The sequence below is a fragment of the Manis pentadactyla genome, chromosome 4, assembly GCF_030020395.1.
Source record: "Manis pentadactyla isolate mManPen7 chromosome 4, mManPen7.hap1, whole genome shotgun sequence".
In the NCBI taxonomy this organism is placed as follows: Eukaryota; Metazoa; Chordata; class Mammalia; order Pholidota; family Manidae; genus Manis; species Manis pentadactyla.
Window position 1 is genome coordinate 176,171,782 of NC_080022.1, and position 71,666 is coordinate 176,243,447.

The 71,666-nt window shown below is 46.8% G+C and overlaps 1 protein-coding gene across 3 annotated transcripts; it reads right to left on the reverse strand.

Moving 5' to 3' along the window:
• Positions 1 to 243: 243 nt before the first annotated feature.
• PECAM1 (platelet and endothelial cell adhesion molecule 1) lies at positions 244 to 55,391 on the reverse strand. 3 transcript variants are annotated; one of them, XM_036899937.2, is made up of 16 exons: positions 55,108 to 55,389; positions 54,998 to 55,024; positions 45,193 to 45,486; positions 40,077 to 40,382; positions 37,037 to 37,312; positions 32,572 to 32,820; positions 30,990 to 31,265; positions 27,715 to 28,002; positions 26,988 to 27,095; positions 25,872 to 25,899; positions 25,090 to 25,166; positions 23,686 to 23,739; positions 21,966 to 22,028; positions 16,254 to 16,310; positions 7,709 to 7,731; positions 244 to 2,288 (listed from the first exon to the last, which is right to left on the reverse strand). In XM_036899937.2, the coding sequence occupies exons 1-16, from the start codon at positions 55,169 to 55,171 to the stop codon at positions 2,259 to 2,261; spliced, it is 2,220 nt and encodes a 739-aa protein (XP_036755832.2). In that variant the 5' UTR covers positions 55,172 to 55,389; the 3' UTR covers positions 244 to 2,258. The 3 variants fall into 3 exon arrangements, with proteins under 3 accessions (XP_036755832.2, XP_036755833.2, XP_036755834.2); XM_036899938.2 differs by lacking the exon at positions 16,254 to 16,310 and having other exon boundaries at positions 55,108 to 55,388; XM_036899939.2 differs by lacking the exons at positions 26,988 to 27,095; positions 27,715 to 28,002 and having other exon boundaries at positions 55,108 to 55,391.
• Positions 55,392 to 71,666: the final 16,275 nt, after the last annotated feature.

The window sequence follows — 71,666 nt, forward strand, 5'->3', positions numbered from 1 at the left end:
ACTAAAGATGTCTCTGAACGCTGCCCAGTGACCCTTGGCAGGCACAATCACCCTCGTGGAAAACTACTGCTTTAATGAACGACTGTTCACCTTGGAGTCATGTCACCCATCTTGAGTCTGTGTCAGAGTGTGAGAGCCCATTTATTTATCAAATGCCGATGGAGAACTCGGTATATGCCCATGAAATGGGCGGCTGACCTCTTGTGGCTCCTCAGAAGAGGGAAAAAAATTCCACTATGCATCTGAGGAGCATCTTAAGTCCTTTATTGACCTATTACAACACGGGGACATGAGAGGGGGCTCTAACTAACAAGTTCCACCACGAGAAAACAGCCTCTCTGGGAGCTGGTGACTGGTGCCTTAGTTAAGTGACAGCTCAGGCCTGGATGCTGGCTTACATCATGACATTAGGACGCCATTGGCATGTCAACTATCAGACTTGAAGGTCGTTAGAGATCATCCAGTCCTTTGCACCCAACCTGAGTCCATGGTCCCGAAAACTGGGAAATGGTGTTTTTGTAATATGATGTGTATGTGTGTGTATGGGTGTGTGTGCGTGTGTGTGTGTGTGAGTCCATGGCTTTCATTATATTTTCAAAGGAAGCTAAACCCTCCAGTTGTTAGTCTAATCTCCAGACTTCAGTGATGAAGGATCTGCAGCCCAGAGGCTAAGCGACTCCTTCAGACTCCAGCAGCTGTGATTCGGCAGCGCTAGGACACACACTCGGATCTCCCCCTGCCTTCAGCCCAGTGGGGCGGTGCTCGGACGGGCACCTGGTGTCGGGCAGAGGTCTGATCGGGGGCCACTGGAGAGGCTGAGTCCTGAGGCTCAGAAGGATGGGAGGGTGCTTTGCTGGAAGGTTACCAAGTAAAATATAAGATGCCTAGTTCAATTTGTATTTCAGATAAATGACTACTTTCATAGTATAAGTATATCCCAAATGTTACAAGGGATAGACTTATACTAAAAAAATTATTCATTGTTTATCTGAAGTTCAAATTTACCTGGGTATCCTGGGTGTTTTGGGGTTTTGTTGTTTTTTGCTCAGTGGATAATAATGACTCAGTCTTTGAGACTCAGACCAACTCTGGCCCTGACTTCACTGGAGGCCACAGAGGCCCCTGACCTGGGTGAGACCGGCTGCTGGTAAGACCGGCTTGTTTCTCTGTGACTTCAGAAGGCGTGAGGAGCCCTTGAGCACTACAGATATTCTCTAGGCACGTGGCCTCTCAGAAGATGACATTTCACAGGTCTGTGAAGAGTATAGGTCAAATTTATTTAACACAACACCCTACAGGGTCCCTGCAATTGTGTCATTGAGGCAGGTGGGGGAAGTGGTTTCGGTTAGGTGTGATCACTCGTGAAATTCCACTGCAAAATGGCCACAGCCCCTCATCCACTCACCCACTCAAGACACCATCAGAGACATCTTAAGACCTCAGGAGACCATTTCTTTAGCAAGGAATAAATTAAAAAAATTAGTGAGAAAAATATGCATTTCATTTTTCTATTAAAAATACTATTTGCTGTAGGCAACCATCTTCCTGTCTCTTAGCCTTCAGCACAGTACAGGAAGAGAAAGAAAGGGTATAGGAGAACAGCATAAGAACATCTGTGCTTTGTCCAATTTCATTTTCGAGTTTGTGCGTTGTCCAGAGTGAAGCTTGTCTCCAAGCTGGCATCTCAGAAGGGTCACTCCCAACCAGCGCGGTTTTCTCCTCTGTGGCAGGTGAAGTCATAGAGGGGACAGGGTGCAGCTGCCTGGTCTGTGTCCTTCCAAGGAACAAGAACTCCCCAGAACCACAGGCCTTGGAAGGACCCAAGGCAAAGAGAAAAACTAGCCCCTAAGCCGGGCCCTGCACTAGGAGTGATTGACTGCAAAACAAAGACAGGTTTATGTGCATGAGGGTACTTGGAAGAGTTCTTCATCTCTGTACAAGGCAAAATATTCAAGTTTCAAAATATCCCATGGCCTGTTTACTCGGAACCTACTCCTGCTGCTCCCCCCTCCCACGTGTGCGTCGGCCTGGTGGGAGGTGGGCCGTGTGGGAAAGGAACCAGCGCTGCTGTCTCTCCTTATACCCAACACAAGTGGACTAAGATGGATTTAAGAACTGGGAACTTGGCCTGAGGAAGTCTACGGTCAGCGGGCGCAGGGCAGGTTCATAAATAACGCACAGAGCTCTTGGAACACAGGAATCATCTGCTCCTCTTGGAATGTGGGTGTCCTCCCGGGAGGAGCGTCTCCTCCCAAGTCCTAAGTTCCATCAAGGGAGCCTTCCGTTCTCTGCAGCGACAAGAGACAAGACAAGCTACGGTCACACCCGTTAGGACTGAAGAGTGGTCTGGGGGAAAGACGTGCCAAACTGCAGTCAGCGCTTGGCAAGGGAACTCATAGGGCACTGTCAGCGGCTGGACCCCCGACAAGGGAGGCTCCTGCCCGCGCGCTTTTCTCCCTTCCCTCCGTGCCTGCTCCGCGGACTGTGGCCTCTCCTCCCACAGACCTGCTGCACAGCCAGCTATCAACCAGCTTCATCAAGGACCCACTGTGTGCCCGGCGCTGGCCCATGGGGGTTGCACCTGTGAAGTCAGGAGAGACCCGGCTTCTTGCTCCAGCTCTGCCTCTAACAGGAGATGGACCTTTTCAAGGTCTGTTTTTCAATTTGAAAAATGAAGGACTTAACTCAAATAATCAAACTTAAATGTTTTAAAAATATATGATTCTGCCTTAAAAAGGAGTGAAATTTGGATACATTTCAACATGGATAAACCTTGAAAATGTTACACTAAGTGAAATAAGCCAGACACAAAAGGAGCAAACCCCGTGGGGTCCCACCTACATGAGGTGCCCTGAGTGGCCAAAGCCAGAGACAGAGAGCAGAGAGGTGGCTGCCAGGGCCCGGGGCCAGGGAGTCAGTGTTCAGCGGGGACAGGGTTGGGTTCGGAATGATGGAAAAGTTCTGTGAATAGATGGTGGGGATGGTGCAAACAATGTGAATGTACTTAATGTCACTGAACTATACAGTTAAAAATGCTAAATTTTATGTTGTGTATGTTTCACCACAAAAAAAGTAAAAAAAAGATTCCATGTGCCATCTTGCAGTGTTCTCTACCTGCCTCATGTGGCAGGTGTCACCCGCCCTCCCATCAGTGACTGGGCCCTCCTCTGACCCAGGCACAATTCTCTATGCGGAGGATGCCAGGCCCTGCCCTCAAACACGGTACTCCCTCCCCGTTACAGACAAACACCGCTGCCCTGAAATAGGAGGAAGAGATCCACCCGGAGCGAGTTTGGAGGTGGTGAGGGGACCCTGGCTGAGCAGCGAAGCCGGTCACAGAACGCCTCAGGGAGGTGGCTCTGGCGCTGGCCTCCAAGGTGCGGCAGATTTTGACAAACGGATGGTGCAAGGGGGCAAGAATGGAGCTTGCTGGGAAATATTGGAGCAGAAGGGTCCAAGGCAACAGTGAGCCTCGAAGAGCAGGCAGCATGAGTGCATGACCCTGGACCCTCTGTGAGCACAGGACCCCCTGCTGCAGGCAGAGCTCACGAGGTCTTGGGGACCCCACAGCCAGGCTGGTTGGCTCCCTGAGGGTGAAGCGAAGACAGAGTGCCTGGCATGTTCTGGCCCTCGGAAAAGGAAGCAGGTCTGAGGGGCTCCAGCTGGCAGGCCAGCGCTCTGCCTTCTCCTCTGCCAAGAGAGACCCAGGCAAGTGGGCCAAGAGAGCTGAGCTGGCCTCAGGGGGCTGGAGGCCTGCCAGCCCTGGCCGCTTCCCTCGCCTCATTTCCTCTGGTCTGTCTTGAGAGGTGACCCTGGTGTCCAGCCTTTATGCAGGCCCCAGACCAAGTCCCTCCCTAGACACCTTCCCCGTCCCTCTCCGGGGGAAGCACGTGCTTGGGCAGCTGCTGTAGGACCAGCCCCACGGATGGGAAGGGGTTTTGAAGTAAAGGTTAACAAGTTCACATCCAAGGTCTGCACTTGCTTATGTTTAAATCAAAGGCTGGCCATCAGCCACCCACGTACAGCTAGGAGATGGCCCCCCTTCTGGCTAGAATGTGGTGTGGACGCTCTCAAAGTTCACTTTGTTTCTAACACTACTGGGATCTCTACTTTCTGCTTCTAGAATGTGCCCCTTATGAGCACTTCCTACAAACCAGGTCTGTCCTAGATGCTCATTTAATCTTCGCAACCAGGTGAGGGGATTTTATTACCTCCAATTTATAGATCAGGAAACTGAGGCCCTGAGAGTTTAGGATCTGCCCAGAGTGACACCCTAGTAAATGGCTAATCAGGGGGAAGTCAAGTGTTAAGGCAGTCTTCTGATTAGTAAGCCAAAGCCTGGCTTTCCTTGAATCCTGTGCCTTGGGGAACAACTGCTGGAGTCCCTTGATATGACAGGGGCATTTCAAGACTAAGTGAAGTGAAGTAAATCCCCCATCCATACTCCATACTGCCAGAGTGTTTGATGAAAAGAACTTTAAAATAGATAATCAGTATGGAGGTTCCTCAAAAAACTAAAAATAGAAATACTGTTTGACCCAGGAATTCCACTTCTAGGAATTTACCCTAAGAGTGCAGCAGCCCAGTTTGAAAAAGACAGATGCACCCCTATGTTTATCGCAGCACTATTTACAATAGCCAAGAAATGGAAGCAACCTAAGTCCATCAGTAGATGAATGGATAAAGAAGATGTGGTACATATACACAATGGAATATTATTCAGCCATAAGAAGAAAACAAATCCTACCATTTGCAACAACATGGATGGAGTTAGAGGGTATTATGTTCAGTGAAATAAGGCAGGTGGAGAAAGACAAGTACCAAATGATTTCACTCATCTGTGGAGCATAAGAACAAAGCAAAAGCTGAAGGAACAAAACAGCAGCAGACTCACAGAACCCAAGAATGGACTAACAGTTGCCAAAGGGAAAGGGACTAGGGAGGGTGGGTAGGAAGAGAGGGAGAAGGGGAATAAGGGGCATTACGATTAGCAGACATAATGTAGTGGGGGGGCACGGGGAAGGCAGTATATACAGAGAAGACAAGTAGTGATCCTATAGCATCTTACTATGTTGATGGACAGTGACTGTAATGGGGTATGTGGGGGGGACTTAATAATCAGGGGAAGCTAGTAATCACAATGTTGCTCATGTAACTGTATATTACCGATACCAAAATAAATAAATAAATAAATAAATAAAAAGATAATCAACTAGCTTTTTGTGGTAGTTTAAAAAGCACTTTGGCACGTGTGTTTCTCAATTAACTCTTAGGAAACTCCAAACAGGTAGCCTACTGCTTCTGTCCTCATCATCTCCAATTTTACAGATTGGGAGGCTTTGGGTTGAGGAAGGAAGGACTGATCACCCACAAGGTGGCTGGGGAGCTGGAACTCACTCTAGCCTCTTGATCCCAACCCCTGGGCAGTTCCCGTTGCAGCCCAGCTGCCTGCTGGCTGCCAGGGGGAAGGAGGCGGAAGCAGGAACTTTTTCCAGCAAGACAGCAAGGTTCTCTCCAAGAGCCTAAGACCCACGCAGGCCCAGATTCACCCCTTCCGTTTAAGTACAGGGTGTTCTTGTTCACGTTATCTGTCTGCCTGGGCCACAAACACAATTTATAAACAAGGCAAAAATGGCAGAGGAAAAATAAAGTCAGAATGTGCCATTGAAGCAAGTCAAACAATACTAAATTAGTATTTGGCTAAGTGGCTATCTCATTGTTAAGGTATTTCCTCCAATATGTTTTCAGAAGCAAGGGCCATTAAACAACTGGGAATGATCGCCAGGTTTGATTTCAGGAAGGAAATCCCCTCCCATTTCCCTGCTGGGCAATTCAATCAATTTTCTCCTGACCCTCACCAGCTGATTATTAGGGAAACCATACCTGCTTCTTTTATAAACAAAATGCATTTACTTAAGATTCAAAATCCCTTTCCCAATGGCTGGAAATGCCTGTGCTCCCGCCAAAAGCCTTTACTATTTTGGGGGGCAGGACCAGCCGTGCTAGAGCATCCTAGGAGCTGACTTCTGGGCCCACAGGCCAGCTTCTGGGGAAAGGGAAAGTTCTGTCTGTCGCGGAGCTCACAGCCTTTGTCCAGAAAAACCATTTGGATTAAAGACAAAGTAAATAAGTCAGTCCTGCAGGTCCGGTAGACCCGCCTTGGGCGGGCACAGCCATGCTTTCTGCAGCAGGAGAACACCTCTTTCCCTGGGTCCCACGCTGCCACGGAGCGAGGATCTCACTCCCCACTCTCCCGAGGCTGTGACGGCTGGAACAGTGGCATTGCTTCTCGAAGGGAGCCTCATGTCATGGACTGGCCGGGGAGTCTGGAGGCCCAGATTCCAGTCCTGCCTCTGCTATTAACTAGCTGGGTGACCCTGGGCAAGCTGTTCTGCCGATTCAGGCCTTGGTTTTCTCATCTATAAATTGGGCTCCGTGACTTTCCATTGCAACAGTCTCTGATTTCAGGAGCTTAAGTGGTTTAGACTAGAAAAAAGTCCTCTTTTCCTTAAACTGAAAGCTTTCCTCCATCAGAAGAACGTCAGCAGTTTCCCCGCCCAGCAAAGGCACGATGAGTTCTTTGTTTTTTACACAAATTCAGACGCAGGCCAGACAAAGGAAGCCAGTGGCCCATTGGAAGGCTACCAACAATCTTGCCTCAAGTTCTTCCCAGACCTTAAAGAAGCAGTTTGGGAAGCAAACTCCTCATTTCTTAAGGTAACTAGCTGCCCAGTGAGTTAACTCCTGCACTGCTGGGCAGCTCATAAAAAGGTTGTGTGTAGGAAGATGGGGATGACAGGTCTTTGCCAAATTTGAACTTGGACCTCTGCGTTTCTCTTAAACATTCCCATCTACGAAGTAGCAGCTTCCTAACTCCTCTATTTCCTACAGAATCAAACCCCATAATGAGGCGTTAGGGTCCTTCACCTACCAGCCTCACTTAGCTTTCCTATCTCGTGTCTGGCCACCATCTCCTCCCCCTGTTCTGAGCTGCTTGAAGCTGCTCCGTCCCTCACACTTTGCTCCTGCGGACCCTCCCACCGGGACACCGCTGTAAGCCGACTCACCCCTCAGGGCCTACCCACATGACCCCTTCCTTGGTCAGGAGACCACCACCCAGGTGGAAGGAAGCTCCGCTGGCTGGTGTTCCATGGTCTCTAATGCAGCTGCTAGCTCCTTGCTTTCTCGCCAGAGATAACTAGTCTGTGTCCCCCACTGGGTCAGGACCCTGGGTGTCCCCTGCAGTGGAGAACCTGGTGTGTAGGGTTGACTGACATGGGCTCTCAGAGTTGAAATGAGCTGCTGGATCCTCAACTCCTCCAAGCCTATCCCTGAGCCTGCGTTGCTTCCAAAGCCTGAATCCTGGACCAGGAGGAAATGTGTACTTTGCTCACTTGGAGATAGAGCCCTTCATTCTTGATCCTAGGGGGGCAGTACCAGGGTCACGCTTCATATTTGGGCTGAGATGCAATGATGGAGACAGTGGGAGAGGATATTTGAAATCACAAGTGGCCCAGAACACCTGGCCAGCCTGATGAGCGACTCTCCGCCCGCTCAGGCTAGTCAGACGACCTGTGCTCCTGGTCTAAAACAGACAAGGTCAGTTCTGGGCTGTAATGAATGGGAATGCAGAACCTGGGCAAGTCGAAATATTTCACTGCTCAATGGAGTATTTTTGAAAAAGAATTTTTATGAAATGAGTACTTACAGAATATCGGTTTTCCACGAAACCTGCAAAACAAAGGAAAATGTGGAGATAAGCAATGCAAAGACTGTGTTAGGCTCCTCCCCAGCCCCACCAAACATGGCAGGAACAGAGCAAGTAAAGAGGACGGGGGTGCAGATGCAGATGCCAGGCCTGCAAGCTTCTGGGCACCCTGGTTTATGGCTCCTTTGCCCACAGAGAGCTTCCTCTGGGCCCTGTAGCTCCATGTGACAAGCATATGAAGTTCTGACAGCTCGTTTGACATTTTAAACAGTTTCTAAAAAAATTAACACCACATATTATTATAAGGAAAAAAGCTGAAAGCTATATAACCAAGTGGAAATTAGCAGATAAAAATTATATTTGGTTCTACTCTTCAAACTCTTTCGACACTCTCATCTTCCAGCCCATTTCTACTATGATGAGGCATTTTGGGAGAGTTATAATTGTACACTATATGTCATTTAATATCCTTTTGTACATAACATGATTTATCTGGTATCTTCTTAAACATCATTGTTAGGAACTGCATAATAATCATTAAATTATGTACAGTTGTTTACTTACCCAGCTCCTTACTTTAAAAATTCAGGTTCTTTCCAAGTTTCTGCTATTTTAAAATAACACTGCTAGTATCCTCTTTGGGAATAAAGCTGTTTCATTATTTCATACCAGTTGTACACTCCCAGGAGTGGGATCAATGGACCAGAGGTATAAACCTTGCTGACACTCTTGGCCACTACAGCCCTTCCCCTGGGGAGCCTCGCCTCAGCTGTCCAGCGGGCCCTGCCAGGCCGCAGTTTGAAAGTGGCCCTGGGCTAACGTCAGCACGGGGAATGTGGGGCGGGGAGAAAAGCTCCTGGGAACTGGAGGCCTTGCACTGAGGGGGCGTGGTCCCTGCCTGCACTGTTTAGAGATGGTTTCCACTACAAGAGGCAAGAGGGGATGGTTTTTGGCGCTCTGGACAGGACCAAGCCCCTATTAATAGCGGAGTTCCAGAATGGGCAGTGGTTCACACGCTGGGCCAATGCCCCAAACGGCACGTTACCAACACAGACTTGATGACAGGGAAGCTGTGGGGGCCTCTTACTGCCTGGAGAGGAGGTGTGGGCACTGGGGGTGGTTGCCCTTCTTGAAGGTGATGTGGACGGCCATAGCCTGCCCCAAGTCCTTAGTCTTCCTCCAGGGAGGCACCCCAAGGGGCCTCAGTTTCTGCCCCGCTGCTGGAGCCCAAACCCTGCGCCTTGGGCAGTCTCAGGCCCATCTGTCACAATGGGAGTCACAACCCTTCTGTTTCTTGCTCTAATTTAAAAATATCCTGTTTCCACAAGTGCACTTCCCCCTCCAGCCCTGTCTTATCACAGCTCCATTGTGCGTTCCCTCCAGAGGGAACAAGGCCAGAAGTCCCTAAGGGGCTCCCTTCTGTCCTGGCTGGGCCAGAGGCAGGCGTCAGCGGCCACAGGGATGAATCAGCCCGACCACGGAGTCGAGCCATTGTGTAAACTTCCACATATTGAGCAAGGCATGGGCAGCACCCCCACCCCCAGCCCAAATCTGGCCTGGGAGGACCCAAAGGACCCCATGCTTCCTGTCCCCCCAAAACCCCAAGGGCTCTGAAATCAGACACAAGAGGGAAAGAGCCTCAGGATGCATTTCCTAAAGCAACATGAACACAAAATGCTAAAAATTTGAACATGCCGGTAATACTGGCAGAAGACCAAGTTCATGAACACTTAGAGTTTTTGCTTCGTTTTGGTAGCAGAGCAGCCACTACAAAAACAGAATCTGGTGGATAGTGTCCATTTTCTTTCCTTGCAGTGCTTTTTTACCCTCTCGTATTCTGAAGTAGGAAATGGCTCCCTGGGGCAGGGTTAGCGGTGCCTGCTGGCCCGGCTTGTTCCAGGCCTCACGCGCTGGGTGGGGGGCAGGCCTTCAAGGGCTCTTCTCTCCTCCCAGAGGGCAGGCAGTACACAGGCCCTCTGTTCTTTGGTTCTTTCTCGATGACCACTACCCTGAGCATTTTGGATTTCTGCCCCCTTAGGAAACATCAGGAACTCTACATTCCAGGCAAAGAGAAAGCAGAAGGTAGAGGCTAAGTGAGCTGTGCTCAGATGGGAAGGTGGGCCCTGTGTGACCCAAAACACAGGGGAGTGTGTGGTGTGGGATTCAGCATCTCTTCCCAGGGCCTCAAGCTGTCAGGTGGGATGGGCCCAGGACACTCTCGAGGTGGACACAAAGCTTACAGAGAGGAAAAGCAGGTGTCCCCTTGGGGGACTCACAGGGGATGAATTCCTCTAAGCCAGGGTTTCTTAACATTGGCAGTATTGGCATCATTCTGGGCTAATTCTCTGTCGTGGGGTCTGTCCTGTGGGATGTTTAGCGGTGTCCCTGGCCTCCCCCCTTTAGGTGCAGTAACACCCCACCTCCCCCACAAATCAGGACAACCAAAAATGTCTCTAGACACTGGCGAACATCTCCTGCTTGAGAGCCACCACTCTAAGCGGTGGGAATCTCCTCCTAAGCAAGTGCTCTTTCATAGGGAAGAATCTGACTGCCTTGCTCACTGTAATAAACCACTTTACCCTTCTGTCCTAAAATCCAGCGTAAATGTACGCTAATAGGGTTTGCTTTGGATGACCTGCAAACTATTATATAAATTATTTTCAGAATGAGCTGCAGCACTATAAAATGTCAAGTGCTGAATAAGGATAAACATACAAGCCTTCCTGGCTAGCCAGAAACTGCAACCAGGCTGAGTGAGGTTGCTGAGAAAGCCACGGATAGCCATGCATTTATGGAGAGGACCCACCCACCCAGCTATGATTTCTCTTTTAGGCTTAACACTAGGAGAACAAGGCGGAGCAAAAGAAAACCAAACCTTTCCTGGGATTAGCTGGCACCAGTAGAAGGAAGGAGGTGATGACAGATGAGAGGAGAGTTTTGTGGAGGAAGAGTATAGCTTTTGACACTTTTTTTCCCCTGCAACCCAGAGTACCAAAGCTCTGGACGAGCCTGGGAGACCACCACCTGCTGCATCAGGAGGACTCAGGTGCCTAACACATGGTCCTGCGTGAGTCTGAAGCTCCAGGACACGGGAGCAAATTGGTTCAATTAAGTGTTAAGAGAGAAGGGTCCTAAATTGTAACCTGGACTGCTTCCTTTAAATGCTTACTGCTTAGGACCATCTGCATTACTGCTTACTAAGTGCAACAAAACTAACTCCCCATTTTTGGAAAGCCAAATCATAAGCCATAAGTACACCACTATTGCTGACTGGGGTTTGCAGATCCTAATCTTAGGCCAATAATTGAAAAGGGAATAGGAACTTTAAAAAGCCTCAAGTGCTAAGCTTGCAGACTAAATAATGAGCAAATTATCAGCATTTTCTCCATTCCCCTAAGAAAATAATAGTTATTGAAATGCAAAAGCTCTTTCTTAACCTGTCTGGCTGTGTCCCAGGGCTTGCTTTCCCTTCTCCTCAGGCATCTCTCAGTTTAGTGTCTTACTGATATAATTCTAGTTCTGAGATTCTCCTGTCTTCCCTACATGCAGCAAAAAACCATCTAACAGTTGGAAAGGGAAAAAGCTCAAAGATCAAGAGGTTTCTTTGCCCTAAACTACTGAGTTAATTGCTAGAACAAGATGTTAGCTTAGCTGTATGTCAACAAAATAGTAGGCTCCAAATAGAATAGCAGACATGCCCAGCCATGGCCAATACCCAGCGGGAGATGCTGATGCCCCCCTTCTCTCCACTTCATAGAACCCTCCTGCCCACCACAGTCCTTACCCACCCTGAGGGCCACACACACTCCCAAGGAACACTGAGATGTTCGCTCTGCAGCAGTTCCACACGGGTCAGGAGCATTTTACTGAGATTTAACAAGAAAACTAACACCTAGAGAGAGGTAAGGGGTGGGGACCACATCATATAATGTGATAAGGGCAGAGCTGAGACCAAATCCCAGGCTACATCCCTTACTCAGGATTTTCCATTAGGTTTGCAATACAGAGAACCCTCCAGACTGGGCCCCAGCCAACATGCATGCAGCAGAAACACAGTAAGTTGGCCCCTGAGATCCATGACTTGATTGAATTTGAAGAGAAAACTCAGACTTACAAGCAAATACCTTTGGGGTCTTGGAGTCAAGAGTGGGTAAAGGATTAGGATTGGCTGCAAAGGACCCATGGAGTAACTCGTAGAAGTGACTGACTGTCCCTCCCCACCGTGCTCAGGGGGATGGTCCTGGACTGACCACAGCCTAGAGAAATGACAGTCACTTCCAGATGCCAGGTCACTGAGACTCTATAATTGGGAGGCAACTTAAGTTCATTCTTTCAACCACCTTGTCTAACACACAAAAAAAGCTAAGCTTAGAGACACAAAGTAGAACTGCTCTTGCCAGCGGGTGGGGAAAGTCGGGAGTTAGTGTTAAAAGCGGTGCAGAGTTTCAGTTCAGAAAGATGACAAGGTTCTGGAGAGGAATAGTGCTGATGGTTGTACATTTATTGCCACGGAGTTTACATTTAAAAGTGGTTCAAATGGCAAGCACTATGTATATTTTATCACAGCTTAGAGCCTAAAGGTGAGACTGCAGACCCGGGGCCTCCCACAGCCTAGGAGACCCCCCAACACTCCTCAGCCAGCAGCCCCACGCTGTCTGGGGTCCCGCCCAGAGCCCCATCCTGGGGCTGTGCCTTGCAGGCAGCCCTCTGATGCCCTTTTGCTTATCTAGAAGAGCAGCTTTCCTCTGTATCACTCAGGGGAAAAAGGGGTTTACGAGCCAGAACTACGCCCTGTGAGCCATTTCCCAAAATAGCCAGCCCTGAAGCACCACTGGTGGAGGAGTAGGGGGAACTGAGAAGCTAAGACGGGAAGAACAGAAGACTGAGAAGGAGAAGTCGCAAGACTCAGCTCTGCACTCAGGGGCTCACTCCTGCCAGGGACCTCGTTTTATTGTGGGTCACTTCCTCCCACAACACACACACACACGTTTCTGCATTATCTTTGCCGGCCAACCCTGTGCAATCCTTCTGAGATTGCTGGGAAGTAAGGAAGACTCTATCCCTTCCAACAGGAAGCAGAGCAGCACTTAGAGTGATACAGTCAGCGGGGAACTCAGAGCAGCTGGATTGTGGTTCCCAAAGTGTGGTCCCCAGGCCAACAGCAGCGGTGTGTGGGAAATGCTCGGGCCCCCCGAGACCTACTGAATCAAAACGAGGAGGTAGTGCCATACCATCTGTGTTTTAACAAACGTGGAGAACCCTTGATTAGCTCTGAGCCCAGGCCCCTCATTTCACAAAGAAGGTGACTAAGGTCCCGAGAGGTTCCGTGACTCACCCAGAGTCACCCAGGCCACACCAGGCTGTGATGTCTAACAGAGTTGAATCCTCTAATTAAGCTGATGATAATGTGGAAACCAAAGAAGTCTAGAAAATGTAGAAGCAGGCAGCCAATCGGTTTGGCAGCACAGAGAGGAAAGGTGGCCGGCAAAGGCCTGCCACCAGGCTCCCTGCACAATCCCCGCCCCGCCACTGCCGGCCTGGGGACCGGTTACTTCACCTCTGGGCCCGTTTCCCCATCTGCAGAGTAGGAATGGTAATGAGAGCCTCTGTCAACTCCATGGTGACTTTGAGGATTAAGTGAGCATCTGACAGCAAGAGGAAAAGCAAGAAAGAGGGCAGAGAAATCAGAAAAGGCCTGAGGCCTCCACCCCTGAGGCCTCCACTGAGTAGAAATGCTCAGAAACAAAAAGTCTCCTGGCTTCCAGGGCTGGAGGCTCCCCAGTGAGGCAGGGGCACTGGCTTTCCAAACCATGCTATGGTCTTGGCTGTAAGACCCAGGGCTCGCTCTACGCTCCCCCGGGGCAGGAGCCAGCTGCCAGGTTAGAGGACAGATTACAGAGGGACACAGGTCCACCTGACCTCTGATGGCCCAAATGGCACTGGGGGAGTGCCCTGGCCTGGGGTCGGGAGGTGGCGTTGGTCTCAGCCCAGCATGGTACTGAACTTGAGGGCTCAAGTTCCTCTTGTGTTTTCAGCTAAAAATGGACCGAGTGCTCACCCTGTGGTAGGGATAATACACTGACTGCTGGCTTGGGGGTAATTAGCACCATCTCCCCTGATGCTATCCCATCTCCTTTTCTCGTTTAATACCATCTCCCTTTAACAGTGGAAGAAATTGAGTCTCAGAGGGGTTAGGCACCTGGAGCAAAGTCACACAGCCAGTAAGTGGCAGCCCCAGGACTGGGGCTTGGATGTCTCCCAGAAAAACAGGGCGCTTCACCCCCTTGAATCCCTACAGGGCTGGGTTCTACAGTGCATGTGGTCCAGGCCAGCTGGAGGCCAGAGGGAGCAGTCACCATCCAGTAGCCTGGGACTGAGGACTCAGGCATCTAGAGCCAGCCTGGGGCCCTTGAGAGAACCCGCTTGAACAGCTGCCCTAAAGCAGATGTAAGAAATCAGAATATGCCACCACAAAATTGGCATACGGATTATTTTGAACTGGAGGCAGATGAGAATCAACAGATGCAGAGAGAAGCTTTGCAGGAGCTTCCCTTATCTGACTAAAAGCAGAAACTTCTGGGAAATGAGTGCTCCCATAAATCCCCTCTTCCAGAGAAGTTTTATGGCCATGAAGACAGAAAGTCACTGCCAAGATGGACCTGCACAAACAAACCTGACTCCGTCAGCTTCCCCCTAGCTCGCCACCCTGGGAACCACTTTTCCTTTGTTTTGTTACTTCTCTACAAATTTATCGTTCTTGGTTAACGTGCTAAATAAGCTCCAGGTTCCAACAACTCCACGGGGTCACTCATCGCTGTTTTGCTTTTCTCTCGTCAATCTGTCTCTTGTGAGTCTCATGTGCAGAGCCACTAATGCAGACCCTCTGGAATCCACACTGGGTGTGGCCTTCACCAGCCAAGCACGGGCCTCCAGTGGTAGTCTCAGGTGACTGCAGACCCCAAGGCCACCTGTGGGGTGGGGGAGCCCTGTGGCCTCCATGCTCCACCAGCTTCCCTTCCCTCAAACCAGAGGCGGCAGCTTGGCGGTCAGAGGCGTGGAGTCTGGCTTCAGAGGGGGCAGATTCTGGGGCTTGCTTGCTGTACGACCTTGGGCAAGTGTTTTAACCCCTGTATGCGTCAGTATCCTCAATTGTGAAGTGGACTTATTGTGAGAATTGGAAGAGATAATGTCACATAGACATTTAGCACCCATAGGAAGCCCTCAATAAAGATGAGCTTTTACATAAGCAAAGCAGATCAAGTGGACAATCCCAGGGACGAGGAGCAAAGCACCAGGGGTATTTGTGCACAACTACTGATGGGACCAACTCTGAACCCTGCCTGAGCCTTTGCTTTCTGTTATTCTGGAAGAATAGAGAAAGCCTATTTTATTTCTGAATTTGCATTTGGCTAGCTCTGAGTATATTAAGAATGCAAAATGAGATACGGACACCAAAAATTCCCCAGGAAATGGTTAGAAAGTTATTCCATCAGTGTCAGGTTCCACAGGGGGCTGAGTTTCTGCTCTACCCATGAAAAATACCATTTTAAAAAAAATTGAGGGGTGATTCCTACATCAGAAATATCTGGGAACTTGTTAGAATTCAGATTCTGGAGAGATTCTGGTTCTGTGGGTCTGGGCTGGGCCTGGGACCTCCACTGCTGCCAGTCTGTGGAGCCTGCTTGGAGGAGGCCAGCTCTATCAAAGTTCCCTGGCCTGTGTTAATGACTCCTTTTCAAAGAATCCACTTGCATAGGTCAGTTGTACAAAGGACGATATCCACAGATTTCCCCCAGAATGTTTATGCTGTTTGGGTTTCCATGTATTTTCAGAATTTAAAAAGTCGTCTTTGTGGACTTCATTTCATCAGAATGGAATAGAATTACTGTTGGGAGCTTCCCCAGTTGCATGTCTGCCTGGGCACTGTGCTCAGTTCCACAGGAAGCTCCTCATGAGGACGCAGTGCAGCGGGGAACTGAAGTGGGTCTAGGTGAAAATCAAAGGAGATGGGAGCAGAGCCATACCCCTATGCCAAAATCAGTGTGCTCTCAGAAAGGCCAGAGATGCTGAACGTCCTTAAAGCCAAGCACAGAGTCTATCTAAGGCCTTGGGACCCCCGGAGCACTAGTCCCATGGGAAAAGCAGGGGAGGCTCACTGGCTGGCACCTGAGAACAGGTAGGGTTGCTCTGTTTATCTTGGGTCATGAAAGAGTGTCCGGAACTCTGCTGAGCATCCAGTGAGCACATCGCAGGCCAGGACACACTCCAGTTCAACTGGCCTGTTGGTTGGGTATGAACGTATGAGACTGTCTGCCTCGAATGCAGCAGGCACTAAATAAGTGTCCATTGACTAAATAAATAGTACATGTAACCAAACTCTGGCTACTTTTTCATTGTGGTGGGGAGAGAGCACTCTGGGGTAAGGGGTGGGTGTCTCCTCTATGGGTTTCCTTTGCTCCTCCTTTTCACTGCCCTCTCCCAAGGCCCCATGGATGGTTCTGGGGGAAGTGTCCCCCAGACGTGGGAGTCAGGGGGTCTCACTCACCAGGGTCGGCTTTCCGGATTTCACTATACACCGTCTCCGTGCCCTTTGTTCCCAAACCTGGTAAGGGACCAGCCACAGGTTAATAGCTGCCTCTGGGCACCAGGTCAGCCCACTGCCAAAGCAGGAAAAAGTCTCAGGCTCCCTGGGCAAGGCTGCACCTCCCCCAACCCACGCCACCATGCCCATCCCCAGGGGCACCTGGAGAGCTTGTTGCCACTGAGCCCGGGGCTGAGATCCTGGTCTGCCCAGCGTCACTCTCAGCATGGAGGGACAAGACAACAGGCCTTCATGGGGCGGGTCCACCCTCTTCACGGCAGCCCTGGGCCCAAAGGCTGCAGGGCCCGCATTCCAGGCTTGCAGCCTCCAGCTTGGTGGCTCCATCCCTCTTCCCTTGCCACTGTGTCCTGCATCCAGTTGCTCTGCCAGCCCCTCCCAGGAGCCTGGCTATAGTCTCCCAAGCACCTGAGCTCTGGGTTAGAGCCTGGGCATCATCTGTGACTCTAAGGGTCAGCTGGGACTGAAGGCTGCTGACAACACAGAAGGCTGGTCTGATTCACATGCCAACCCTTGAGCCTCACAGACCATTCTGACTGAATTAGTCCGGGGTGGGCCCTGGCCTTGGTGTCTGTAACGAGCTCCTCAGGACATTCCAATATACAGACTGGGTGGAGAGCTTGTGGTCTGGGACAGCAGACACAATGACCAGGGTGTGGACAACACCCAGAGGAGTCTCAAGGGTTTAGGAGACAAACCCAGCAGTTTAAGTTGATGCATGTGTACAGGTTGTGTATACATACCCACACACAGCATGTGCATACAGGCATACACACTTGTGGGCACACCCCCCACAAACCCTCAGGAAGCAGGATGAACCCCGGCTGCTCCTCCAGTTCCTGTCACCCGCACAAGGGACCAGGAAGCCTCATGGTAGAAAGACACCCAATGCTGCGTGGTCGGCATTCTCCTTCTACAGATGAGGAAATAGAGTCCCAGACAGGGTAAGACCTCCTGTCAGCATGATCACAGCCGTGTGGATGTGACTCCTTGGTGGCGGGATGGCATGGGCATGTCCACGGACTCTAACTGCACTGAGAAACCATGACTCACCATGCTCCAGGGATGCCCCCTTCTCTCAACCCCAAGCCTGAATACATTCCTTCACTGCCCACACAGCCCTTTCTCTTTGCTCCATTGCTCCTCTCCCCCAAGCCCCAGGACAAGCTTTGCTCCTGCCCTGGGATGCACAGACCCTCATGCCTACATACTCCCGCACACTCCCCTCTTGCCTGTGCACAGGGCAGTTACTTGGGCCCCCTGGGCTCCCACAGCACTTTGGGGATGCTTGCCCATGACCACAGTGACATTATTTGTCCCCACAACTGTCTTCCCTAGTGGACCCACAGCTCGTCCAGGCCAGTGCCTGAGATCATGTGCCCCTCCCATCCCAGGCCTTACACAGCTACCTGAGGCACTGCAAAGGTTTGATACGACAGTGAGGGCACCAGTTGAGGTCAAGGTCCCTGTAGGCATTTCTACCTCCTCTGGTCTTCAGGAAGGTCTTGTCATAACCACCCTCATCCCTGAGGTTTGAGGTCTTAGGATTAAAATCACCATCATTCATTGGACACTGAATGGTGGTGGCTCCTGTGTCAGGACCCAAATGCCAGGAGAGCCATGGGATGGTTCAGATCCCACCAGCTGAACTTGGGGCACATGGGGTGACCAGGACCTTGCAGACTCCTCCAGGCACCAAACCAGAGTTGGTGCTCAACGGAGCAGTTCAGGCACCAGCGCCCTCCTGCGAGGACTCCTGTCTTTCTCTAAGAGGCCAGCAGAGACACCCACACTCCATGGCACAGATTTGGGGGTCTAAAGGGAAGCTCCAGGAATCCCCATGTCTGCTGGGGGACCTACCATAGCCTCAAGAGACTCTGTGCTCAACGTCAAGCCTGGCCAAGTCACTCATCCAGTATAATCCTAATGCCACCTGTGTGCTGGGCACCGTGGAAGACAAAAAGGGAAGGGTGACTTGGATCTGGTCCCAATTTTCGGGAGCTCCAGGCTGTGGGGCAGATGGCTGTGCAAACAGGCTGTGATAAACGACACAGGACGCTGCATTCCAGGTATGCTGAGGTCACTGCCAGCTCAGCCTCTGACCAGCCCCACAGTGGGAGCTGAGCTGGGGGAGGCAGGGGAGGAATGGAGCGAGGGGGCTGGGCAAGCCTGGAGGCCTGGACACCCTTGTGAACTCCTCGGCCCCCAGGCACGTGGGGAGGCCAGTAGGCCCCTCGGTCCCTGTGGGGATGACCCTCTCTAACACCCTCTGGACCTGAAGAGCTGCTCTGACTCCCCTTCACCTAATAACTGCGATCAGCTGGGCAGCAGGGTGTCCTCAATTTTTGGGGTGACTGCCAGGCATGCAGATGCCCAGTGGTTTCTCTGCTGCCTCCCAGTTCTGCTGGGCCTCTGAGTGTGTATGAGTGTGTATGTGTGTGTGCGCGTGTTCTACCTCCCGGTTCTGACGGCGGGGGAGCGTGCCACCCTGCGCCTCCTCTCCTCCTCTTGCTGCTCTGCTGCAGCAGCTGCCTACTAATGACTAAACCAGACCCACAGGCTGTTTGTCCCTGCTGTCAGGGATGTTTCCGGATGGAGCTTTATTGTGGCTTCTGTTTTTCTCTGGTAATGGAGAAGGAGCTGGCTTCCACGTCATGGGGTTTTCCCAACAATCAGCCTCAGAGCAAACATGCAGCAGACAGGGTTTAACGAGTTCCTTCCCACCCCTCCTCCACCCCGAGTGACTGCCTGGTCAGCTGCCAGCCAGGGTTAGGGCTGGACTTGGTCCCCATTCCTCCCTCCACCCCAGCCACGGAAGAGAGAGGCCTGAGGACAGGGAACTGGACTGGCCAATACCAGGTCAAGTGTACTTACACTGGCCTTGAACCCCCCGAGCCTTTTCCTCCCCTGGTAATGCCCCCCACTCTCCACCCATGAGAAAGCAAGGGGTCAGCCTGCCCCCAGTCCCTTAACTGCCAAGGAAGCTGGGTCCAGAAAACTCAACTCGAATCCTCCAGAAACTCCAATTTCCCCCCAAGAGACCTTCATTCTAGCCCTCCCCAGGCCCCCGCAGCCCCCACAGCCCCTTTGTGTAAATTGGTTGCAACCCTGCAGCTGCACAACTTGGCACAGCAAGCCCCCCTGCCCCCATCCTGGGGGTCTTCTTCTCGCTACGAGCCACCCCACCCTAACCTTTAAGCAAGAAAAAGAAAACCAGATGCTACTAACAAGGAAACATTCCCAAAGGACTGGAAAATGACCGATTCCAAGGACAAAACCCTGCTTCCTCCTTCCCCCTGCAGGTTCCTTAAATCCAAAGCCTTCCGGGCATCAGGCCACAGCGCTGGGCAATCACACCTGCTTGCACACCTGGGAGTGGAGGGAGTGGGGTTTTTTCTACACACATTCAAAATATTTGGGCAGCCTCTGCCCCCACTTGCTACGGTTCTTTCCTTCCGAGCCTGAAGTCCGAGCCTGTGAGGCACAGTGAAAGCGGCAGGGAGGGGCACCCACCCCAGTCCAGGCTGGCCCAGGGGAGGTGGGCCGGGAGCCACGCAGGGCCGTCAGCCCGCCCACACTCGGTTCTGAGCACTAGACCCCTGTGTGGTCTCCTCTTGGGCCCCTAAACTTTAACCCACCAGAGGCAGAGCTCATCATGAGCCTGGTCCTCCTAATCTCAGACATCATGACCATCCGTGCAGTTGTTCAGTTAAGAAACATGTAGTCATTCTGTCTCCCCATCCTTGCCCTTCATCCAGTGCTACGGGGTCTCAAATCCATTCACTGCCAGCACCCCGGCTCCACCCTCAGCCTCTCCTGCTTGGTGATAACGTACTGACCTCTCTGTCTCCTATCTTATCCCCTTCCGTCTGTTCTCCACACCAGCTGCAGGGACCATTTTTAAAGAACAAAGTTGGAACCTGTCACTTCCCTTCCTAAAGGCTTCCAAAGGCCCCTGAATCCTCTGAGACAAGAATGCAGAGAACCCCAGAGGCCCTGCAGGCCCTGCCCCTGCCCCATCCTCCCCAGCGTCATCTGCCTCCTCTCCCTCTTGCTTTCTCTACAGACACAGGAGTTTCCTTCTGGATCCTTGAATGAGCCAAGTGTTGAGCCAGCTTGCATTGCCCTTCCCGCATCCTGGGTCCTCCTGACCCTCCCTCCTCTTGGTGGGGCCACCTTCTCTGTGCCTAGCTTAAATGTCACCCCTCAAACAGGCCCCCTGGGGCCATCCAAGCAGAAAAGGTGCCCCATTTGATGCCTTCTCAGTGCACCTCATTGTTTTCCTCTGAGCACTTACTCTAACCCGACACTATCTCCTTATTCGTTGGTTCCTTGTTTCCCCAGCCCCCTGGCAGGCTATCCCTCCATGAGGTGGGGGCCACACAGGTACTTCTGCTGCTTGCACGGGAGTTGGTCCATCGTGGGCCCTCAATTTGTTAACTCAACTGGCAACTCACTTTACAATGAAATAGGGAGGACGAGAACTTTGGGCCTGCCGGGCCCCACCCTCCAGGACCAGTGGAGACTTGGAGGTAGGAGGCCCCCCAGTCCTGCGGAGTGGGCAATCCCACCTCTAGGGGCCATTCTGATGGCAGACTGTAGGAATGGTGCCCCTGTTGCGCAGCACTCAGCCTGGGGGTTGAAAAGGACCGCCCTGCCTGCAGGTTCTGTGCACATACCTGCTGACATGATGCCCAGGACCTAAGAAAGGGAGGAAGGGAAGAACCCGAAACTCCTCCCAGATCATGGAGTAACAGGTAATAAGAAGATGCCCTCGCCATGTACTCTGGCTGATGCTTCCTTCGCAGGCTTGGTCTGGAGGCCCCAGGCCCACCCGACTGAGTGCACGAGGTGTAGACTTAGCCGGCAGGCAGGGGGATGCATGACAGTAGCCCTAATGCACTTGCGAGGAGGGCGGGAAGCTCTGGGTGGCTGCTGCTTTGGGAATGAGGTGCTCCCTGAGAGCTAAGGTGGAGGAGGGTTAGGAGGGCACACAGGGCTTTTGGTGGTGCCAAAAGCAACTAAAATTGACATCCTTGCGTTTGCTGTGGACCAGCCCACTCCGAGTCGGTCTTGCAGGCACCAGAGTGAGGGACCTCTAAGCCAGCCTGCCCCTGAGAATCATGCACTCAATGACAAAACTGCAAGTGTACAGCCAATGCCCCTGTTTATACAGCAAGAGATCCTGTGCTTTCAAAGGCCTTTACCCAAGTGTCCCTTGAAAGAGAAAGCCCTTGCAACCTTCAAATATGCATTTCATGTACACACACTCAGTCTGCAAGCAACTTTCTAAGGGAGATGTGGGGTTTGGGCAAGGGGTGTACCTCTGCAAGAAAGCCCAAACACCCAGGAATGAGGCTGCACTCAAAAAGTCTCTCAACAAATGCATTTCTTAGCACTTAATTCATTGCTCAATAAGATTTATCCATTATTAGTAGTATGATGAGTAATAATTCATGAAACTTTACTCCTCAAAGCCTGAGCAGGGGTCACTGCTCCTGCCTTAGGCACATCCAGCAGGTCTGTCTGCTGACTATCCCCCTTCTGAGCAACTGAGGTTGACTAGACCCTTGTCATGGAGTCACAGCACGCCCACCCCAATGTCCACACTCCAGCACCCAGCAAAGAATGGGGACTCACTTGAGTGATGGTATTTACCTTGGTGGGGCTCAGGTGAGGTCACTTCCACTTCCGTGTACTCCACATCCAAGGTCAGAGGCTCTGCTCAAAAGAACCACAGCACCCTGCAGTTAGAGTCTCCTTGGGGGGCCCTCAGACCACATTAGAGATTTCCATTCAAATGATTAAAGCATCCCATATTTTGAGGGGGAAGCCAGACTTAACTCCGTTCTAAGTGGGAGAGAAACCTCAGGCTGGGGAAGGTGGCGCTGAAGCACTGCTGAGGATATGGGACGATCCTCCAGCCCAGATTCCTGCTGTTTCTAAAGTGGGAGGACTTGTGAAGCCTCAGTGGATACAGAAAGCAGCCAGCATCAGCCACAGCAGTTAACCTTAGAAGTCTTCCCCACGGCCACAGGCATGGAAAGCTACCTTCAAGGTGGGAAGGGTCTCGGGAATGTGGAATGGGGTCCCCAGCCTAAAAATGTTCTGACAGCATGAGGCATATGCACAGAGAAACAAATCGCTGAAAGCAGGCTGGGCACCACAGTGAAACCCAGCTTTTGTCTTCAAATCAAAATAACATTGTGATTTTATTTTTGAAGCCTCAAAGAATCAGGGGTTCTCACCAGCAACGAAAACCGTGATTCTGCAGTCAAGGATACTGAGGCTTCTACAGAACCTTCGCTTCAGAGCTTTAGCTCCCCTGATAGCAGCCCCAAGGGTAAGGAATTTTGAAAAAGTGATTTATTGGGGTGGATTAATGATTGTGCATTGAGCATTGACTCCCCTATACAGAATTTTATTGTCGTTAACAACCATTTGATCAATAAATATGAGAGATGCCCTCACAAAAAAAAAAAAAAAAAAAAAAAAAAGGACAGACTTCCAATGGTAAAATAAATAAGTAACCGGGATGTAATGTATAGCATAAGGAATATAGTCAAGATATTGTAACAGCTTGGTAGGGTGATAGCTGGAACCTAGAATTATGTATATAAATGTTCTACCACTGTGTTGTACACTTGAAACTAATGTAATGTAATACTGTGCGTCAACTACCCTTCAATAAAAAATAATTATTAAAAAAAAAAAAAAAGTGATTTAGCCCACTCCTTCTGAGCCTTACAAGCAGGCAATCTATTGTTAATTGTCTTTAAAGATCAGCAGCAAGGCTAAAATTACTTTTATAGTGTATTTTTCACTTTTATTAAATACTTAGTAAATACAAAATAACATTTGTAAGTATGTACAAAGTATAAATAACAATTCAATAAAGAGCAGTGTTCCTATCATCTTTTTAAGGAAAAAAACATTTTCATTACCGTTGAAGTACCCTGTGTGCTTTTCCCCATCCCAGTCCCTTAATACTTTTCCAGTTTTATTGCGAGATAAGTGACATACAACATTGTGTAAGCTTAAGGTGTAAGATGTGGTGATTTGCCACAATGCTATTTAAAGATACCCAGTCTCTACTGTCCAAGGGAAAGGAGGTCTTCCCATCTTATTCAGTAGCCCATTCTGAATCAGCAAGTCCCCTTTCAGATATAATCCACTTCTTTCCCATTGGAATTTAGGTTACTTTTCCATTAAGGACACTGGGATGCATCAGCATTTCTATTTTATGTGGCAATCAGTGACAGGGTTGTTAACAGAGGTGGGAAAGTACCCACAGGTCTGAGCAGTTTTAGTTTTTTTCCTAAGAGACTTTTCAATGTAAAGGTTTTTAATTAAAAAAAAAAAAACCTTAGATAATTACCTTTATTTTCATTTATTGGTTTCATTGCATGGTTTCCAACATCTTCATTGTAACCTAGTTGGAAAATAACAGGATGAGTGGCAATGGCAAATTCCAAAGAAAGTGGCAAAGAAACTGTAGCACCTCAGTGGGCAAAAATTTTTAATCTCTTAACAAGTTGTTCTTTATCAAAAAGAATTCTTACAAATGTTATAAACATGATTTCTGATGAACACATGGTTTTCCCTTATGTAGTTGAACTAATTACTATTGTGATGACTAAAATGTATTTATAAACTAAGTAATCAGTGGAGCAACAACATAAGAATTAGGGCATGACTTACAATTTGGAAATTTGGGGGGAAATCCTATTTTAATATAAATCTACATCAGCATTTAATTTAAAGTATCTCTGTATTTATGTATCAATAATACAAATAACCAACAGAATCCCCCTTATACCACAAAAAGGTATCTTCTCTATGTCTTCTCTTACTGGCTAAATATTCACCACATTTTTCTGAATGTAGTTTCTTAAATAACATATTTGCTCTTTTCTCCTTACTGGCATATTGTTTTTGTTACTACAAATGTTTTGTCTTACGTTTTTAAAAGTTTATGATTCAGCATGTAAGAAATGCTCAGTTCCTAAAACACATTTCTCAAGTAGGTCCTGCAAAAAGCATAACCTAAAATGTTCTTGTTTTGTAGAACACACAAACGAACATTCTGTTCCCAAACCTGCTGATGAAAAGAAAACTGCCCCAAATCTGGTCTGGGACAGAGCTTTTTGTGTGGTGTAACTATAGCCCCTGGTAAGTAACTAGCACCCCTGAGCAATTTTCTCATAGGCCTAATGGGACGAAGAAATCCTGGGATTGAGCTGACTCCCAAGTTTGTGATAAATGTCACAATCAGGTATTCCTTTATCACACTACTTTTTCTTTTAATGCCTCTACTAACAGAAATATTTAAACTGGCTCCCTCCCATGACAAGTTTGAGAGGGAACTGTCTTGGGCTTCTAATAAATGATTCCATCTAAGAAGATGTTTTACTAATGCCTTAATTTGATATCTGGTCTCTCTCTTACAAATGGAGAATCATTAGACTTGGGCAATGTTCAAAGTCTTTGAAGATAACCCAGGATGGGTATCCCCAACATTATCATTATTCTTCACCTTTCATTCCTTGGGATGTTTAGAAAGTGATGAGATTAGAATGTTGTGCCTTCCTTCTTAAGTTTATGTTTTGCTTATCACATGGCCTCCAGTGAGTGATTAGATTAAGTGTCTCTGCATGAAGACAGGCTTTCCCTACCAACTGTAACCCCACCACCTACAGATTCTGCTTCTAAGAGAGGGGGAGAGTGTAGTGAGTTGGGAAAAACTAAAACTCTTAGCAGCTGCAGGAAACCATGACTGTACCATAATGTTGGTTGGCTTCAGCACTGGGATCCGACAGTATCTTCTCGTTGTTGGAGTTCAGAAGTGGTGCTGCTGGCCTTAAAATGAAATTTAAAAGGGAAAAAATGCATAATTTTTTTTGGCTCTAACTCCAAACAAACAAAATAGTCAAGGAAAGATCATGAGAAAACTAGGATGTTTTCCCAAGTTAGGAAAACTTCACTCTCTTGTTTGGAAAACATTTTCTCTTTCAGCTGTTAAGCTTTTTGCAAAAACTCTTTGCTGTTAAAATGGGTGTCAGGGCCGAAGGGCCCCCAGGTACCACAGGGCCTTTGGTGAGTCCCGACCCCCTCAGTTCCTCATCCTATGCTACTGGTTCTTTTGGGAACATAGCTACCATTTCCAGACTTTTGAATTTTTGGATTTCAAGAGCAACAATATAGCAAAACCATTTTTGGGGGCCAATTCTATTTTGCCAAGTGAGTAAATTTTTAGAATTCCATATACTACCATTATAATTTCATAAGGAAAAGGGGATTTCACAAGTAACAGTGTAGGAAGGACATGACCTCAGAATAAAGCCATTCCTTCTCATGAAAGGATAACTGGCAATCTTCCTAAGAGACAAACACCCCCACACACACATACACCCCACAAAACCCTACCTTACTCAGCCCCAAGGCCCTTTTATTTCTGAGTTTTCTAAGAACCACTGAAAACTTCCTAATGACCAGAATCTCCCTACAGACAGGCCTGTCCATGCCCACAGAGCGACCGCCTGTCTTCCAAGTACTCACACTGACCTGGACATCTCCACTGGCATCTGCTTGGCTTTAAAAGAGAAAAAGAAAAATCAAGGTCAGTATAAAGTACCCTCCTTCATACCAGGTAGAAACACTCATTTCCACCACATTTGACTTTCTTGAAGATTGAATACCCATAAAAAGAGAATGTCAAATATATTCCTGCTTTAAAAAAAAATAAAAAAATAAATAACTGAACAAAGTAGGTTTCTCTTGGTCTTATACCAAGAGACTTCACATGATTTCCCCTCATAAATAAATGTGACATTGTCACTGCTTTAGCCAGGAGTGGGTTTCCTTAGTGGAATGTGACAGAGATGAAGACAACCAGATTAGCTAAACAAGCAGCTCTCTCTCTCTGACTCACGACCATTCTGCCAGGGAAGGGCTGACTCAGGCCCTGTGCTCTTGATGCCAAGCCGACCTGACACCCAGGCCCAGGTCAGCCTTAGGAGGGGATTTGTTCTGGAGCCTGGCTTCCCAGTGTGGTTATAGCTCATGTGCTCTAACAAAAGCCGAGGGCCCCTCCTCATCACATCTTCCCCCACCCGTCCCAGAAAGCAGCACCAGGGCCTCTAACAGAACCCACTTTACCTACAACAGTTTTTGCAGAATTTACTGGTATATGCCCTTTTCCTTGAGTCCAGGTAGTCCTGGCTTCCTTTCCATGTGTGTCTAACCTCAAGCACAGGGTAGAAATCACAGCACAACTGGCAGATAATTGAGAGGTATTCAGTGTGTGGAATACACTCCCTAACACCACACCCCACTCTGACAACCACAGGACTGGGTAGAGACAATCACAGGAACAGCTTCTAACTACACGTAGATGCAACTTCCCCCAAAATTCATCTTTTTGGGTTAACCAACTAGGAAAGCAATTGTTTTCATTTTTGCCTGTCTAGACCCAGGTGCAGTAAAAGCTCCATACCCACCAAAGCCAAAATCTTGGTCATCAAGGTGACACCCCAAGGAGAAAACAGTTGTAATCAGTTACATCCCCTTAGCTCCCACTGGGGCAGAGCACACCCCCCGGGAAGCTGGAGCCCCTCACATCCATGGCTGGTTTCTCGGCAAGGGCAACCTGCCGGAATGGAATGAAAGAACTGTGCTCACCCTTGGCTTTCTTCAGAAAATAGCATCTGGCCCCAAGTACCAAGGTGGCGATTATCACTCCAATGACAACCACTGCAATAAGTCCTTTCTTCCACGGGGCAAGAAAGACTGGAAATAAAAAAAATTTAAGTATATAGGTTTTTCCTCCTCCAGTAAGAAACAATTTTAGGCTTAAGCAACAAATAAAGCTGATTTTTTTACAGTCCTTGAAACCAGCATCTAACATGAGCATCTCCCTCTGTGAACTCTGTTCATAGCCAGTATAGAAATTATTGCTTTTGCTACAGAGTCCACGGTGGTCGTAAAGGACCATGGGACTAAAGAAGGCTCCTCTCTGGGGTCTGTCCAGCCCTCCTCCTTCTCTAGGAAACCACCTCTACCAACATAGGTGGGCTCCTCCAACCATGTCCCTTTTGCATGACCCAATCCCCTTGGCCACAGACGGTCCATTGGGGGCATTTGATCCAGGATGGGCCAACTGGTGTCTCTCCACCAAGACTGTAGAAGTATGATTGTGTGAAATACTTCCACTTCCATGTAAAAACCAGTTCTTCTTTTATACTTGAGTGGGTTTCTGTCACTTGTAACCAAAAAGCCTGGAGGATATTGGTCTCTTAACCCTCAGGAAGATGCAGTAAACTTTCACCCACTTCCTCTTACAAGTGGTCAGCTTTCTGGCCACACCCTCGGCGGGCCCAGTCATCTCACTGTTGAGACCTTGACTCACCTCTGACCGTCAGCACGTTGCTTTGGGGGATGTTTTTCGCAGGGTTGGCTCTGTTGGAAGCTGTGCAGTAATACTGTCCCTCCTGCTCCTTGCTAGCATGCTGCTTGTGCCAAATGGCCTGGGTGTCATTCAAGGTGATTTGATAGAAGGGCCTGCCCTCCTTTTCTCTGTAAAACCTGTAGGTGATTGGACCAGACCCTTCGTTCACGGAGCATCGAAGCACAAAGGACTCCCCCGATTCCACCATCTCACTCAAGATGACAGAGATCGTGACCTCATCCACCGGGGCTGAAAAGCAGGAAAAGGATTAGCACTGAGAAAGGAGGAAGAGAGGGAACGCGACAGCCGCTGCTCGCGGCCGGTGTCCTCCCGCGCTGGACTCAGGCTGGCATTGAGCTCCTGCGCCGAGTCACGCCGTCATACACATCCGCACGTCCTCCCCTGATTAGCCCGGGAGGCCAGCCACGGATGCCTCCTGTCCTCACGTGCTGATCAAACACAAGATGCTAAGGACAACGCCCTGCAGGGACCACTCCGCTGTCACTGGCCACCCAGCCCGCCCCTACGATGTATGTTCTGCTGCGGTCTGTTCCGTGTGCATGGGCGGGGGGCGGGGGAGGGGCTGCGCGCACAGGGTTTTCTCGCCCTGTTTACAAAGATGCCCGACGCTTCCAGATCCCAGGAGCAAATGGCCTCGACCACCACCTTCTCTGGCTCCCGTCCTGTTTTATCTCTTTTTTCCTTCAGGAGTGGTCTAAACCATTGCCTTCACATCCTCACTTCCCACCTTCTTGTTATCCCTGAAATCTGACTTCCATCCCTCTGCTTCTGAAACTGCACTCTATTTCTGGTTTTAAAGAGACGCGGAAGGCCACCGGATCCCCCGACGAACTCATCCCCGAGACCCCAGCAGGCGAGACCCACTGCAGATGCCCTTCCAGTCTTCCCTCCCGGGCTTCCCGCAGCTCTCAGCTGTCACCCAGACCTGCCTTTTGAGCACGGCTTCCTCTGGCTTCTGTGGTGGATGCCTCACAACCCAGGTTCTCTCACCACCTCTCCTGTCACTCCCTCTTTATTCATCAGTTTCTCTTCCTTTACCCTTTAAGTATGGACTTTCTGCAAAATTCCATCCTCAGTTTTCCATTGTCTTCTCTGGTGATATCACCTACATCATAGCTTCTATTTGTGCATTTAACACATAAACATATAGCATTTATTGCCTTATTTAGGCATATGTTTATGTAGCTAAACATATTTAATGTATTTATACATATTATACTAAATATAATACAAATAAATACATATTACTCCCCCGAATTCCAAGTCTTTATTTTTACCTGGGCATTTCCACGTGGAAGCCCTGCCAGCCTCTCATTCCCAGCAGTTTCAGGCAGAACTCATTTTTCTCCTATATTTCCTTTCCTGGGCTCCATATTCAACTACCAAATTCTGATCCTAAACTGTCTTCCCAAGTAGACCTTCCTATTAATGTGAGAATGGTCTGGTCAGCAGACGGATAACTGACTTACAAATCTCTCTCTCTTGTGAATGCAGCAGGTGGGCAGACCATGCAGCTGCTCGCCCAACAAAGGAAGCACCAGGCCCAGGATGGGATGGTGGAGGTTGCCCACAAGGGCAGACCCCCAGAGAGTGCCGCCTGACCCGAGGCCCTCTTCCTTGTGAAGCACAAGGAGGTGGTGGCAAGCTGGACTCAGGAGCCAGAGTGCCTGGTCTCCGTCCCCAGCCCCACCAGCTACCAGCTATCTGTTTTAGGCTTTAGTTGCTTTACCATAAAACAAGGATGTTATTATTATGGGTCTTATGTGGCTATTGCAAGTATTAATGGAAATTGCTAAGTTGCTTCACACAGGGGGTGGACACATGGTCAGGGCTCAGTAAACGTTAGCCATTAATACCGACCCAATTTCACATTACCTTGCTCAGGTATTATGAAGTCTGAATTCTCTACTTGTTCTAAGTGATAGAGCCACCAGGTTAATCTTCCCAAGACCCTATTCTTGCCATATCCTTCCCTCTTCTGACTTTTTATTGCACACAGGACAAATCCCCAACTCTTAAGACTGGCATTTGATGCCCTTCACAGTTGGGCTCAGTCACTTTTTCAGTTTATACTGAACGATTCTCCATTCCCAATCACTGTTTCTTTGTTTCCAGCCATCTGATTTGCCCACAGGCTTTTTGCTCATGTGTTTGCCCAAGCTGGTAGGCCACCCCGAGTCCTCTCTGCCTACCCATTGTCAAGTTCTGGTTCCTAACCCAGCTCTTCCCACTCAAGCTAGATGATATCTTTCATGCTGTAGATTCCTATCACCTTCATTGTAAGGGTAGTACACATGACAATCATGTGTTGCCTAGTAACATTTTCTTCTATACTTATTTGCATTGTAGTTCAAATATATTAAAATCTTTTTCCCTTATTTAATCAGGAGATCCTGCCATTGAAAACAAAGAACATATTTCTTTTTTGTATATACCCCATAGCATTAGGTGCTTTATATATACTGATGTTAATTTTAAAAGTATGGCTATTCCTAGATTATACATTAACAGAAGTAGGAATCTCTATCCAACTTGAGATGCCCACAATGGCACATGTAGATAAGCAGGTATTAAATAAGAAGGAGGAAGAAAAGGAAGGAGCCTTATGAAGCTTTTTACAACAGTGTGCAGGTTATCTCAGATGCAAGCAATGGCACTCTGAAGGACTTCCAAGAGGTGCAAGATAGAGGCTCAAGGATCAGCATCCACCCCAGCACAGAGGTATATTTCTCTTGAGTATGAGAGACCCGGGTGAATGTTAACCAGTCCCGTGAGACTAGAGCCTGCAGCTCTGACTGCTGTGGGTTCTGCACAGGACAGAGTTTGCCCCACCAAGGGTCAGCAGTAGAGAAGAGCTCCGGTCTACAGTTCTCAGAGGTGCCTCGCAGTCCATCTCAAGAGGAGCTAATGCTAAGGGAGCCCCAAAGCACCACTTTAGTGCCTCCAGAAGTCAGGACACTTTGCTCTTCTATTTTAGCAGTTTGCTTAGAAGGTTCTGAGAAGAGATGACATTGCCATACCAATAGCCACCAGATATTTTGTGACCCTGTTTACCTGGGCCTTGGTCCTCCTTTGCCATGTATCACATTTATGGACTTTGCCCAAGTAGTACCCACTTCTCTTGCCCACACAATCCTTGGGCAGCCACAAACCTTTAAAAATGTGAGCTAAAGCCCTGAACCTGCATGGTTTCTTCTCATAGCACAGTGTCTTACCTATCACCTTGACCCGCAGAACTTCGCTGAACATTTTGTTTTGGGAATGGCAATTGTCCACAATACACTGGTATTCTACATCTTTTGTTGGGTTATCTTTGAATACTGCAGGGTCGTTTGAGCTCATGCTACATTTCTTCAAAATACTGCTTGCTTTTAAGAGGTGATAAGAAATAGGTGAGGTTCCGTTTATGGATTGGCAACTGACTTCTATGGTCTGTCCTTTTATCACCTCAGACCTGGATTCATGAAAAATCCTGGGCTTGGAGAGCATCTCTAGAATGACAGAGAGAGAGAGACAACCTGAATGGCATTGAAGAAAGAGGCAGAACCGGCCTGAGAAGTTTCTTCTTCCCCAAACTCTGGGCTTTGCTTTCTCTGTCATTATCGTCATTTTAAATGCCTATCTGCCTTATGTACCTTTACAGGGTTCCTTTAAGATTGGCAGGTAATGTGTGTGTGTGTGTGTGTGTGTGTGTGTGTGTGTGTGTGCAGTGGGTGGTGAGGAGGGAGGGAAAGACAGGGAGAATGCTATAAACAAAATGAATGACACAAATTCAAGAAAAACATTATATCCCCCTAAATACACGTTTATATTTTCATATATCTCACATGCACAGACCCACACATCCCTACAGTTTTTTGTATTGAGAAAAGACACAGGAAAAGCATAAAAAATGTACAAGTACCCAAACAGATTATATTTTAAAACAAATTCGCAGTGCCTCAGCCTCTCCTGATAATAAATTCCATGCTTCAAGAAATGAGTACTAGGTCATTACTCAGAAGTTTGCTCATTTAGAAAGCTTATAAAATGAAATGAACTCCTCCCAAGAATGCCAGAAAGAAAAAAAATGTAATGACCACATTTGTCTCTTGCTTCATTTCTTTTTGAGTTATATGACTAGAGAATCGATGACAGACGAAAACTCTGGGTCAGCTGAGGTGAAAATCTTGACTGGATCAACCAGGTTCAGCTGAAGCACAGCTTGACTAGAGCTCCACATTCGCTCCTTTACTCAAAATACGGCCTGACCGCAGCCCCCCAAGGTGCTAGTCAGAGATGCGGATTCCGGCTCCACCCCGAGCGGCATCCTAGCCAGGTTTTGGGTGTGCAGTCAAGTCTGAGAACACTGCTCTATGTGGCCCCAGTACCTACATTCTGCTCACCGGAAGTCCTAGCCCTTCTGGTCAGCCAGGATATGGATTAAAAACTGGAACTTAGACGTTAAAATTTCATGTTGATTAAGCAGTGCTTCCTCCCTGACCTTTTGGGTGGGTGCCTGCTCCAGCAGCCAGAGTCTTGCCAGTTCAGAGGCCACATCATCAGCAGGCAGCCACACTAAAGCCATGAAGTTTTTGCCAACACCCTTTTCCTTGTACTGCCTCTCTCCTGTGCACTGAGCAGGAATACCCACTTGCTTCTGTTGGGTCTCTCGATTTCACTCCTCTCTCATTCCCCGGGGTTCTTACCCAGCTGCAGTCTGATCTGCCTGCGGACTGGACAGGATGGCAGCTGGTGATAAATCCCCTTCCTCCCACTCAGCACCAGTACTGTCCGAGCCAGCAAGGATGCACTCACCACACACGGCAATCTGCACCACGCTGCTTTTCTTGACCACCTTGCCAATGCCTGCGAGGCAGGTGTACGTCCCGCTGTCCCACTCTGAGGCTATCTTGGTGAAATTCTGACTGTGTGACACAGTCATGTTTCCCTTCTGGATGGTGAAGTTGGCTGGAGGCACTCCTGGGATGGAGCACCACAAGTTCAGGCTTTCACCCTGGTCCAGAAGTGTGGCAGAAGATTCCAGCCTTGGCTTGGAAAACAGCTCTGAAACACCAGGGAGTGGGAATGGGGTGAGATGTTTCTGCGCACGACACCCAAAGCCCCTTTGCAGAGAGGCCCCTGGCCCAGCTGCTTTTGGAAGAGCCCACTCCCAACTTTTTGCAAAAAGTTTTCCTTTTTCCTTCCAAGGTACTCTGTACCTTGCTACTCATGTACCTGATAATTACACAATTACAGGGCTCAGGTTCACTCTTTGCCTGGGATTCCAATGGAAGGTTTTGCTCCCGTGTTAATCCGACATATTTCACAGACATGGATTAGAAAAGTTTTGTAATGCGTAATATGTAATGCAGCAAGTAGTGATGCATGCATTCATTCATTCACTCACACATTTCATTCCATGAGTGTTTCTTTCAGGCTATCTCTGTGCAGGGCACCTTGCTCAGCACTGGACAGAAAGCAGTGAGAAAGAAACAGTCCCTGACTTCACCGTGCTTACATCTAGTGGGTGATGTAGACGTGGTGTTTGCAGGAGAGCCCATCATGAACCCAGGCTTGGGGAGTCAGGAAAGGACTCTTGGCGGAAGCCACCCAGGCACACAGGGAGAGAGTCTAGGTGGAGGGAACAACATATGGAGGGCCTGGCAGGAGGCTGGAGTACCTGAGAGCTCAGTCGGGAGTAGAAGAGGCCGTAGGAAGGCCTGAAGGTCATAGAAGTACAGATTGTGTCCCCAGGACCGTGGGAACCACGGGGAGTCTGGTCAGGGGAATGGCACCCGAAGTGTGTGGTAGAGAGACCTCTGGGAGGAGAATGGGGGTTGGGGGTCCCAGACCAGAAGCAGGAGGGATGTAGTGCAGGCTGGAAGAAGAGTGGGAGCATGAAGGTGGGGAGAAGCCGTGGCTGGCCCCCATCCCTCCCGCCCTCCCCCCGAGGAGAATGAAGACGCACCGGAGCCACCTGAGGTCGAGCACTGTGTGGGCTCTAACAGTCTCTGCCACTTGAGTTATCCGTACCATCATTAAGGTTGGATGTCAACAGAATTAAAGACTGCAGTTGGCTTTTTAAGACAACTTGTCATCTCCTTATTTAAATATTCCCTGAAATACTTCAACAGTTCATAGTTATGGTGTATGTTTCTATTTTCAGCTACAGGGGAATTACTGATTAGCTACTTAGTGTGAAGGCTTGGATCCTTCAGGTAAGCAAATGCATGCTGACCTCATGGCTATAGCCCTTGACACAGGAAGGAGTCAGTAACTCTGGACTATGTGCCCTCTGAGAAAGGGACCCAGTCTCAAAGTTCCTCTTAGGAAGGCTTCTTCTTGGGCTTGAGATCGAGAATGCAGCCAGAGGTCAGGGAATCAACTTCTACCTTAGGCTCTAAATTTATCTGCTGTGCAGGCTTGGGGGTGCAAATCAACACTGTCATTGTCATCGATGGTGTGGCCTAGCTATGGAGGCCATTTCCATCATCATCAGGCCGCAGTACCTTCCTTGTTTCCTCAACAGGGAATGGAATACAACTTGAAGTAAGGTGGATCCCAATAATTAATCTGTATTTCATGAAGGCACATTCCATCCTTCCTCCCTTCCATGATAAGTACTGACTATCTGTTTCCAGAGCACCATCAAAAGGTCTAGGTTAAGATTGGGGAAAAGGAACCAAAGAAATTGACACCCTAAAGTGCCTTATAATCCCATTGAGCAGATACCAAAAAACTTGAAAAAATGATTTAGGAAAAATCCCAAAGCAATGACTCTACATTTAAAATATGTAAACAAAAATGCAAAAAGTAAGAAACCACCTTGTTGAAGTGAGTGCAAGATGGTTTCAGATTAGAAATGAAGTATTAGAGAATGGTTTGATTGTAAAGAGGCAATGTAAACAAACCGGCTTGACTATCACGTGGACTAATACGGATCTGTCTTTTATTCACTTACTGAACACACACTGATTGTGCTCCTACCGTGTGCCAGGCTGTGTCTAAGGATCAGTGATGGAAGGCAAGTTGCACTGCAGACCTGGTCCTTCAAGGACTCACACAGAGTGCGTGGAGACGGATGCTCTGTCTGCACAGTGACTGGGTGGGGGAGGGAGGCTTGGATGGGGGTGGTGCCAAGGTGGAGGATCACCAATTTAAGCCCAGGAATAGTGATGTCATCTAGGGACCATTTTAGGAGGGCTTCTCCTGTAGCTGGCTGCAGGGTGAACTGGAGCAGAGATGCTCAGGGGGACCTCTGCGATAGATAATCCTTGTGTGAGGGCCGATGTTAGGGCATGATTGTAGAGACAGAAGGCAGGACAGAGTTGAGAGACCTGGCAGCGCTTGGTGACTGATTGGGTCTAAAAAGGCAGACAGTGCTGGGGGTGAGGGTGAGGGGTGAAGGAAATCCTTCTTCTATCCAAAGACAAATGACTAATTCAATAGTTTTTACCTTCACAAAATTATTGTGAGCCACCAACACTACTATATAGAGCCATTTACGGTGAGGCATGATGGCAATGGGGTGTGGACAACCAGATACACAAGTGGGCCTGCAGCCATTTCCAAAGGCTTGGTGGCACATGGACACAGGGCTGTTTGCCTGCCAGCCTGGTGGTTCAGTTAGTTCCGCATGGAAAGGAGAGAGCTCAGGACCACAGAGCTCTCAGGCTGAGGGGGTGGGAAGGGCAGGCTGAGTGGAGAACTTTGCTTTCTGGGCCTGCGATAGTGACCTACTGACTGACCTGAACACTCATCATGACACAGACTTCTGGATAGGGTGACCAGCTACACTAGTATCTTATGGCCCAGTGATGCTTCATGCTTTCTTAAGCCTGGCCTGAGGGTGAGGGTGCTGCCCACACCGGGCCCTCTCGCAGCAGGATGCCTGGCCCTTTATTGTACTTCCTTACTACATTGCATTCTAATGGTCTATTTCTATCTGTGGATTTCTTCAAGGGCAAAGTCTGACCTTAGGTAGCTCTCTCTTCCTGTAAGTTGCCCAGCATACAGAAGGTACTCAATATATGGTGAATTGAGTGCTTTTCTCTAATGAGGTAAGGTATGTCTTAGTGAAAAATTTCATGCTGCATCAAAATATTTGTCATTATCAATAATAACCTAAACTGCTAGCATACACTATAGACCAGAAGGAATCACCCAATTGGGCAGTTGGCAGCCTACCTATGATTCTGCTGACTGTCCTTGTAACTGTGCACTTAGTGCTTGACACATAGGAGGCTTTCAGGCAGTGGAGGAAACTTCACTTGGGAAACAGGAGGTGCTGACACTCTCTGCCCTCTGAGACACTGTCATGCCAAGTTCATTCATTCATCCAACAAATATGTACTGAAGTTCCACTATGTGCCAGGCACTGTCCTAGGCACCAAGGACAAAGCACTGAATAACGTAGGTAGTGTTCCTACCCTCATCAGCTTTCATGCCAGTGCCTGAATACATACACTAAACAGGAAGAGGTAGAGTATATTTTTTTTGGCAATAAGTGCTCTCAAGAAAAGTAAAGCCAGGTATGTGGGGAAGGAGTCCAAGAGAATTTTTAGGTACATGGTTTGGAAGCCAGACGGGCTTCAGGGTGACTCTTGTTCTGCCACTTGGTAATCCTGTAATCCTTGGGTGAGTTACCTAAACTCTCAGCCTCAGTTTCCACATCTATAAAACTAGAATCATCTCACAGCACTGTTAACAGCACGAAATCAAAATGTGTGTAAACCGGTCATGCAGCATCCAAGAAAGGGGAACTGTTACTGCTGTTTCTGAGCTTACTAATGCGTTCTCACTTCTGACCCTGACTTAAGATCTGTGTTTAGGATCTAGGATCATGCTTGGCACAGAGGAAAGGTAAATATGATAGAATAAGTGACAGTAACGCAAACTAACGTTCACTGAGTGCTTATTCTGATGAGGCTCCTTATAAGAGAGTCACGTCATTTAGTCACTGTAACAGTCCTTTTGGTGAGTGTTGTCACTATCCCCATCTCATAGAGCTGTGGCAAGGAGAAACTCAGGAACTCACCCAAGGTCACTGAAGTAGTGAGGGGCAAGGCTGGGATCTGATGCCAGAACCTGCACCCCAACCACCACAGCTAATTGCCTGTTCATTCTGCATGGACTCTCCCCTGCAAGCATCCCGCCTGAGCCCGAAAGCATTCGTTCAGACAAGCAGGAGCGGAAGCATCAGCTCTCACTGGCCAACCTGGATTCCAGCACGGCCACTTCTCGACCTGCCAAATGCCGACACCGCCCAGAGCAGCCCTACCTGTTATGTTGACCACGATGCTGCTGACCTTGGATATCCGGCTGGCTTCCACTTTGCATGTATAGTTGCCGCTGTGCTCCACCATGGCCATCACTGAGTAGGTGGCTTCATTGCCATGCCTGCTGTGTGCCACAATCACCTTGTCCTTTTGGATTATGATTTCTGGAAATGCCTGGACCAGGTGAGTCACTTGAATGGTGCACTTAATGAGGAGCTGATCTCCCTCTGTGATCATTCCCTTGGGGCTGATGTGGAATTTGGGATTGGAGAAGGATTCTACAAGAAGAGGACAAGCCAGTCAGATTCAGGGTCAAGTCTGAGCAGCAGAGAAAAGGCACTTCCTCCCTTTCTCTGCTCTTTTTGTTGTCAACCACTGTTTCTTCTTAAGAATTAAAATTCACCTTGGCTGCTACGATGTTCCTTTCCTTTTCGCTCAGTCTTGAATCTCCAGCCTTCCTCTTAACTGCACTTCTCTAACTTTCTTGAGCTTCCCAAAGGCCAAATCACCTTTTCTAGATCTTATCTGCAGAACCTTCTTCAAATGTCTGCACAAATAACCACACCAGTTGGAAACAGACTCTGCTCCCCAAGAATTTTTCTAGGCTCTTTCCACAAGGTTTCTGGGAACTACGGCATTTCAACATAAATATTCTATAACTCTCAAAAGTGACAACTATGTAAATGGTACCACTCCATGGAAACACTATTTAAATCACCATATGCACCTCCAAAGTAATTTCTAATCTATTCTATTTCTCTTTTTAAATGCTGGCTGTATCTGACTAAACTGATTTCATGACTCACACAGTTTGAAAAATACTGTTTTAATAAAACAAGGGCCAGATACCAGGGCATAGGATCTTTAGGAGATGGTAAGGGGAAAAGTAGGGTTAGGCCTTTGCTCCCACAAAAAAATACAGTGGAGCATGAGAGAGCATACACATAGATTACAACTATGGAAAATACAGATAGGGACATTAAAAATCTCACTGATATAATACTTTAATATTCATTAGTTTTTAACTGTAAGGTTACTTAAACTCACAATAAATGCTACCACTCAAAAAAGTAGTCTGCTTTCCTGAGTAAAAGTCAAAAAAGAGGGCATCTTTTAGGACTTTCAACATGTACCCGCTGGAGTAACTTAATAGTAGCTAAAGGGCTTTTCCTTACATCCAAATTAATTCCAGATACACCAGAGATCTGAATGCAGAAAGAAAAAAAAATTAAAGCACAGAAACATTAAGAGAAAACAGGTGCATTTTTTTCTTTCATAATATTGGAATATAGAGGAACTTCAGATATGAATCACAAAACTGAGATGCCACAAAGACAAAAGATGGATAGATTTTGTAAAGATTAAAAGCTTCTGCCTGGAATACTTATCATAAAATAAAGACAAATGATGAAATGGTGGATATATTTGCATAGTATTTGACAAAGAGCCAGTTTCTTTCATTTAAAAGGACTCAAACAAATCAATCAGGAAGAGTTAAAAAGGACAAGGTGCATATGAGCAGGCAATTTATGCTGGAGAAATGTAACAGACCAGTAAACATAAAGAACATGATCAACCCCAGTGAAGACCAAAGAAATATAAGTCACAGCAATGATATATCCCTGTTCCTCAATTAGAGGCAAACAACAATAGAACATTGGCAATATTTTGTGCTGCAAAGCATGCAAGAAAATAAACACTAGTGTCACTTTTGATGGAAATGTTCAACCATTCTGAGGAACAGTTTAGGAACAGTTTGGCAGTATCAATATTCAAAATGCACCAAAGATTTGAATCCACAATTTGACTGCTATGAATCAGCTCTATGAATAATAATGAAATAAAATACTTGCAAAAGTACACAAATTATTAGTACCCGTATGTGCATTGCACAATTGTCTTAATAGCAAAAAACTGGGAAAATACCTAAATGCCCATCAACAGAAAATTAGGTCAATAAATTATGTCATATCCCCATAATAGGATTCTGAGTTGCCACTAAAATATTTCTTGACTTGGACAAGAGTCCATAACATATTGTTCAGTTAAGAAAATATTATTAAATTTGTATGTTTGACAGGTCCTATATTTGTAAAAACAAAGAAAAACAGACAAAAACTGTGTGGGAGTGTGATCGTGTAAGCAGAAAAAGTCAAGGGGGTTCATACTGGTGGTTTTCTCTGAGTAGAGGTACAATGAATGTCACATTATACCTTATACTGTATCTGTATCACATTTTCTGGAAATTTAATGTATACCAAGCATTATAATGAGAAAAACATTATAATCAGAAAACCATATAAAATCATATATATATATACACACACACACTGGGCAGGGGTGAAGTAAGGTACCAAAAGCAGAGGGTCATTTATGACATAGTCCAGGGCTCCTAGCTTGAGAATCTTCGAGGCTGTCTGCATCAGAGCGTGCCTCCCCGGCCTCATCCCTGCTTCACAGAGTCCTTCCCCCACAGCTCCCTGGGAGCCGCTGGCTGCCCTGGAGCTCACACCCAGGCTTCCCTCTGCTTCGCCTTTCTCTCCTGAGAGCATTCTCCAATCACCTCGTTTGTTTCCTATTGGTTCAATGCCTTGGTGATGCAGGGTGGGAAGAAGAGGGTAGTTGTTCCATCAAAAAGCAAAGGTTGAGATCCTGGCTCACCCCCCTCCCAGTTCCCTCCAGACCCCACTTCCTGGTGTCTGACCCACATGGGTTTAAAGCCTTCGTTTCCAAATTGCGGGACACATAATGCACCACTTCAGTGAGTCATGGCCAGAGGTTAAGGGTTGTTTGTGAAACTTGAGTGAAATTTACACACACACACACACACACACACACACACACACACACACAAATATATATATAATCAAACTGTGTCACCATCAAAGAGCATGAAAAATACAGACTTCATAGATTCAGAACAGTGTTGAGAGCAGCAGCCCAGCAAGAAGGTCCCAGCCCCTTCCCCAATTCTGGGCTTTTTCCCCCCAGACAAAACCAGCAAACCAGTAAAAATTGCAAAAAGAAAAGCAGGACTCTGACCTGTCACGGTGACCAGTTCACTCCTGACAGATACAGACTTCTCCACATTGGTCCCAGAAACAATCCCAGCTTGACATTGGAATGATATAACATGGTCCTGTTCCTCGACTGTGAATTCCAGAGTCACAAAATTCTGGTTCTGAGAAGTTTTTTCTCTTTTTTGCTTGACACCTTTTGTATGTAGTTTGAATTTTTCAATTGTAAAATGTATTGGGGCCTTTTCCTCTGGGACAGAGCAATTGACCATCACAACCCCTCCTTCTATTGCCTCTTTCTTGTCCAGTGTCACTCTGGGATTGGACACTCCTTTGGGAGAAGAGAAAGTCCATTAGTATCAGCCTGATCCAGCAGCATGAGCCTCCCTCCTCTGAGTCATCGTGGTTGACCCAACTGAACGTGCTTTCGTTTTGTCCAAGAACCCCAGTGCTACCTACGAAGTAGTTACCGAGCATGGATGTGTTACCAGACGCTTTGAAAAATACAAAACATATTTAAGATGTGGTTGGTGCTTTCAACATTTATGATCCCATTGGAAAGGAAAGTCTTCCCAGCTGATATAGTTCAAAACAAAACAAAATAGCCAAGGTTTATTAGTATTACTATGATTGTCAGTATAATTTATTGAATGTCAACAAGCAGGATTAGACTCTATATCCAGGACCCCAAGTAATTATAATAATAAACCTGGGTGGGCATGAAAAGTAAAATTATGCTCATTTACAGATGAACAAGGTGAACCTCAGAGAGGTTCAAGGCTCATCCAAAAGCTCATGGCCATAAGCCCTACAGCCGAGATTTGACTCCAGGTCTGTCTGACTCCAAAGCCAGAGGCTGGGGTGGGAATGAGGGTGGGAGACAGAGGAGATGCATGGCCTGTCTCTCAGTTCTCCCAGTTCTCCCAGTTCAGAAAGCAAAGCTGAAAATGAACAAGCATCAGAGTGTGTCACAGAAACAATGAGAGATGGAGCAGTCAGGAAGGGGGCTCAGAGACGATTCTCAAAAGGAACAGGATCGAGAGGAACCTTGGGGGAAGGGTGTTGTTTGGGCAGATGAGGTGGGATGGGGGCTAAGGGCAGGCATTTGAGGGAGCACACATGTGGGGAACCGCCTGTGCCAACGAGTATGAGTGGCTTCTCAGGAGGGCCACCTGCAGGAGAGAAAGGGGTGGAGGGGAAGGCACACTGGGTGGTAGACCAGGGTCAGATTAGGGTGGGCTGGGAGAGCCTGGCTGAGGCCAGATGTCCTGTCCAGGCCCCTACTCTGGAGCTCATGAGTGCCATCTTTGAGTCAGATAGACTTGCTTGCATCTGAAACCTGCCTCTTCCCAGATGTGCTACACACACACACACACACACACACACACACACACACACACGAGTCACTTATGACTCTTATGAATCTTTCTGCTGACCTACCCAGTCAAAATACCTGTAATATATTCATTCCACTATTGTCACCTCTGCTGGCAGCTGTTTGAGGAGGTGTCCCCCTGCTGCAGGCTGAGCGCCCCAAAGAAAGGGATCATGTCTTGCCCATTGTTAGGTCCTTGGCCTTGCTCACAGTAGGGACTCAATAAGTGTTCAGTGAATGAACAAATTGCCTTTTGTATACCTCAAAGACCTATCATAATAATCAAGAATTAGAAAGGCCAACTTTGGAGTCAAATAGATCTTGATTCTACCTCTGGCTTTGCCTTTGATGAACTATGAGAAGTGAGCATGCCACCCGCCCTCTGTGAGCCCCAGTGTCTGCACCTGTAAAAGGGAGCAGTTGTGTTGGTCTCTCAGTGCTTTTGCAGGGGTTAAGTGAAGTGCATGTAAGGCACTTAGAACCTCTCTCTCATGAGGGCCGAATAAAATGGTAGTTCTTATTACTGGAAGTAATAATGGCAAGAATGACCATTCTGATCCCAAAAGTGAGCACAAAAATGCAGAAATGTCGGCTATGGAGGTACATTTTTCTGATAATATTCCTTTCTCTTAAAAAAAAAATGTGGAGACCTCCAATGAGTTCTACACAATGGTATAAAGGGCATATCAAAGTGTGGGCAAAGGGTCTGTTTGTGTTTATACAGAGGATCAAAGCCTAATTGGGCTACCCAGAAAATGAACTAAGATACGATATGAGGAAGAACTTCCAACATCAGCACTCTCTGGAAGAGTCATACCAGAAGATGATCATCAAAAAACCTCAACAAAGATCCAGGCAATGCTGCAGTTGTAGCTGCATTCATCCCACTGGTTCCTGGACTTGCCATGGGAATGAAGAAGGTGATATCTAAACTGGCCTGTGCATACAGTAAAACAACAAATTTGACTGGATCTATACTGTGGGAACTCAACCAAGAATTAGGAGAAGTGCAAGTTGTAGCACTCCAAAATCTTACAACTACAGACTATCTACTGTTAAAAGAACATATGGGATGTGAACAGTTCCCAGGAATGGGTTGTTTTAATTTGTCTGATTTCTCTCAGACTGTTCAAGTTCAGTTGGACAATATCCATCATATCATAGATAAATTTTCACAAATGCCTATGGTGCCTAACTGATTTTCTTGGTTTCACTGGAGATGGCTGGTAATTACAGATATGCTTTGGTTATGTAACTATACTCCTATTATGTTAATGTGTGTGCGCAATTTAAGTAGTAGTTTAAAACCTATACATGCTGAAGTTACTCTACAAGAAGATATGTCAAAGAAAGAATCAATCTTCCCATGTTTTCTTCCATCTGCTACCTCTATAGCTTTTCTTCTTCCTTCGTAATGACAACCCCTAAATAGAATTTGTGCCTCATATTGAATTTACCGAGTATCATAATTCTTCCAAGTGGTAAAGATACCTCAAGACAAATGCTGGGCATAGAAGCCACAGGGCATAAATATGCAAAGAAGTAAAAAGCTAACCTTTTCAAACAATATTGCTTCTCTCTCACTTACCAACTTTACATTTTCCTGTATGGCCCCGGAAGATGACTGGTTATCCAGAGACGGGTAAGATTCCTCAAGGGAGGAACAACCTAAGACAGGCACAGTCGCAGGGGGGTCATCAGGTGAGAAATTGGGGATCAACAGAGGTGAGGCTTCTGTTTTGAGAGAAATCTTCTGCATCCGTGGATGTTTTATTGCCCTTGTCTAGCTTGGATTAACACTTAATCTACAGGCACACACCTGATCATCTACATTTGCTCTCTTACAACACTAAACTATGTCTTCTACCTTTATCTTGCATCTACCTACCACTTCAGCATTTTATTTAAAATAATAATAATAATAATAAGGGAGAAATATGGGATTCACATATAAATCAAGTATAAAAATCAAACGAATATTCATATTTGACGTGATTGTTTATAGTTCATAATGCGTGATCAAAACCGAAAGTTTCTGTGATGACTGCCCTTGTACTGTTCACCATGTAAGAACTTATTCACTATGTAAGAATTTGTTCACCATGTAAGAACTTGTTTGTTATGCTTCAGAAGATTGGAGACTGATGAGAATTAGGCTTGGGGTGGATTAATGATTGTGCATTGAGCATTGAGTCCCCTATACAGAATTTTATTGTTGTTAACAACCATTTGATCAATAAATATGAGAGATGCCCTCTCAAAAAAAAATGCAGAAATGACAGTTGTGCAGTAGCTGTCAAAGAAGCACAGGGCTGGTTTCACCAACTCTATCCATTAAATCATCCAAGTTTTAAGCAGAATTACCCAATATTTCAAAAGCCTGCCAGCACATTTCTTTTCAATATATATTTCCCAAACTCTTGGGCAATCCATCTTTCCTCATCACCAATGTGAATGCCTGGACTGGTTGGTTCCTTCTGTCTCCAGTGGAGATGGAGAAGGGCTGGTCCACATTCCTGTGGTTGTGGCCCCTGGTGACACAAAGGGATGTCAGGCCAGCTGTGCCCGCGTCTGTCCATCGGACAGTCTGAGAGGCTGGGGCATTCTACCGAGGGCCATCTACTGGGATACTAGCCTCTTTCCCAGCCTCTGCTCTTTCACTCTTACGCTACGTCTCATTCCTCTGCCCTTGCCCCACTTCACCATCAGGCAAACTCCTACATGATCTTCTGTGTCTGGACCCAATGTCCCTTCCTCCAGGAAGCTGTCCCTAACTTCTCCAGGAAGAATTGTTTCCTCCTGATTTTGTGCTCCAAAGGCACTCAGATCCTATGCCTGTCATACTGTAATTATTTGCCTAAAGGTCTCTCCTCTCTACCAGACCGTAACTGCCTCCTGAGCTAGGCCCTGCCAGCTGAATTTTCATGTCATACGCCTGCACCTGTCTTTTCCTGACTGCCGCCTTGGGAAATGCTTCCTCAGGGAGTACATCAATGAATGAGAGAATGGAACCCTATTATCTCTGAACCCAAATTTACTGCTATGATTTCCCCCCATTCATCTCTACCCATTTCTACTTCCCTTTTCATCTGTTTAACTTATTTCATGATCATTTATTGAGTGCCTACTATGAACCAGATTCTTTGAGATATAAAGTAGACCACACACCATCTCTTTCCTCATGACCTCACAATCCAGAAGGGCAGACAGATGTGTGAGAAATAGCTGAAATCTGAGTGAAACAGTAACAGCCATTTATTGGGAACTCACTATGTGCTGGAAATTATACTGACCCCTTTACCTACATGATACCTTTTAATCCTCTCAGTAACTCCCTGAGCTGGATGAGAATTCACTGATGATAATTTTAAACTTTAGAGAGGCTAAGGGACTTGCCCAGGTTGGGATCAGGCAGAGTGACTGCAGAACCCTTTGCCAACATTCAGCCCCATGGCCTTCCTACCAATACCACTAGACATCGAGATCGCAAGAGAGCTGTAAGGACCAGGACCCTGGAGGAGATCAGTTTTGTTTGGGAAAGTATCAGAGAAGAGATCACTGAGTTGAGCCTTGAAGGAGAAATAGTAGCTCGCGAGGAGATGAGATGAAAAGGTTAACCCCAGGACAGAAAGAGCCAGAGGTGAGGAAGAGCATGGCATATTGGGAGCACGTCTAATGCCTGTACGTTCAGTTTAGGAAAATGCCGGGCAGATAAAGGGAAAAGGATGACGGTTGGTTCATCTGCTTGTTCAAATCCAGGACTCACCTTTCACCAACACCTGGTAGTCCACACTGGTTTTCTCCTTGTTATTCAGAATCACAGTGCATTTGTACGTTCCTGCGTTATAAACCCGGGCTTGGGGGATAAAATAACTCTCCGTGTTCTCAGTGGAGGAGACGTTGTGAAACAGCACATCATCCTTAAAGAACAGCACCTGGTGCTGAGGCTTGACATGCGAGGTGGTGCTGACATCCACAATGCACTGCAGGGTCAGGTTCTCCCCATTTTGCACCAAGTGCTTTGGCAGGAACTCCATGTGAATGCTGTTGATGGTGAAAGCTAAATGCCAAGGGGAGGAAAGCAGACACATTTGTTATCTCAGAATCAACATTGTCCTGGTGGCCTTCACCACATCAGATTGCTATTATCACCTCTTACGCAGTATAGTGTCCAGGGGTTCCAAATGCCTATAGGGACCAGGCAGGTAATGATGGTGTATAGAAGGTCAAGTATGAGGCCCTTGGTAGTAATCTGTTCATATTCTCCCCTGGAAAATTTTCCAGGCAGCCTTCAGCGTGTGACAAATAAAACACGTCCATAAGCTGTACACAGCCTGTGAGCTGCCACATCATGGCTCCTGGAGGGAGCACAGGTTTCAGGCAGACAGGCATTCAAATCCGGGCTCATCACTTACTGTGGGACCTCGGGTGACTAACCTCTCTGAGCTCAGCTTCCTCATCTGTAAGATGGGTGAACAATGCTTACTGAGTAGACTGCTCAAGGACTTACAGGAAAGGAGCAGGAAAACACCCAGGAAAGTGCTTGGCACACACAGTAATTGCTTAATAAATGACAGCTGCCAGTGTTCTGAAATTGGGTGGTCATGCCCAGGAGCTTCCTTCCCCACCCAGGCCTGACCAAATCAGCACAGCCCCAGCTGTGTTTTCTACTTGACGGTAAGAGCTTGAAACCACTTCTGCGGCAGCCACTTGCAGTCCCCATCCTCATCTGCCATTAGAAGCAGAGCACAGCTTCTCCTCTGCTAATGAGGGGAATCTCTGGTCAAGCGCCCAGAGCAGCCACAGTGCCCACCTAGCTACCTAATCTCTTCTAGAAACCAGGCCCTGCATCAACTAGCCAAATGTATCACTTCCAGCCCATGTCATCCAGCATCTAATTGGCTTATATCCAGCAACCGAAGGCTGGGAACAGAATTCAGCTGACTAGAGATCATACTTTGAAACTGATTTACAGTGGCGGGATGCTGAGAAGGTGAACTGCTTAAAACTGGATGCTCTTTATGCACCCCTATGTTTACTGCAGCACTATGTACAATAGCCAAGATATGGAAGCAACGTAAGTGTCCATCAGTAGATGAATGGATAAAGAAGATGTGATACATATACACAATGGAATACTATTCAGCCATAAGACAGAAACAAATCCTACCATTTGCAACAACATGGATGGAGCTAGAGGGTATTATGCTCAGTGAAATAAGTCAGGCAGAGAAAGACAAGTACTAAATGATTTCCCTCATTTGTGGAGTATAACAACAAAGCAAAACTGAAGGAACAAAACAGAAACAGACTCACAGACTCCAAGAAGGGACTAGGGGTTACCAAAGGGGAGGGGTGGGAGAGGGCAGGTGGGGAGGGAGGGAGAAGGGGATTGAGGGGTATTATGATTGGCACACATGGTCTGGGGGGGATCATGGGGAAGACAGTGTAGCACAGAGAAGGCAACAGTGACTGTGCATGTTGCTACACTGATGGGCAGTGACTGCAATGGGGTATGAAGGGGACACTATAATATGGTTGAATGTAATAACCACATTGTTTTTTTCATGTGAAACTTTCATAAGAGTGTGTATCAATAAAACCTTAATTAAAAAAAAAAAAGAACCACAATGAGATACCACTAAAAAACTATTCGAATGATTAAATTAAATACTTAAAACACCTAGGGCTGACAAGAATGCCACATACACACACACACAACCCCATCCTTGCATGTATGCTTATATATATCACATATTCATACATATATATATCCCTTCATATTTTGCTGGTGAAGAGCAAAATGATACCACCACTTTGGAAAATGTTAAACATATACTTATATAACACAGCAATCCCATTCTTGGGTATTTACCCAAGGAAAATAAAAACTTATGTTCACACCAAAACATGTACATATGTATGTTAAGCAACTTACTCATAATCACCCAAAACTGGAAACAACCCAAATGTCCTTCAACTAACGATGAGATGAACTGTAGCACAGCCAGGCAATGAAATACGGCTCAGCATTAAAAGGACTGAGCTATTAATACATACAAAATGGATAAATATAAAAAGCATTATATGCTAAAGATGCCATTCTCAAAAGGCTACATACAAAGTACCTCAATAAAATAAAGGCCATACATGACAAGCCCACAGCAAACAAACAAACAAACAAAATGGATGCTCTCTATTTTTGTCTATGGGTTGATTGGTGCTAGGCATTATGAAAATCTTCCAGGCTAGAAGAGTCTGAACTATGCTCACCGATTATTTGTCCAGTATGCTCAAAGCCCTTTTGTCTGAGCTTCAGAGCAGACCAGGGCAGGTCTGTCTTTTGAGGATCCTCTTGGTCCTGCCCATAGGTCCTTCTGCAACCCCCTGGGTTTCTAACTATGCTCTTTGATGTACCTCAAAGCACCTTAGTCCTACCTTCCCTCTGGTTCCTTATCCAGCATGTGGATCTGGGCTACTGGATGCTCGTAAGAAATTGTCTTATGGAACCGGCTATTGTCTAGCCTAGGATGTCATTGGGATGTTGCCCTTGGTTTCAGATAGTGTTCCAGCCTCATCTGGGAAGAGTGTGTTTATTCATTTCTACTGTGTAGATTCTGAAATTTTTCCTTTATGGATCTTGTTTTCCTTTTAGTTTTGGCTTCTAAGAAGTATAAACCCATAATTCCAACTCTGCTTCAAATAAACTTTGGGATGCATTTTGTGTGCTAAAGCAGCCAGTTTTATTTGCCTGCCCTTATTTTCCTCTCTGATTTCATTAATTTTATCCTATTGAACAACATAACTTGTGTAAATTTTTATAAGTGGGCCCAAATCAGTTTTCAAGCAACAAAATGTATAGATTGCTAGCTGGCCAGAGATACTGGCAAAAATTACCTTTCTATTTCCTTTCTTTTAATAAAGTCAAGTCTTTTTTGAATAACTGAGAATTTAATTTGTCTATAACATGTCTCAAGTTTTAAAATGAATACAACAGTCCACGCCTGTCTCTTTGTCTCTTTCTTTTGAGCAATTAATTTAACAGAAATTGCATCTGATCAGTTCATGAGATGAAACAAGGTGCTTGTTTAAATTCAAGTTATTTCCTGCAGCATAAATGTTTAGAACTTTAGAACTGTCTTTCTCTATTCCTTATTAGTTTCTGGTCTGAGGGGCCGGCTGGGTGAGTTCTCACACAGAAGTTTCTTTGGACCACATTTAGTTTCCCATTGATTAATGTGGTCCCTTCTATTATAGGGAAAGGCTGGTCTCTCTAACTCTTGAGTACACCCTCCTTCATTTTAGCCATGCTGATTAGTATAGTGATTCTCTTGCGAGAAGAAGGTAACTGCAGTGCCAGACTACCTGGGCCAAATCATACTCCTGCTCATAAACTGTGTGGCTTTCGGCAAGTTACTGAGCTTCCCTGAGCCTCAGTTTGCTTATCCATACAATAAACATAGTGACAATAACTATAAATGGCAACCTGAGGTTACGTACTTAGAGCACAGCCCCTAACTCAGTTGAAGTGCTTGGGAAATGTTAGTTAGGTTCTGTTAGTCACAGATAGAAAACTAACTCTTGAGTCTTGAGGTCTCTAAAGCTCTATATTGACTTCATATTTCTAGTGAGTTTTTTCAAAAGACAACCTTTTTTTTTTCCAGGTTAATCATAGTGACTTCTCTGGATCCCAGGCGTTAGTCATCCTACTGCACGTGGCTGCTTTCCTGAATGCAATGCACATCCTTGGCTGGCTATGCCCCAGACTGGAACACAGGGCTGGGTATAAGAGGAAAGCAAGTCAGGCATGCCTGGATCCAAATCCCTGATCCCACAGCCATCACCTGCATGGTGTTGGGAGTTACTCAACCCATCCAGGCTACTACTTCTCCCCCCATAAAAGGGGAGTCCTAGTACCTGCCTTCCCTGGTATTTTTTCCTTGAAGAATGACTGAACCAATGTGGCTGAGAGCACTGAATAGGGCAGAGTAAGTATTAGCCAATGCCTGGCCCTTGGTTGACATCCCCTTCCCTCTTTCTTAGCACCATTCATGCAGCAGACATTTAAGAGGACTCCTCTGTTGCAGGCACTGCATCCAATACTGGGGTTCAGAGAAGAGTGAGGCTGGCACAGTTACTGACCACCTGGAACTCAGTCCTTCCCTACTCTAGGCCTTCAGCCTCAGCATTATCCCTGTCTGGGTCTCCTCCTAACAAGGCCCAGTTCATTTCCTTTTTATAGGAGGAATACCACTTCAATACCACTTTTAAGTGACTTTAAAGCAAACTTGACTAAAGCATCAGGTGGTGGTCCTTCAGAGAGGATGATACCACTAGCAGGGGGCCCTTCCACCATCTTGTTTTTCTAACACACATCTGTTTAATTAACTCAACTGACTCACTGGCAGGAACCGCACACTCCCTTGGCCAGCTGGAACAGACAAGGACGAAGAAAGGAGGGAGGATGGGAGAAGGGAAAGCATTTTATAAAACTGATCATGATATGAACCCCAACTCTTCAACTAAACATAAATCCTCACTGACTTAATACACACGCAGCTTTACCACCACGAGCCACCTCCACCACCAGCACTGCAGTAGCCAGCCTTCGAGACGGCCCCAGAGAGCCTCGCCTTCTGGTCTTCACGGCCGCATGTGCTCCCCTCACCACGTCGTAACAGTGTTAGTCTCATGACCAACAACATACGGCAAAAGGGCTGGTGTGTCACGTCTGAGGTTAGGTTACAGAAGACATTGCAGCTTCTGTCTTGACCCTTTTCTGGGATCACTTACTCTGGGCAAAGCCAGTTGCCATGTCATGAGCATCCCTATGCAGAGGCCCACCTGGCAAGGAACAGCCACACAAGTGAGCTTAAAAGCAGATCCCCCAGCCTCAGACAAGCCTTGAAATCACTGACCAACATTTTATCTGTAATCTCCTGATGGACCCTGAGCCAGAACCACCAACTAAGCCACTCCTGGATTCCTGACCCTCAGTGACTATGTGAGATGATAAACCATTGTCTTCAGCCACTAAATTTGGGGGCAATTGGTTAAGCTGACAATGAATGCACTGCCCAACCAATCTTCAAAAATCTCCACCTGATTATTAATATAATACAGAAAACATTATCCTCTTTGTGAATAAACTGTCAGGAGCAGCCAAACTGGATTACTGTGTGTAGGTCTCACTTTTTACCCCATAGAGTAATTGTTCATAGCCTGGGCTCCCTGGGCTGCCCAGAGGCTCATGGGTGGGTGTCAGGGGGCCAGTGAGCCATCTCTGATTACATGTAGGTATGTGTTTTTCTGGAGAGAGGATCCACAGCTTTCTTTACTGGACCTAAAAGGTTTAGAGATGTTGTGTTGGAAGGATGGGGGTATGGAACTTCCTAAAGAGGTCAGATCTTTTCAACCTGGAAAGGTGAAGGCTGATGCAGGAGGAGCCAGAGTAAAACATTACTGCAGCACAGGTACAGTGCCCAGGAAGCACACTGCCAAATCCCTGATCCCTGAAACAAAGGGCTGCTTCCCAGTGTCTGAAGCCACCGGTCGGTGGATGCTGATGTTCCCTGGGAAGATGAGCCACTATGACTCAGCCAGCCACTTGGCCCTCAACCTGGAAATGACTCAGAAAGAAAGAGGGTTGGCAGGGGAGAAGGAGTGGCCACCCACTATTGTCTGGAAGATTACAGGGACCCATGAAGCATGGGGTCCCAGATGAACATTGGTGTTTATCAGCGAGTGTGCTTGCCCATCTTATCCGAACCTCAAGCACCTCCAAGTTTAGGCTGCATCCCCGTCAGTGAAGCAGTTACCAAGCACTTGTGCCAGGAGCCAGGCTCACCAGGGGAATAAGAAGTCATCCTTGGTGTTCTAGATTGAGCAGGCTGGTGGGGACCCAGATAACTGGAGTACAAAATGTAAGCACATAGAGGAAGGGCTGCCCAGGAGAGGCCAAGGGAAATCTGAAGGAAGGGGCCCCTGAACTGAACCCTGGGCCAGGCCGAGAACAGGTGCGGGGGGCTCCAGGCCAGAAAGGAGCACGTACCAGGGCATAGGAGCAGGAGAAATCACACACCTGGTATTTTCACCCTGAGCATCTTTGCCGCATAACCAATTGGCAGTAAGGTAATTCTGCCATAGAAGATAAAATCAAGAAAAGTAAAAGGGGGACATTCACTAAAAAGATCATAAAACAAGAAAAATGAATAACAAAATTTAGAAAGTTTTATTATGAAATGCAAAATATTTGAACACTTTAAAAGTGTGTATCGATTCATGGCAATACCGCACAAATACCTGGTTTTATGTTTAAGTGTGCCTAAGCACTTTTCTTCAAGCTCTTTCGTTCATGGGTATTATATACATACTATAGATATATATTTATTTAATTTTATAATTTATTTATAATTAATTAATTAAATATATATATTTAATTTTTTTTGCTTGTTGATTTGTCCTCTCATTTGGCACCACACCTGTCCTTTTTCTGCAAAAATTTCTTCCTTTGCTAAGAGAGGTGTCAGTCAAATCCTAGGATGTTCCTTGGTAACTGAGCTTTGTATTATGTTGTGACAGCCTTCTACACCGGCATATTGTCACATGTCTGCTGAAAGACAATCCAAAGTTCTAGGGGAAATGTGGGTTCCAAACTCTGTGTCCCTGTACAGACCACTATGAGGCTGAGTTACATAACATAAAAATGGGAGTCCTGCAGCAGTGGAGAAATGAAATCAAACTGTCAACCAGTTATTTTTTTTTTTTATCTTTTATGGCAAAATTACCTTACAGCCAGTTAGTTATGCAGCAAAAATGCTTGCTGCTAAGATGCTTACAGCAAAACTACCTAGAACAGAGAAACCAATGCATTCTGGGCACAGGTAATTACAGGAAGCAGCATGTGGGCTGGAAGGGCCAGGTAGGAAGTGTCAGGACAGAAGGCTTTGCTCCTGTGCTGACAAGCTGGCCTTGTCCTGGGGGTCTTCAGGAGGGGGTGACAGGATGACACTGCAGCTTTAGAAACGTTGCTATAGACTAAAGGGAGAGACCAGACAGAGAGACATAGATAGTGCTTCAGGTGAAAGCTGGGGGCGTGTGGGGGTGGGGGGTGCCAGGGAGGATAAGACCAGGGAGCCTGCAGAGGCCAGGGGAAGGAGTTCAGCCCCCCAGGAAAGTACAAATCTCCCTTGGAAGAGGAGGAGGGTTTGTCAGAGAGAATACCAGGGACGAGGGTCTTGAAGGCCAAGGCAGGAGGCTTCATGCAAAGGCACAGGGGTCCAGAAAGCTAAGGGCTGGAAGTGTTCATGGCTTTTGATGGCAGGAGGTACTCACTGACCTTTTGGAGAGGATTCCAATGGCAGCGATTTGGGGGCTGAGGCCAGACTGCTAAGTCAGGGGTGACTGAGAGGTGAGGAAGCAGAGACAGTGACTGTAAACTACCCTTCAGAGAAGTTTGAGAAGTGGGGATGGAGAGGGTGACGTAAGACAAAGGGAGGGGGATGGGTTGTGATTTTTCTTTTTCCTAAAAAAACAGGAGCTACCAATTGTGTTTGTCCACAGAGGGGAAAGAGCCAAAGTGGGGAGATAGAGATACTAAAAAGTGGGATGGGGAGCAGAGTGGCTAAGTGATGGAGTGAGATCCAGGGGCCCTCGGAGCCCAGGTGGACGGGCTGGCCCTGGTCAGCCACAGGGAAGACATCTCGTCTGAAGCCAGGAGGAAGGGTGGGGAGGCAGATAAGCCTGCAGCCAGGGCCAGCGGGAAGCAGAGGGAGTGCCCTCCACACAGCACTGTTTCTAGGTGAGGATGGAGCTGAGGTCATCTCCTGAGGCCAGCAGGCTGGGGTTGGGTGAGAGGGCCTGAGATGAAAGGGAAAGGCCATGGCTACCCAAGGGCCTCAGCTGCACAACAGGCAATGTGGAGCAAGCTGGCAAGTCACATGTGCCAAACGGTGTGGTCTTGGGTGGTCTAAGGAAGGCAAGACCTGGGTTCTAGCCTCCCCACTCTGCTAGCACCAAGTGTTGACCATGCCCAAGTACCTTTGGCCTCCAGGCCTCTGTTTCCTCAACTGTAAAACAATTTGGAAGCCTGAGGAAGCAGTGGGCATCTCCCTGCTTGAAGTCAGAGGTCCTGAGGTCTTCCCCGAATGTACAGTTGCCTCTCTCTAGCAACCCTAGGAAGAGGGCAATTTCCTTCCATCTGAGATTGGGGAAGCAGCAACCGGGGGCCCTGGGAAACAGGAAGCTGGGAGCAAAGACACAGAAGCCCAGAAGCACGAGTGAGTGCAGGACGTGGTCTAGACCAGAGCTGGGGGCTATGGGCAGGGTGACAGAGAGGGGCGGTGCAGGGGCTGTGACTGTACAGCGGGCCAGGACCAGACATAAGCCATTACCGGTCACCAGACATGCACGCCGGTCACTTCCTTTTATCCAGTCCCATCCCCATGCTAACTCTATGGAACTGATATCCTTATCACCCCCATTTTATATATTGCAAAAGAGGCAAAGAAAAGGGACTCTAAATGTTTAAGTCAGGCCTATGGCTCCAGACTGATGGTCAGTTTTCAGATAGTGAAGGTTCTAGGGCTGATGGCCTGCTAGCAGGCTCTCCCGTGGACGAGGCAGCTATTCCTCTGAGGCGCAGGCAATTAGGATGATTATGAAGATCATGGATATTCTGCCTCCACGGGTTACTTGCCAGGGGATCAAATACCCATGAAGCACATGGACACTGGTGCAGAAGACCAGGTGGACTGGCCTTTCTAGGAGCCTCACTAGCCCATCCTGTCCGGGAGCTGCCGCACAAAGCCTTGGCTCAACAAACCAGCATTGTCCACATACATCCTCTCCAAAGAGCTGGACAACTGTCTGCAACCCAGTCACCCCCAGTCTTTGTTGACTGCAGTGACCTCTGGCAAGGGGAGCCTGCCCTGTGGGCTCTCCCTCCATTCTGCACGCACATCTAGTTGAGCCCCTTCCTTCACATGGTCTCAGATGAAGCAAAACAAAACCTGCTTATCTTAAAGATTCAAAATTAACTCTAGAGTGGATGATAAACCAGACTTCAAAGATAAGCTGAAGCCTCCCTTCCTGTGCACAAGCACAAAATATTGCAGAAATAATCGTAGACTCAAGGGTGGATGGGGAATGAAATCCAACATCTATTTTAGATCATTTAGGAGAAAAAAGCCATAATGACAATTTAAACTATGTTCTGTCTTCATGAATCTAACAGATTGATTTCATTTATCAATATAAACAATTGGGGATGGGGTAGAATATGAAATGAGAAATTTATGGTAGAACAATGGAATCATCCCTTTTTTTAATCACCTCCCCTAACAAATAGCAATTCACTAGGATCTAGAAAATACATGCTACTTCTAGAATACGCTGACTAGAACTTGACTTAGAACAACTGTTTCATTCTAAAAACCTTCTAAAAATGCCAGGAGGGAATAAACACTGGAATATTTTTCTCAATTGTTATAAACATTAAACCCAAGCAATATGAAATGAAGTTTAAGAAATCATGGAGAGAGACAATGAAGCTAGGAAGAAACTTTACTTACAGTTTTCTTGTACCTCGAGGCCTGAACCTGAAAAAGAAGAAATACGTTCATTTCATAGGTTTCAGTTCTCATGAAGTTTAAGTGATGTGGGAAGAGAATTAAAAACTCACAAAGCAGAAATGTCAGCAGAACTCCAAGCCACATCTTGCCCACTTGGGTCCAAGAGAGCTGCATTCTGAGAGTGAAGGCTTTGGGCAGTTAGTTCTGCCTTCAGGCCATGCCCCTGGGGCGGAAGACACTTCCCACACACAACAGATGAGAAAGCTGCCTGTGAAAAGCGGAGCGACCACGCGGGTAACTTCTCCCAGGCCACGAGAGACCGGACTGGCTGCGGAGCTGGTCAGGTAATGGCAGCCATTGCTGGAAACTGGAAACAATGAATGAAGCCTGGGCCGGCCTGATATCTCCTCAGGAAATGACTGGTCTTCCTGAGGGGCCACTGAATGCAACCTCTTTGTTTAGTTCTTTTACGGGGAAAAAAAAGGCACACACAAAAAGTGACACTTGCCTCAGCACTGCTGACCCTCCTGCCTGGCCTGGGTTTGGAGCGCCTTCTCATGGCAGGGTGCGAGGGTTCCTTCCTCTCTGCAGCCTCCACCCAAAGGGCTTCTCTCTCCAGACACCTAGCAAGATTTCTCTACTTTGCCTGTACCCTATCCTGCAAGGGGCTTCTTTCCACACACTGTAAGTTTGGACCTCCTGCCTTTCCTGGCAAGACCATGGGACAGGGCTGACTTCCCCAGAGAACGGCAGGATTGCCAGAGACCTGCCACCTGAGCAAGTTGAGCTTGGAACTTGCTGGAACCAGGAGGTTTCCCTGGCCTTTGTGCTGGTTTCAGTGAGGACGAGGTACCCACCTGTGATGTACCCATACCTTCTGGCGGCCTCCCTCCCTCCTGTACCCTTAAACGCACACACACTGTACTGGACCACGGAGAACATTCTAAGATAAACACTTTCACTCCCTTGTTTGAGACCTTATAATGGCTCCGCATTACTCTCCAAAGTCAGTTTACCATCCTCTCCAATCCAGCCCTTGTGTGTAACCCCTCCAGCCTGGTGTCTCACCACTTCCTTCCTTGTTCCCCAACATTCTGGTTGCTAGGATATGTTGCTCCCCAAATGCGTCACATGTGTCTATGCCTTTGTCAGAGCTGCTCTCCTGCTGGAGCACCCTTCCCTCTCTTGTGTTCTGGCTAATTCCTACCCGTACATCCTAACTCAGTTTAGGCAGTAACTCCTCCAGAATGCCCCTCTGTGTCCCCCACATTCAGCTGCCCTTCTTCTGTGCGTCCTCACCTCCCTAGTCTTCCCTCTGTGAGATAACTTTCTACAGTGCGCCACAGTGGCAGGTCCTCCCCCGGTGCACTGCAGCTGCATGGTGGCAGGGACAGTTCCTGGGACCTGGCAGACGATCAAACAACGCAATAGAATGGACAGTTGTCTGGGCGAATGATGACAAGGTAACAGCATTGCCTGAATTTGATTATCATTGCCTTGAGGGCAGGGTGCCATGTTGTTTCTGAAATGCTACCCTCTGATACTGCCACATGGTAAAGAAGTCAATAGAAACCGAAGATTCTTCCGCCTTAGGGCAAGTACCAAGAAGTGATGGCTTCTAGCCAGAGAACAATTCCTTTGGTGCAAGTTTTGATAAGACGTATTGAAGTACAATGCATGCATAAAGGAATTTTTTGCTATTGTGTTATTTACTTCTGTTGTTTTTGTTGTTTTGGGTTCCCAGTTCTGCCCTGTAAACCATCTTCTTTGGCAACCTACTGGAAATTACCCCCACCCATCCACCAAATTTTGATTTGTCAGGAACAGGAAACCCATGAGTAATAAAATCAATGTTGGCTTCAAAGGCAGCTTTTACATAGTATAGAGTAAGCAACTTCTGCTTCTCAGAGTGACATTCAAGCAATAGTTCTAAATGTCCCTGCCCATGTCCGTAAATTCCAAAGTAAGCTTCTAAAATTTAGTCATTGCTTCTATACCACACTAATACTTTTAGAACACTATGAGAAAATAAAGGTTTATTTTAAAAATAAGTACTAATGTTTTAAAAGAAAAGCAGAAAAACTATATCCCACAATTCATACCATGCATCAGAATAAATTCTAAATGGACCAACCATGTGAAGGTTCAAATGAAACCATTAAAATTGTATTATAATGAAATATAATCCTGCAGGGTAGTATAGCCATTTCTCACTATGGTTTTAATTTGTATTTTCCTAATGACTAATATTAAGCATGTTTTCATGTGCTTATTTGCCATCTAACGTGTCTATTAAAATCTTCTGCCCAATTTTTAGTTAGATTGTTTGTTTTCTTAGCATTGTGTTTTTAGATTTCTTTATATATTGTGGATACAAGTCCTTTATCAATTATGTGCTTTCCAAATATTTTCTCCTAGTCATGGCACGTCTTTTTATTTTCTTAATGGTGTCTTTGGATAAGCAAAAGTTTAAAATTTTTAAGTTTAAAATTTTAAATAATGTAGTCGAGTTTATCAATTTTTTCTTTTCTGGATCATCCTTTTTGCCGAACAAGTTCACAAAGATTTTTCCCCCATATTTTTACATTTAGATCTATTATCTATTTTGAACAAATTTTTATGTATGATACAAGGTATAGATTAAAGTTCTTTTATTTATATGTGCATGTCCAATTGTTCCAGCATTATTTGTTGAAAAAACCCTTTTCTCCAGTGAATTCCTTGCACCTTCACTGAAAATCAGTTGCCCATATGCGTGTGGCTTTGTTTCTGGAGTCTCTATCCTGTTCCGCTGATCTGTTTGTTTACCTGCATGCAGCACCACACTGCGCTGAGTTCCGTAGCTTTATCACACATCTTGAAGTCAGGTAGTGTTCTTCCTAAACCTTTTTCTTCCCTTTCAAAGTTATCTGGGCTATTCTAGGCCCTTTGCCTTTTTGCTTTTCCATATGACTTTTAAAATCAGTGTCTCAATTTCCACCAAAAAAAGGCTTTGGAGATTTTGACTGGAATTGCATTGAATCTATAAATTGATTTGGCGAGAACTGACATCTTGATAATACTGAGTATCTGGCCCATGAACATGGCCTCTCTCTCCGTTTAAGTTTACTTTCAGTAACATCTTTGAGTTTTCAGTGTACTTTTCATTATAAACCTCGCGTCCTTTTTAGCTTTAAGTCCCGTGAATGTAAAATATCAGATCAAAAATCAAATTAAGAAATCGAATTTCAGAATAAAAGCTGTGACTCAGAGTGTTGGAAATCATTTGAAATGGCTGCCGTACCCACGCCACAGCCCTGCAGGGTGACCGGTGCTGAACACCCCAGAGCCAGGTCCGTGCGGGGCTGATCCTACACAGGATCTGCGGCTCCTCACGGGGGAGCCTCCCCGCCACCACTCTCCCTGAGTCTCTCTCCCTCTCCCTCTCTTTCCATGGGCACTACTCTTAGTTCTTGTTGACTGAGAAAAGAGGCAGAACTCAAGTAAAAGCAAATCATTAACTTAGGGTCTCAGAACTGCAATTCAGGGAGCACAGATTCAGGAAGCCACCCAAATTGTCTCCCCCGAGGGAACAAAAGTCAGGGGCTTCTAAAGACAGAAGGGGATGCTTATGTGGGCTGTTTAGAAAGAATTTTGATTGCAGTTGGTGGCAGAAAACTAATGGTGGCTAAAGGCCACTTGGCTGCTAAGGCCGCCCCTGAGCGCAGGCGCATTTCTGTAGCAAGCTGCTGGGCTGAGGCTACGTCCTCCGACGCCTGCCGTTTGGCCCCGTCCAGGAGTTCCCGCCTCCACGCCGTGGGGACATGCTCGAGGCTCAGCTCCTGAGCAGCCTCCCAGCTCCGTTTTAAAACCCCTGGGCATAAGTGACTGCATTTTGTCTGACCTCTCGCATTCTGGTGGGATCTCTTCCCCCTCTCCCATGCCTGGCTATGATCTAAGAACTGAAGTGTATGTTCTCCATCATTTATTTCATTTATTTTATTCACTGAAAAGATGATCATGCTCCTTATTCTTTATTTTCTAAGGGATGAGTGGCTTATTAAGAATTAAAAATGTATAAGTGGAATATTTACTAGTTCACCTTTTTAAAAATAGTAAACCAGGTGTTTTTTTTATATCTGTATGGCCTTACACATCTCCCCCTTCCTTCCCCTCGTCCTTAGTGGGTTCCTTGTGCAGAAAAAAAGAAGTTCCACGCAGCTGTTTTATCTCCTTGGTAACTAACCAAGAAACTGACTCCTACATTGCCAAGGTCGGAGACCCCAGGGTGCCCACCGGGCATGACGAGCTCACCCAGGACCCTATTTCTCCCACTGCTCTGCTTCCTTCTTCTCCTTCTCAGCCAAAGGGAATTGAAGTTGAACAGGCTGTTCTCTTCATGCTGTGCTGCTGCCCCAAATACCAAGGAAGTCACACCAATCTGAAACATGGCAATTCATTAACCAGATGAGAAAAATTGCCTGCTAGAATAAACCTCAACGTGAGTTTTCTGAGAAGCTGGGGGTGGAGTCGGGGAAGCAGGCAGGCAGTCCCATCAGAGAGCTACAGGCACCAGGCTTTGCTACCCCCATCTATTCACGACTACTGTGATCGGAAATAACAGAGCAGCATTTCCCCCTGCTTGTGGCCGCGGGTCTGGTTAATTGACCTGGGTGCGTTGATGATCAGGACCAATCTCCCATCCACTGAACTAGAAGTCACCCCAATGCAAGACTGCACATGTACCATGGCCATCAGAAGCCCAGAGTTCCAGTCCTTTCTCTGAAGTTTAATAGTTTCAATGTTTTGAGGTTCACTTTCCTCACTTATAAAATGGGAATAATATGCCCACTCTACCCACCTCACAGGCTTGCTATGAAGATCCAAAGAGAGCCAGCATTTGAAAGCACATTTAACCAGCAGAGTACAATAAAAAGCAACCAAAGTGATAATAACTATCAATAGCTGTAGGTCTGGCTGGAGACCCAGTTTGTCCCGTCTGAACTGCTGCTCTCGTAACTCTGCTGTCTTAATGAGCTCAAGGGGAGGGGGTTCAGCCCCTAATTCGGTGCCTTCCCAAGGAGTGTCCTCATTGCCCCAGCTGGCCCTTCAAAAAGGTGGGCAGCTGGGCAAAAGGGAAGCAGGCTATTCCATCCCCTGTTGGAATTCCCTCCACCCGGGACAGGGGACAAGGTATTAGAATTCATGGCTCTAGACATTTTTGCTTTCATGGGCCCCTTCCTCCATTAAAAAAAACTTGAAAAAATTTTATTTTACAAATTATAAAATTATATTTTACAAAACATATTAGTATTATATATATTAAAACATTTCTTTGACCAAAAGGTCCTTTTGCATTCTTCTGATTAATACAATTTTTTTATGGGTCCCTAAGAGTATTTGGACCCTGCACATGTAGCACATGCAGCACTGTACCTCCTGGGTCTAATGGACAGTCCTGACAGCAGATCAGCCACACGACAGCCCACGGGGCCAAGGGGTCTGCTCCCTTCTGCCCTGAGTTGCCCAGGCAACAAAAGAAAAAAATAGATAAACTAGACTTCATTGAAATTAAAAACTTTTCTGTTGCAAAGGACACCATCAAGAAAATAAAAGGCAATCCACAGAGTGAGAGGAAATATTTGGAAATCATATATCTGATAAGGATCCAGAATAAATACTCTATGACTCAATGAACAAAAAGGCAACCATTGTCACAAATAGGCAAAGGACTTCAACAGACATTTCTCCAAAGATACACGAATGACCAAAAAGCACATGAAAAGATGCTCAGCATCATTCATCCTTAGGGAAGTGCAAATCAAAACCACAGTGAATTATCACTTCACACCCACGAGGATAACAATAATTAGAAAGACAGATAATAGTAAGTGCTGGTGAGGGTGTGGAGAAGCTGGAACCCTCATTCATTGCTGTAAAATGATGCAGTCACTTTGGAAAACAGTCTGGCAGTTCAAAAGGTTAAAAATAGAGTTACCGTATGGCCCAGCAGCCATTCCATATTTAGGTATACATCCAAAAGGAATGAAAGTGCTTACACAGGTACTTATATGGGAACGCTTATAGCAGCATTATCAAAATAGCCAAAAAGTAGAAACAACTCAAATGTTCAATAACTGATGAATGGATTTTTAAAAATGTAATTTGTCCATACAGCAGAATATTTTTTGGCAACAGAAAGAATGAAGTACTGATACATGCTACAAAACGGGTGAACCTTGAAAACATACTCAGTGAAAGAAGCCAGACATGAAAGGCCACATATGGTATGATTCTGTTTGTATTAAATATCCAGAATAGGCACATCCATAGAGAGAGAAGTAGATTAGTAGTTTCCCAGGGCTGGGAAGTTAGGGGAAATAGGAGTGACTGCCAGCGGGTATGGGATGTCTTTATAGGGGTTATTAAAATGTTCTAAAGTCAAGTGAGGTGATGGCTGCACAGCTCTGTGAATACACTAAAGACCATTTCATTGCTGACTTTCAGTCCGTGAATGCTATCTGCTGATATGTGAAATACATCTCAATAAAGCTGTTATTTTAACAGTCCTAGGAGGTGGTGCTTTAGTTCCTTGTGGCTGCTGGAACAGATTCCCACAAACGTGGCAGCTTAAAACAACAAAAACTTATTCTCTCACAGTTCTGGAGGGCAGAAGTACCAATCAGTACCACTGGACCAAAATCCCCAAACTGGGGTGTCAGCAGGGCCCAACTCCCTCCAGAGGCTGTAGGGAGAATTTGTTCCTGGCCTCTTCCAGCTTCTGGGTATGCTGGCATTCCTTGGCTGGCTGCCATCCCTCTAATATTCAAGGCCAGCATCTCCGAATCCCTCTCCGCTCGGTCTTCGTGACAAACCTCCCTCTGCCTTCCTCTTTTAAAGACACTTATGACAGCCTTTAGGGCCCACCTGGGGACCCCGGGATAGTCTCTGCATCTCAAGATCCCTAACTGAATCACAGGCCTTGTTTCTACATAAGGTAAAATTTACAGGGTCCAGGGATTAGAACCTGATTGTAAGGGGCCACTATCAGTCCTTCACCTCTGATTACACACCATCCCTGCTACAGATGAGGAAACAACCAGAAGGGCAGCTGCCCCCACTTCTGCCTGCGCCTATCTGGCTTGCTCTAGGCCTCTAGAAACTGGTCTTGTAAGGCAACCCCCCACCACCACCTCCTACCACCGGAGCAGGAAACTCAGATTCAGCCCCTGACCTGACCCACACATGAATCATGAGACAGGACCAGCTCCCCAGATGTGTGACGTGGGCAGCTGCACAGGCCATTTAGTTTAATGCCCTGCTGTGGCCATCTTGAAATTCTTACAGATTTTTGAAAAAGAGGCCCTGCATCTTCATTTTCCACTAGATCCTCAAATTATGTAATTGGTCCTGCATGTGACCTTGGGTAAGAAAAGGAACAGATGAGATGAGGCAGGTGGAGTGGCTGCCCTGCCCGCTGGCGTCCCCTCAGCCCTGGAAAGTGCCAGGCTCCCCCACCTGCCCCATCAGCCCGCAGTCAGGCTCCCTACTCTAACTGGAAAGCTCTTGCCGACCCCACATCCTCCTCTTGCTAGCTCCTCCCCTCCGGGCCCAGCTCAAAGGAGACAGACTAGAGAAGGCCTCTGCCCACAAAGCTCGCACATGCTCCTTCATAGCACCTGTCACTGTCGGTAATCCCGTATTTACCTGTGTGATCCCCGAGAAGTGTCTCCCCTGTTGGGCTGTCAGCTCCTTGAGGGCAGGCATGGGTCTGTGGGGCTCACTGAAGTGCCCCTGCAGTCAACACAATATGGGTGTTGCATAAATATTTGCTAAATAAGCAGATATTTGCTAAATATTTGCTAACTGAATGAGCTGGAAGCACAGCCCAGAATAAACAGCCATTCTGTACAGTGGCAATGTACAGCCCAAGTGTCAGATTTGCTTGGGATGCCTGGCCTCGGAGCTTAGCTAGGCTCCTTGGGGGCAGAGAGCAAGCAGGCCGAAGCCCCCAGCCCCAGGAAGCAAGATTTGGCCCTTAGGGGAGGGCAGGCCTTTGGATGAGAGCAGTGTAGGGCTGCCAGATTTAGCAAATAAAAACACCTGGCACCCAGTTACATTTGAATTTCACATAAGTAACAAGTCATTCTGTAGTGTAAGTATGTCTCACATATTGTATGGACATACCAAAAATTTATTTGGTCTTTATCTGAATTCAAATGTAACTGGACACCCTGACCACCCTTGCACAGGACTGTTTCTGGGAAGTAGCCCATCAGGAATGCTTATGCTAAACTGGAGTCCATTGTAGAAATGCCAGAACTTTCAGGGGTTGAAGCATTCCATTTTTCTATTTTTCGCTTTATCAGGTTATTAAGGGAACATGGGGTTTTACTGGGGCTGCAGATGAGAGTGAGTATCAGCAATATTGTGCTCCAGGCCAGGCCCAGACTAGCAGGTCTGTGTCCTCAAGGAGGCTCCATATGGATGAAAAGGCAAGGATGCTCCCAAGGATGCAGAGCGGATGGCATCTCTCTTTCCCAGCAGGCACTGTGCTCAGTACCAGCGAAGATGAAGCCCTGACTGTTGATAAGTCAACCGATTATTCAACACAGAGTCAGGCGTGCTGAGAGAACTCCTCTTGGGAGATGGAGAAGAGAGGCTGCCTTCCCTAGGTGCTTCTGTCTAGTTTCCTCATCTCTTAGGTGGATAACGATATCCACCTCCAGGGCAGGGCCTTTATCCATTTTCTTGACAATTGACTCTATTTTCTGACTTCTCCCTCTCAGCTTTGAGCCATCCACACTCTTTATCAGAAGGTTACCAGAGTCCTCATCCAAGCCATTAATGAAAATATTTGGTGGAAGAATGAACACAGAGCCCCATGGCCCTCTAGCAGAGACTTGCCCCAGGCTGATCTTAATCACAATTCTTTTGGTATAAATGTTCAGCAAGCCACAGATCCCCTTACTCTACTATCACTTACCCCACACTTCTCCATGAGGATACGAGGATTCCTCATGGGATGTCTTAGGTGTTTTATAAAATCCAGAAGGACTAGCATGCTATAGCCCCATCCCATGGTGGCTACTCCCGATACCCCGTAGAAGGAGTGATGATGGCCACCATCCTAATAAACAATGGGGTACTTTTTGTCCTCTCCCTCTTCTGCCCTTTCTATCCAAGATGAAGTAAACTTTGCTAAAATAAGAGGAAACCCTAATTGGTTCATCATAATTTCCTGGAGAAATTATCCTGCCAGGAAGAGCTCTTGGGGATGGGGTGGGGGGTTGTGTGGGGTTGGTGGGGAAAGGTCATGGTTCATCTAGAGATCAGCAAAATAAATTTTAGCTACAAAGTGAATTTGTTTTAAAGTATAGGCAGCTTCCACTTATCATTAGGTTTTGATCCAGAAGTTTATTTTCAAGTTGGCTATTGAGCAAATGCTAAATGTCCTTGAAAAATGATCTGACAAACTCGGATTAGGTCCTTAGCCTGCCCCCTGAAACCACTTACTCACAATGAGGCAGAAACTGTACTACGAGATGCTGAGCACTAAGTCTCTTCAAGCTCCCAGCTTTGAACACCTGCAGTCCCAGGGAGACGTCTGGGCTGTTTCTCCTCCCTGCAGATGGGACCCAACAGCTGCCTGTGGGCAGGGTACTTTAAGTCCAGTGTCTGTAACTTAAAGAGATTTTTAATGCTGCCTAGTCCCCTTTTCCAGAGGATTTCCCAACAGGGATAGCGTCCACGTCCCTCATGTGACCCTATCAATTCCTGTAGACTTCCAACTCTGTGAGTGCCAGAGCTGCACCTGGTTGCCCAGAAAAAGGTAGCAGCCATTTCTCCTACCTGTTTTCTTAAGCCTATAGCTTTGGGCTTTACAAATCCATCCTTCCCCTAATATTTTAATATTAGGGATTGAGGAAAAGTAACAGAAACACACAAAGTAAAAGTCGGGAATGTTGGCTGATGGCTGCTGTTTATATGATTTGCCCACTTCTGCACATAAGCTCTGAGAATTTAAGAGAGAAAAATACTTTAAAATATTTAAAACATTACTGCCCAGAGTGGTTCTCAGTCCATCGTGTCTGTGCAGCTTTGTCCATGCCCAGATGGCTTTCACGGGGCCAGCACAAGTACGTGTCCATTTCTTATCATGATCAACTGTCACCTGGGTTTGAACAGGACGTTTGGCAGAGGGGTGGGGGAGCTGCAGAGGCTGAGGGCTGCAAGGGGGCTCTTTTCCCAGCTCTCAGCCAAACCCTCCATCCCCTGCTTTGAAAATGAACAATGGCTCCCACCTAAGAGGCTTCTCCTCCCCAGTTTTTCAGGCCCAGCTGGTTGGTTATTCCTGGGCTGGGCCTCCCATTGATGGAGGCATGGGGGGCAACTGTGTCCCTTTCTAGTATGTAGCCTGAAACCCAGAAAATGTCCTGGGCTTAAAAAGGTGGGGATAGGGAATTCCAAAACCACAGATTACAGGGGCCTTGGTATCTATACTCTACAAAACTCCAGCAGATTATTTATTAGGTATGTTTAAACATTATATTGTATCTAAGCATCTCCTAAAATCTTTCCCTACTGAGTTGCAGCTCACACTGTATGCAGAACTTTATTATAATAAAGTTCATTGAAAACAAACAAAAAAATTATGGAGGGGGCCCAGATCTCTGTGGTTGCTGTTTAGGGAAGAGTGGAGAATGGACAGGCCTGACAGGGCTGCCTGTAGGTGGCACCCAGGACAGGTGAGGCTGGGTAGTAAGGGCTAGACAAGCCTGGGTCATGAAGCTGAAGGTACCAGGAGGAAGGGTGCTCGCTGGAGGGACTGAGATGGGGGCCTAGCACCCAAGGTGCAGATCAGAGCAAAACTCTTACAGGTTTTAACAGAGACCTTACAGTTACCAGGCAGACAGTGGAAATGACCGGCAACCAGCAAGGATTTTCTAACAAAAAAAGTTATGACAACTTAAGCTGGTTTCTTTGGGGTCAGGGTTACTAGACTGTTGAAACAGTAAATTACTGTAGGTGCAGAGAAAGGTCACGAAGTTGCTCATGGAACTTATGAATGACCAGCCAGGCAGCATGAAAATGCATCAGCATCCCTGCGGAAATCTGAGTAGATCTATCTGATCACCTGGACAGCAAGCATGACGGGAACAAGAAACAAGAAGGACAGCAAAACGCAGCCCAAGTACACCCAGTCTTCACCCCTGGCAGGGGTGGTGCCAGCCGGGGATGGCAGGATGACAATCGCCATGGAGGAGACACACAGGACTGAGGAGGAAAGGAGCCCATCTGGGCGTGAGGGAGACAGAGGGAGACCGACCGGCTTCGGGAAGGACTGAGGGGATCTGACCTTGAGGGAGAGGCCCAGGTACAGGAGACTTGGTGAGTTTTGCTCTGGGAAGTGTGATATAATTGTCCCCTCACGGCCCCCTTTAAACAACCTTCAGTGAAGGGCTGCATTATTTTCACGAGATTTGGAGGGGATTTCAGCTAAAATTCACAAAGCATTTAGCATCTCATTGAATCCTATGAATCAGATGCTATTACTGTTCTCATTTTATAAGAGAAAAACAAGACCCTCAAAGAGGTTAGTACACTTGCCTAAAATCCCTTGGTAGTTAGGCGGTGAAGCTCATTGGAATGTTGGCAGCCTGACTTCAAGCCTGAGCCCTGAACTCCTTGCCTCTGGAACAAAAACACCTCAGCACCTCTTGAAATGCCCCACAAAAACCTTTGGCTTTGAACAAAGATGGAAGGGGTCAAAGTCTGAAAAAGTTGAAATACACAGAATATGAAATATTTATTCACTAAGGTTATTCTAGGATGTAATCCTTCAATTTGTTCTAAACAACTGTCTCATTGTTTCCTGTTTCTTTATAGCTTCATTACCTAATTTAAGAAAATTAAAATAAACAGATACATCCAAATAAAAAAGGCAGCTGAGCTAGGGTATGAGAATATGCACAGGAAACAGTTCTTCTAGACAGACATGAGATTCATGTGATTTAGGACCAAGTGGGAGCCTGTATAAACATTTCTAATATTGAGGATGTGAGAACACGTGGCTCTCCAAATGGAACCCTCACAAGCTTCAAGAATCTGCTTTAATTAGAGCTCTTTAAAAATGGAACCAGTTGCCCAGAGAAATAAAAAGTGTACGTTCACACAAAAATCTGTACATGAATATTCACAGCAGCTTAATTTGTAATTCCAGCTTTACCAAAAAACTGCAATCAGCCCACATGTCCTTCAGTGGGTGAATGGTTAACTATATGGTGGTACACCCATGCGATGGAATATTGCTCTGCAGTAAAAAGGGACAAACTATCAATACATGCAACAACTTGGAAAAGCCTCCAGGGAAATAATGCTGAGTGAAAAGAGCCAATCCCCTAAAATATAATTCTAGTTACACAACAGTTCTGAAATAAAATTTTAGAAGTGGAGGACAGATTAGTGGTTTCCAGAGGTTGGGGATGGGGCAGGGAAGGAAGTGGGTATGGCTATGAAAGGGCAGGGGAGGGATCCCTGTGGGGCCAGAATCTAGACTGTGGTGGTAGATACAATACATGAACCCACACAGGTGATAAAGCTATGCAGAACCTTACATGCACAGACACAAATAAGTACAAGTAAACCTGGGAAGATTAAGTAAGATCAAGGGGTTGTATCAATGTCAATGTCCTCATTGTGATATATTGTAGTTTTGCAAAATGTTACCATCAGGGGAAACTGGGCAAAAGTGTACAAGGGATCTCTGTGTTTTCACTACAAATGCATGTGAGTCTATTACTATCTTAATCAAATTCTCTTTTTTTAAAAAAATGGACCAGTCCCTGTCCCTGAAGGATTCAAGCTCTGGTTGGCAGCTCCCCGGAGCAGGTATTGTTGGCACATTACTGCATTAGGCAGCCCATAAAGCTGGCAACCCTGCAGTTCTCCTGAGGTCTTATGGGGCTGAGACCCTTTGGGTGGTGAGGATGAAGCTGAGCCTTGCACCAAGTCCTCTGTTTCTGCCGGTCCCATGATCACACACAGCAAATCAGGAGGACCAGAATGTCCTCTCACAGAGGCTCAGGCACTCCTGCCACGGGGAAGAGGTGAGCAGAGCTGCTCTGGAGGCACTTGACAGACTACTTCTATCACCATCTGCCTTTCCCTAAGGCTGGGGCTCCCCTGGACCCAGGGTTCAGGCCATTCCTGTGGCAAAAATGAAACGTGAATTTTCATACCACTTCTGAGAACCTGGAAGAACCTTGGAAATCCTCTCCCGGGGTGACAAGGAGCATACTCCAAATAAAGGGACAGTCTAGGTGGAAAGTGAGCAGGAACAGTTTGAGAACTAGGAAAGTTCTTGGATGTTTAAGGAGGTGGAAGGGGAGTTTTTGAACATTATTCTAGAGATGGCATTGAAACGCCCCAGCTCTTAAACGGAATGTTTCCCTCTTGGATAATTTCATGATCAGTTCCAACAGAAAATTATCTGAGAGAGACTCCTGGAATAGTGAACCGGGTCAACGTGAGGTGTCCTTAGTCTCCTTTTCCCCACAAAGGATGGCCTTAAGAACCATCCGTTAGGTCGGCTTACGAGAAGGGCCCTGAAGTTGGCCATGATTTACCTGTGCAACCAATGAGGGGCCTGCTGGGCCTGGCAGTGTCTCTGGACTTCCTGGCCCGGGAGCCCCCTTCACTGTCTTGGGGGCCCCGCTCACCACTTGCCCTGTGTCCTCACATCCAGGACCTGGCACAGTATGTGTGAGGTCAGACCCAGGGTGCTCTGGCCCAAGCACTGGCCTGCATGCTCGACCAATCCCAGCAGAGCCAGCCTCACCAGGCCTCCAGCTGACACCACCTGAAACTCATGAGAACGTGGGAGGGACTGACGCAGGCGAGCTGTATCCCCCGCATACCAGCCTTCACTCCCTCTGCGTCTCCCTTGTCCCGTATCCACAGCCGCCCTCCATCTGTGAGAACAGACTTCCTCAGGGTCTCCACATAGGGGCGCAGGCAGTGGGAGGGGGCGCTGCCCTCGCAGAAGGCTTTGCCCACACAAAGGGACTTGGAGCTGCTGTTTTCTGCCGCCTGACACAATACTACCTGTAACTGCCTGTAAGTCCATTTTTAAAATGTGGCGAGGAAAGCTGAAGGAAGGGGAAAGGCAGGCCCCGTCAGCCCTGGAGGCTGCATTGTTCTCAGGCCGCCACGGCTTACCCAGAAGGCCCCCACAACCCCTGGGGAATCAAATGAGATTGTTTTTCCCAAGTCCGAGCTCTTCAGGTGTGAGCTGCCGTTCTTGGACAACAGTTACTGTGGCATTTCTGCAACAGGAAAGAGGAAGGAACTTCTGATCTGTGCAGCAATGGCATCAACAATGTGCGCCCCCAACCAGCCGGCAGCACAGAGGAAAAGAGCTCAGTTTCCATAGTGATAAATCACCAGGAAGCCGGCTAGGGAGAGTCAGCAAGAGGATTTTTCCCTTCCTTTGGTTCCCTGCACACACATTCCCAACTCCAGAGTTTGGTGGATGCCTGGCGCCTCTCCAGGCTGAGCCTCCAGAACCACAGGTAGAGGAAGAAAGCGGAGGTCTCTGCCAGCTGGAAATCAACCCTGAAAATCCCTGTGCTACTGGGAGTGGAGGGAAGGGGTTTCAGCTCCTTCTAAGGGCGTACATCTGGCACAGGTGTCTGGGTGCTCCTGCAGGCCCAGCACTAAGTCACTCCTGGTGGCTCGTCAGGGTTTGCCACCTACATTATTCCATTGTGTTACGTTATGCCCCAGATGATACTGAGTTCTATTAGTGAGCCCCACAGCGTGGGCATAATTAGCTCTTTTACAACAGCAGAAGCACAGGCCTGGTGAGGGAGGGAGGCGGGCCAGAGACAACTCACCAAGTCGACACAGTTGCCGTAAGTTGCTCCTGAAGGTCGTCAGGGCTCTCATCAGATACTCTTTCCTTTACCAATATCAGACTATCGTTCCCAAGGAAAATTCCACGTGTTTTGTAGTGCTCTGAAATATTGTTTGGGCTCTTCTAGGCCCAGACTAGCTGTGTGACCATGGAGGACTTACTTAACCTCTCTGAGCCTCCACTTCCTCAGGCAAGATAACGAGAATGATAGTATTTGCTTTACAGCATTTGTGAGCATTAGATGTTAACACACATAAAACGCTTAGGAAATGCTGGCACACAGTCAGTGGTCAATAAGCATTAGCCACTAAAGAATTAACTTTCTTAAAGCAGAAGCCATCTTTCATGCATATCCTCAGATCAAGATGCTTCAGCAGTATGTGTCAAATGAACTCTGAATTCATGGGAGGCAGTTTTCCAGCTACCATTTATGTGCCAGGCATGGTGTTAGCCACTTTGACATGTACTATTTCATTTAGTTGGGTCAGTCCAAGCCTGGGCCCAGGTAGCCAAGGCCCAGCACTTTGCCTGTGTAGCATGCTGTGTCCTTGAATGGCCTCCTCTGATCACCTGAGAGCCCCTTCTGACCTCTTGCCCTGCCCTGTCTGGGCCTGGAAAGGGTCTCCGTACTCAGGGCCAGGCTAAGAGGCTCTCAGTCTTACCACAACTGTTACCCTTGTGGTCTGCAAATATCAAGAAATTCAAATAATCCACATACCTGCAACCCAAGGCCACTCAGATGACAAAAGACAAACCAAACCCCATGTTGGGCAGCCAGTCTTTTCTGGGATTTCGCTTGAAAAAAATGAAACCCAACTCTTCATGCAAATACTGAAATTTTTAACTGAGTGTGTAGCTGTTGAGTCTCCACTTAAAAATGCAGGCTTCCTGAAATCTAGCGAGACAGAGTGCAAGCCAATGTTTGCCTGGGACTTGGAGAGGGATCAGGGACTGACTGCAAATGGGCAAGAGGGAACTTCTGGGGAGATGGAAACGTTCTACACCAGATTGTGATGATGGTTGCACAGCTATATGTATTTACAAAATATAGCAAACAGTTATATAATATAGATATAGTTGAAATCTAGCAAATAAAAGACATTCAGTTAAATTTGAATTTCAGGGAAGCAACAAATATTTTTAATATAAGTATGTCCAAATATTGTATGGTACATAATTTTACTAAGAAACTATTTGTTGTGTATCTGAAATTCAAATTTAGCTGGGCATCCTGTATTTTATTTTTTTTAGGTTTATATTTATTTATTTATTTTAATTGTAGTATAGTTGGTATACAATGATATATTGGTTTCAAGTATACAACATTGTGATTCAACAATTACATACATTATTAAATCCTCATTGGGGCATCTGAGTTTTAGTATTCGTTAAAGCTAAAAGAAGGTCTTTCTTTTTCTTTTCTTTTTTTTTTCCCAACAAAAATGAAGCTTTTTATTTACTGCATTTCCACTCTGTTACAGACGCAACGGGAGGGACTGGAGAGGCGGCTGAGACCAAGATCGATCCAGTCCTACCCTCATGGGGGTTATATTCTATTGAGAACGTTTTTTTTTTTTGAGAGGGCATCTCTCATATTTATTGATCAAATGGTTGTTAACAACAATAAAATTCTGTATAGGGGAGTCAATGCTCAATGCACAATCATTAATCAACCCCAAGCCTAATTTTCGTCAGTCTCCAATCTTCTGAAGCATAACGAACAAGTTCTTACATGGTGAACAAATTCTTACATAGTGAATAAGTTCTTACATG

Bases quoted from the DNA above. Each gene is read 5' to 3' on its own strand.
- PECAM1 (XM_036899937.2), bottom strand. From the start codon at position 55,171: ATGCAGCTCTCTTGGACCCAAGTGGGCAAGATGTGGCTTGGAGTTCTG. The intron at 32,821-37,036 runs GTAGGGCTGCTC...CTGGTGTTTCAG, and splicing joins CATCGTGGTCAACATAACAG to AGCTGTTTTCCAAGCCAAGG. The intron at 28,003-30,989 runs GTAAGACACTGT...CCTGCTTTTCAG, and splicing joins TCTGCGGGTCAAGGTGATAG to CCCCGGTGGATGAGGTCACG.